Source organism: Penicillium brevicompactum (assembly GCF_028827555.1).
Source record: "Penicillium brevicompactum strain IBT 35665 chromosome Unknown utg000001l_segment0_segment0, whole genome shotgun sequence".
Lineage (NCBI taxonomy): Eukaryota > Fungi > Ascomycota > Eurotiomycetes > Eurotiales > Aspergillaceae > Penicillium > Penicillium brevicompactum.
This window is the reverse complement of record NW_026623203.1, coordinates 6,041,650-6,103,407: the sequence shown is the minus strand read 5'-3', so window position 1 is coordinate 6,103,407 and position 61,758 is coordinate 6,041,650. Positions and strand designations below refer to the sequence as shown.

Sequence of the window (61,758 nt, the reverse complement as noted above, 5' to 3'; positions counted from 1 at the left end):
CCCATTAAATTATCTCTGGATTTACGAAAATAAGAGTAATCCAAATACCTAAACTTACAGCTAAAATATATATAAATTATACATCTGAGGATTTTAGTCTGTTTATCTTGTTTGTAACCCCATTTAGGGCCCCAAAACCCATTGGGGTTGGACCCAATAACCCCAAACCCAACATGGGGTCAGATCTTTAGACCTAAAACCCCACCCAGCTGGGGTTGGGTCCAGGTTGGGTCCGGGTTTTTAGGGTCGGTGCGGAAGTCTATTTATAATGCTATTAGAACAGATTCTTCTTATAGAGATATTCTTTATATAGCTTACTATCAATTTATTAGAAGATGAGTAGACACAGTATAACAAAGCCGTTACTACTAGAATATAATATTATAGCTTTTAGAAAGGTAAGCCCTTTCGGGAACAACGGAAGCGCTTTATATCGTCCAATAATAACGATGTAGTTCTCTTTCCACCAGCTCGAAAGAAAAAACCTGATATACCGCTGACTACGTCGCCAGAGAATGGCCGTACAACTAGCGGGGAATATATCCTAAATACGGAGCAGATATTCGTATGCTTCTAATACCCTAAAACATACTCTAATTATAACAGGGTGAAGAGGCATTTCAGGACATCAAATTTAACTAACCGGACATATAACTTTTGCGATTTGTCCGTTCTACACGAGATGCACTTACGGAGGCATGCCCAGGATGTCCATAGCCTTCGAACATGAGCGCCAGATTCTACTTACTAAACAAATACTTGGATATTTCTAATCCCGAATATATTCTTAAGTCTCCAAGCGGAATGCTATACCTCAGGGACTCACACCCACAGTAAGAATAGGCCAAGTAAATCAAACATTCGCGGGATTCATAGAATGCAGACAAGCAACGAATATTCTTTCTTTATTTCCTAGTACCCCGTAGTGGAAATCATCAAACGACTCAAGTGGGTTACCTCAGGATCGGGATTATTTACGTTTAACTGCGCGGCGATTACTGCCGATTTTGTTGTCAGGGAAAGGGTACGGAGTATACAAGCACGACTCGATTTCCTGGGGTTCAATACGTCTCCTGTGCAGTATACTCGGTCCTCTGTATTTCCACCCTTTTTTCTTTCTCGACCATGAGACCGTGGGCATTCCCGCCTGCCTTTGGTGGGTTGATCACCAGCCAATGGGAGAGTGCTTGTTTAGGCCTGAAGCGCTGAAGTGGGTACCACCGTTTGCCGTGAGCTAATACTTGCTACTGAAACCTAGTCAAGGGTTGCGCTGAAGGCGCTAGTCGCTTCAGCGGCGCTACAAATATGAGCGGGGATGGAAATAATAAGCGACAAAAAATCAAGGCCACCATTCCTCTCTTGAAAAGAAAAAGACATAAGCTCGCTCCATACCAATATCCGGGCTATAAGCCACGATCGAATGATGAAACCCATCATGGTCGTATACCCTTGGGGAAGCGGATTGTTCACAAATCACCACATTCTCATCCCTATTCTTATCGCCCGTCGAGATCAAGTCTTCCTGATTGGTATCATTCGGACCAGGCGCTTGGCTCTCCGACCTTTAATGATACCGTCCAGTTCCAGACCGCTCTCCGCTAGGAGCCGACTAACGACCGAGGAATGCCCATTATTGACTGCCCACCAGATAGGAGTTCTCCCTTCCACATCTTTGGAATTGATATTGATATCGGCCTGATCAAGTAATATATTAAGCATTGGGAGATAACCGTCATAAGCTGCTTGATGAAGAGCAGTAAACCCATCCCCACTTCGACCGGTTTGATTGATCTTGTTATCGTCGCGACTGAGGAGCAACTTGACAATGGACAAGTCCCTCCTCTGTACTGCCAATCGAAGGGGACAATAACCACAAGAACTGTAGATATCCACCTCCGCTCCGCGGCAAAGTAGCATTCTGAGGATTTCTGTATCTCCTGCACAAACCGCAGCAGTCAACAGTGGTTGAGCAAGCTCTATGCTTCCAATATATGGTGACATATTAATATTGCTCTGGTCCAGTAGCAGGCTCACCATTACTCTGTCTCGTTCCCAAATAGCATTATGCAACGGAGTGATCAGGTTTGACCTGGGAGTGTTGGCATTGGCCCCATACATTATGAGCAGTTGAGCCGCATCCAAATTTCCACACCCAGCAGCGTACCAGAATGGCGTGCAGCTATTCTCGTCCTGCATATGGATGTCAATCTGCCACCTGGAGAGAAGAAGTAACGTCGACTCTTTTTGTTTCGAGATCACCGCATGGTGGAGCGGAGTCCTACCCTGATTGTCTCGAGCGTTAATATCCGCCTTGCCGGAGTTGAGAAGAGCTTCCGCGACACCCAAATGCCCATGTGCGACTGCGAGCGCGAACGGCGTCATTCCAAGGAAAGTGTCAGGGACATCAATATCAATATCCCGATGTTGTAGTAGCTTTGCTACGGCGCACATCCTTCCAGCATACGCAGCACGCCACAGTGCGGTCTCTCCGTGCACATTTCGGGCATTCACATCAATATCTTCCCCGGCCAGAAGTAGGTCGATCACGGACTCTGACCCGAATGCCGCGGCTACTAGAAGAGCAGTGCTTGATTTGAGCGTGGAGTTGATATTAACCCCGTATCCTAAAAGTGACTTTGCAGTATCATGGTTATCGTACTTTGCGGCGTAGTGTAGAGCCGTACAGTTTCTTTGTCGGGCACATGATTGATAGACCAGGTCTCGCAGGATGCTGTAGGTTGTGCGCGTGATGCATGCAAACGAAAGGATATCTCGCGGGTCATCGCATTGCTCCGCGATGGTGAGCAAAATTTCGCAAGGTAATTAAGAGGACCCATTTGATCTGATGAGAGGTACACATGTAAAAGGAGACATCCCTGATAGAGGATGGCCTTGGTTCGGTGCAGCAAAATGGGTTATTATAGGAAGACAAACAACCTGATCTGGGTTGATAAGCTTTGGGTCTCGACTGAAACGCCGCTGAACTCCAAAACTAGGAACCTTCGGTTCCTATTGGATGCTGGAGAGCCGCCTGTTCTGCTGAAGGGACGGTGTGCTCAGCGAGGCACCGAGTGAACCCCCAAGAGACGAAGGTCAAGTCTGCCACCATAACAAAACAATCTTGGGTAAGAATGTAGTGGTGGCGGACTGGTAGGTGGGCTCGTGTCCGTAATGAAGCACTTCCAAAGAATGAAAAGGAGAGCTGTCAACCACTGGCGCGACTGTTGACGAGAACAGCTGCCGCGCTATCGCTGGAGAGAGGCCTCGAAGCCGTCGAAGCTCCATCGCTGCCTCCAGACCTTTGGACGCTGCTCTGGCAATATGCTCATTGTACTTCAATCGCGTGTCCATCAGCACGCCGAGGATTTTGACCTTGTTCTTAGGCACGACCGTCTGTCCCTTGATAGTGGATGGCTCTTGATCTACTTTGCGAGTCTTGGGTGCGAAATGTATAATCGCTGTTTTCTCCGCTTCAAAAGTTGCTCCGCTCCTCCTCTCCCAGTCGAGGGCCTCCTTGATGATTGTCGTAATACCTTCTCGATTACTTTGCACGGTTGGTCCTGTCACCTACGCGGTAAAGTCATCCACGAAAGCGATTGCTCCACCCTGGCTGTCGATCTGTCTCTGTACGAGGTCGGCGTTGAAGAAGAGGAAGAGGATTGGAGACAGGGGCGAGCCCTGAGGCAGTCCAGGCTGTGGCAGATCCTGGACCTCCGACAGTTGCCCATTGATCTGGATGGCCGCCGTTCGTTCCGAGCAGAACGCTTCGACCCATCGAAGCAGAATCTCCGGGATGCCTCGCGCCTTCATCCTCTGGATCAATCGTTCCTTGCAGACCCCATCGTAGGCCCCCTTGACATCGAAGCTAATCAGGCTCAGCACCCGTCGACCGCGCCACGCTGTGTAAATCTGCTCCTGCAGAAGCAGGAGTGCCTGCTCCGCGGACCGCTGCTTTCGGGCCCCGAAGTGGCTGGTCGGGAGCAAGCCGTGGGTCTCCACTGCGTGCGAGATTCTTTCGGCCACTACTGATTCTAGGATCTTGCCCAGTGTCGCGAGCAGTGAGATCGGCCTCCATGCCTTGGCAATGGTGTAGTCTTCTTCATTCGGTTTTCTCAGCGGAATGATCTTTTCGTGTCTCCACTGTCTCGAGCAACACGTTCATGATGCACGTCTGAAGAATATTCTTGATAGTTTTGGAGCAGGCCCTTGAAAACAACTCGTACCTGTCTATATAGTGCAAAAGCTTCATCATCTATTGCGCCCGATGCATACTATCACTTTCTCCATTGCTATTTCTTGAAATCATATGGATACTTAGTTCAAGCTCAACGTTACACTCTGGCACCAAAATATCAACATGGTAGTATTTAACAAAGCAACTAAACAAGAGAGAGAGAGGGAGGGAAGTAGAGATTGATACTTAGGCACCAGGCATCAACACCAGCATGAAACACCAAAAAAATATGAAACGTTAACATATACTGTATCCAAACAGGAAAATATTCTACCAGGAATAATCCAACAAGATGTATAAGATATTCACAGAAAAGTAGAGATATAAGCAAGGATGTAGCACCGCAAATTTGCTGGTGAAAGTGCCAAGAATGTCACCTATGCCAGTCCCTCCTGTTTGCTTTCGAGGAGTTCTTTCTTCTTCTTGTAGTTTGCATCGTTTCCGTTGATAATTTTTTTCCCTTCCAAATCATCAAGAAGCTCAAGAACGTAGTCTTGACAGTTATACCCCGGAAATTCATTGTGAATTGTCGCATTTTTCGCTGTCTCTTTGATTGCGGCGACCTTGGAAATAGGTACATCGCACATGTAAATCAGCTCTGAGAGTGTTGCGGATTTCCGGGCGTTGGAAAGGCTGTTGAATCAGAGCACTGGGAGGCGTGCAGAATGAACTTATGTCGTGTGGCATCCTGTATGAATCAGAGTTCCTTGTCAAGCCGCGGTTGATATCACTTGTACTTCTAGCAATTTGAGCCAGATCGTGTGATCCTGTATTTTGAAATATTTCAACCTCCTCAGGGACACCCTGGGGCGGGATGAATGAAGCATCTGACGGTCTTCTCTGGGTGCTTGATTCGGCGCTCGGAAAGGTAGAGAAAGTCGTCAGCTCATGGGAGTTCATGCTTGGATAATCAGCACTATTTGATAGACAGTTTGATATTCCATCTTCCGACGAGTAATTTGGAAATGGCAAATGGGTATCCGAATCCGCATGCCCGCTCGCGACATTAGAAGCTGTCGGTTTCACAGGTGGCCGCAAATCCCGCGGTCCTCGTGCATCTATTCGTGAGATCATTTCGAAGTCTCCGTTCATATTTTCGAACCACGGTGAAATCAACTGTGCTGATTCGAGTAAAGTTATTGCCTCATTGCTTTGTCCTTCAGGAAGAAATCCCGACTGTTCGTGTTCTTGGAGCACAGATTGTGCGAGCATTGGTAGCTCTGACACTCCAATCTTCTGGAACAAAGCATATTCAAAGATTGTGATGGGAGCTAACATCCCTCTGACAGCTTCCTTTTGAGCAGGGGAGGTCGAACTGCTCTTTAAGACCTTTAGAAACAACAGCTGGTTTGTCCCTCTTTGGATTCCTTTTCGCACAACGTTTTGGTCTGGTTCAGGGTAGCCGTGGTCTCTGACAAATCTAGTCATATTACGAGCAGGTCTCTTAGAATCGGATGGACCTTTGGCACCATTCTCCTGGATTTGATCGTAAAGGACATTGGCTCTAGTCTTCCAACCTCGTTCAGTTTCCCAGTTCATAAATTGTTGAGCAAGGGATAGTTGACTCAATCCTTTCAAAAGCTTTTGTTCTTCACTTGGATTTTTGTTGCCATCAATTTGTTTCAAATGATCAATTCTCTTATCTGCGAACTGTATCTCTTGCTCGGTTTGCAGAATCTCGGAAAGAGAAGCTCTAGACTTGCAAAATTCGCGGATTAGAGAGAGCTTCTCTTTCACTGATTTGATTATGGTGACAGATAGAGGATCGTTAATCACTTGGCGTTTCCTTTTCTTCGTAGCATTTGAAAGTGGCTTAGAGATACCACAAGCTAGTAAGCTTAAAGGGTTGTTCATTTGAGTGGGTGGGCTTGGATTTGTGGTGCGCGTAGAGTCAACTTTTTGGGAAACCCGAGCTTCTGCAATGTCGACGTCACGTACAGATCCACGAGTGTTTTCTGCGTCGACACTGTTTTGACACGTCTCATCTTCAATCCGTTCCTTATTGAGTGCTTGTCTGATCTGCTCTAAAGTCTGGAGAGCCACCCCACGATGAGAGTTGATAAGTTCATTCGGCGTATCACGAAGAAGTATCAAAGCTGATAGAACCTCCGCTTCCGATGGTGGCATAGTGATAATCGAAGTAGACAGGAAATTTCGAATACGACGGAATGGTACCTCTAATTATAATTTATTAGTCGGCAAGAGGAGTGGAATTAACTATAATAGATTATTAGAGTAATTTTCTCTAAATCAACTATACTACTAATCTTTTAATTTTAATTATAATAGTTTAAAAGATAATTATAATAATAAAATAGTTATACTAAGCAGATTTTAGAAGAAAATAGGAAAAGTATAGGTCCCTCTAGTTACACTTCACCCAAAATTCACTAAATTTCAATTTGACCCTATAACTTTTCTAATAATTTTTAAACTTAGAAATTAAAATACATATAAAGCAAAAATCTAATTTGAAACTTCTGAAAATTTGAGCTCGATCCAATAATGGGAAGGTAGGGTACTCAGGGTCCTGAAGTTGGAGGGCATTAAGGGTGGTAGATCCCCTACGGGAGGAATTCTGCCCATATATAAGAAAACTGACCGCCTGACATTCAGTCCCAATGCTCCCGGTCCCATGGGGTAGGTTTCATAGAATGGCAAGTTTCATGGCGTGAGCTTTCATGGTGTGGCTACTGTCATGGCGCGACAGCCTTCATGGCGTGATCGCTCACGCGTCCTTTGCCTGTGGTGACCTTCGTGATTTGTTTCCCTGCGCCTCGGTCATTCCAACCGATTGTCCACATTCACGCAGTGACGTTTTTCATCGAATAATAGCTTTCACGTACAATTCGCTTTGCCGTCAGTCAAACACCCTAAACTGTACAATAGTATTCGAACCAGAACGTGCAACGAATAAGATGGAAAATCACTAATTGTTCCTGAGAATGTCTTGGTTGTACCTGGAAACTCAAACTGTATGTCTAGAATTTCACAATCTCGTGTGTTTCAGAGCTCGACAAGGGGTTCACACAAGCCAGCTATGAGGTTATGCTAAGTTGAAAGATTGCTTAATGCATACATCTCCACTGCCTACTAAACCCACCATCTACTTCGAGCTCATTGCATTGAGCCCAGCAATGCGCCCAAAGACGAGCGCGCGTAAAACAGCAACAGCATTTGGCGCGGTGTCGTGGAAATGGCCGGTAACCTCACCTGCGGCGTAGAGGTTAGGAATGGCGCCTTGCTGGGTTAATACTCGCGTTTCTGTGTCAGTCGCAAGTCCACCAAAAGTGTATACAATAGCAGCGGCTAAAGGAAAAGCTAAATACGGCGGAGCGTTGAGCGGGCGGGCCCAGTTCGACTTTGGAGGTTCCAAGCTAAGCCCAGTTGCAAGGCCATCAAGACGGCCAGCAGAAAAACGGGATACGTCTGTGTCACAAGCTGCGTTGTAGCTTGAGATTGTATCTAAGAGCGCCTGTTCCGGCACCTTCATCTGGACTGCTAGGCCAGATACTGTGTCCGCTGTAAGAGGCGGGATGTCGGTGCGAATGGCCGCTTCATAGCCTTCCACCTCAGAGAGTCTTGAATCGCAAACTACCCAGGCTGACTGGCCCGGAGCATCAAAGTGGATAGTTCGTGAAAGTTGTTCCCAGGTGTCATGGACGAGCCCTGCGCCCTCATCAACGAATCGCTTTCCGTTGCAATTCACCACAATACCATAAGGATAGACGAGCACGAGCGGTGCAGGCATATCGCTGCGCGGATCAATTATTTCGCTATGCATGCCATTCCAATTTCCATTTACCGCAGCCCCGTTATTCAGCGCCATTTGGATCCCATCACCTGTGTTCCACCGCGTGCCTGGAGATATCGGTCGTAGAGACTCCGCACCGGTCCCGAAATAGGTATGCAGGAGGTCTGGATTACCTTGAAATCCACCGCTGGCGAGAACAACGGATTTGGCAATGAATCGCCGCCCGTCTGCCGCCTCGATGGTGGCCCCTTCTTTCCCAAGGTGCAGTTGCTTGGCGCGGCATTCGTACACCAGCTGGATGCCTTTTACCCTGGCAGATCGCTGCAGCGCTTCGATTATGGCGGCACCTTTGCCGACGGGCTGAATCCTATTTGGCCACGACTTCAAGAAATAGTCCATGGCATGAAATTGCACACCTTGTCTCTCGAGCCACTGGACGGCCTGCGGTGCCTGGTCGGCCAACTTTTCGAAATAGGCGCGGTCGCCGTCTACGCCACTGATGGTCATCATATCATCCATGAAACCAGGCGATATCTCATTAACAGATCGCATGCGCATGTTGGCCGGGCTATAACGCGTGTTGCCCCCGCTGGCATCCTCAGGCGCGCGCTCTAGCACGGCAATCTGAGCTGCTGGAGCGAGTTCCGCCGCCGATACTGCGGCGGCTAGACCGGCCACGCCGTGACCAACTATGACAAGGTCATACATGCTAATTGTGCCTGCCATTTCGCTTTAGTAGTTAGATTTCAGCAGGTTTTAGTCACTCACGTTGCTTGTCGTGGTGTTTGATGAAAAGATCTCGTCGTCGCTGAAGTCGAAATGATTCGCGCCGTGGGATTCGCTTATGTGTTGGCGCTAGTTTACGTAATCGGACACCGAGCGGCCACTTTCTTCCCGAACCGCGTACTTTGTATTCATTTTACAATTTTGACGCGTCAATAAAGCAATTGTGCGCCTTGGGAGACTCGACCATGCTCGCAGTCACCTAACTCATCCGGCTCTGACACAAATAAAACCGCTGGCCACAAGCGGAAAATCAGTCAAGTCACGCTTTCGCCTTCCTCGCGGCGATCGAATCGACAACAGGAGTCGAAAAGTGACCAAGAAGATCATTCTTGACGCCGTGCTGTACAATTTTGTACGCAGCGATGTTTATTCGGTCTATAGAGTGGGCAGCCCTTTGACGAGCTCTGTCCAAATGTGAGCTATCATCGTGCGAGTCGGAAAGATCTGAACCACCATCCTATCTCAGTTGGAGATTTAATCACTTCATTGAAAAGCCAATTGGACGACAATATCGACCGTTGCATTCCTTTCGGTTGTTGCGGTTCCTATGGTACCCCGTTCAAGTTGACTTGCTCGACATACGGTTACACGGCTGTCGGCAAAGGTACCACCACCTCGGGGTTATGGAAGGAAGTCTGTCGCGAAGCGCAGGTGTATCAGGTCTTGCGCAAAGCGCAAGCATCTGCCGTGCCTGTATTTTTGGGAACGATAGATCTGGCAAAAATATACTTTTCTCATGGCGCTGGACAAATCCGCCATATGATCGTAATGGGTTGGGGAGGTGAAACCACCGCCAAGATGGAACTGACACAAGGACTTTGCCGTGAAATTTACAAATCGAACAAGGAAATCAAGGCTCTTAGAATAATAGACGAAGCCCTCAGACTGGGCAATGTTCTTTGGAATGAAGAGCTCGGTCGTGCTTTGATCATCGACTTTCACCGCTCTACTCTGAGACCCTCTAAGCAGTGACCGGGAGCCGCAAAACGACGGCTATGTCAAGCAGAGGCAGCAGATGTGAAACGAGTCCGTGTATCATGAGAATGCAATGTCCCTTCTGCCTTCAAATCAATCATCGATAATTGCAAATGATCATATTAATTTTGAAGCCGATCTGCGCCTTTCTCTTTTCTCTTTTCTTATGTAACACAATCTTCGAATTCACCGAATTATCATTATGACATGAGAGCAAAGGGTGATCAAAAATCAATTTACGAATCTCCAGAGCTAGAATACTGCTCAGAACGGAGGCTGCTAAAATGCTGTTGCCTGCTAAGGAGACTTCATTTAGCCGTGTTGCACTGGGGAGATTATCCAATTTGCTACACCTGGTATTCAGACCCGATAAATGGCACGAGCCAAAAGTGGCAGCCCTCAGGGAGCTGTACCCTGTGTCTTTGATCATTTGTGGACTGAGCCTAACACAAAAAGCTATGGAAGTTATGCGAAAAGAGCTTTTTGATGTATTGCTTGAACAAGCTGTGATCGCCTCTCAGACTGCCGTGAAGATTATCGCTAAATGCGACGAGATAAACAAGGTAGTTCTAAGCTCATCGGCCGACGAGGATTTCCTGAAAAGTAAGTTCAGTCATCGAGATCTTTGCAGCGTTTCTAACGAGTCCATAGATTTCATTAGTTTGAGACGAATAGGTAATGGCAACTTACGCCCAAATCTCCAGTACTCTCTGGGCGGAGGACCGTCCTGGTGCTATACGTCGATCGTCAAGCCCGAATCTATGCACATTGCATTCCCTCGATTGCTTGTTAAGGCTGTCCGTGGTTATCTCACGACTTTTCTTCCATCCGAAGGATCGACGGATGGACTGATCAGAGTGATGGTGATGTTCGACCAGAGCCTCCTTCAATCCCTATTCGGCTGTCCAGAAAGCGACACAATGGCTGCTGGTGAGCAACTCTCAGGTCGGATTTGACTCATAATAACTTTAAGAAGAACGTTTCTCTATAGGCTGCGCCGTGAAGAGCCAGATAGCTGCGGCGTTCGGAGATGACGTTTTTGAAGCTGTTACAAGCAGTCAAACTGATCGATTTCTCCCGCTGTTTGTTTCCTCGAGGCCCCACCAGCCGTCAAAAGCCGCCGCCACCATCTGCGCTTTTAGCCAACAAATTAGAAACGTCGAGATTTCCCCCTATCTCTCTGTGATTAAAAGCAAGGATTAGAACCGGTTTAGCAGCTCTGCAAATCGGGATTTAGCCAATCTCGCCACCATGTAGCAGCTAAGACCGTGGAAAACGTATCCGCTCACTAGCTGATCGACATTGGAAGTTCTCAAAAAGTCCTCTCATCAGTCCTCTTATTGCGGCTATTTTTTAGCATTAGGACATGGGAGGGCAAGATGAATGGCTCAAATCAGGTCTATTGGCTACCAGTAGGGCCTGGATTCCTTGATTTCTATGGTAGTATATATACTTGCCTTGAAACAGCTGGTAGTTCATGACGTATAAGCTTGCCCGATCCTTATTTAATACTTCTAATGCCGCTACAGTAGCTTTAAGGGAGAGCATTATTCTTTGGAAATCTACCACCTTGAAAAAATGGCTACACTTGATACCCTATCACCACTTCATTCAACAAGCAACGTCCCAATTAGTGCGACCATAAGCCCAATCCATCAGCCACTTCCCGAATGGCTACAAAACTTGAGCTTTGTTCCAAAGAACACCAGATCACCTCCAATTCCCCCACCTACCAGAAAGCGTCGCAGATCTTCGACCAAACGAATCCCCCGTGAATCTGTCAACCACGAGAGAGCGAGGCAACTAGAACGGAACCGGGTCGCTGCTAATAAATGCCGAATAAAGAAAAAAGAGGAGCAAGAGAAGATGGAGCAGCTGGTGGAAAAAGTGTCTGAAAAACGTGATTCTCTCATTTCAGAAGTCAACTGTTTACGAAACCAGATTTGGCGATTGAAAAACGATATGTTTGCTCATGTGGAATGTGGCGATGGGGAGGTTTTGCAACAATTGCAGAGAATGGCGCAGGATATCTTCTCTGGATATCGAAAGTCTTCAAGCGTTTCATCTACATTATTAGCGCAAGTCGCTGAACCATTGCTGGTCGTATCTTTAGACGGTCTTGCGGCGTCAGAAAGGCCCAGTGAAGAGGCATCTGACGACGCTCTATTTAAGGATTTCCTTGAGTTGTGAGCGAAGGTGTGGAATAAACACGGAATTTCCACTAAGACAACGCTTGCCTGCACTTATCACTCCTCTTGCCCAAATATCCGCCAATGCCAAACAGCATGTCAGATCCTCTCTCACGATATGAGGCGTGTATTAAGGGCAATAACTTTGTCTTCATCGTTTGTACGCCTTGGCGGCCCTCTCAAGCATGGAGTCAGGCTAACGTTATTCCTCAGTTTACCGCGGCCATTGGTGTTCTTTCTGTATTTCCTAGTTGAAAACCTTGCATTCTATTCTTCCTCACATAAATCCCGCCGGGGGCAAAGCCATCGCTATTACGGCTGAGCCCAAGTAGCACCTTCCGGACACGCCCAATGCTTCGGGCTACACTGGCCAGATAATCGTCAACCCGATGAACATGATCGCAGCGGAGATGAGACAAATCTCAATGATAACGGACATGGCACTTCACAGCCGGCCATTCTAGTAGTGAATAATGTGGGACAGTGCTATTTGATTGGGCTATAGCGCCTGGGGTGATGAACCTTGGTGGTGCTAAGGACCGCCCGGATTTGAAAACAGGTCTGGGAGAATGTACTGGCATGGCTGAACGGACAGCCGCTTGTGCACAAAAGATACGTCTTGCAGTCGTTCACCAAGGTCATGCCGCAGAAGATTTTCTTCGAAGGCAATGAGAATATTTGATTACATGTACCAGCATGGTAACGAAATAAAATCATCCCCACTGTAACCACAAGCCCTGGCAACAAATTCAAACTTATGATCGTTTCTGCAAGTTAGAAGATCTGACCATTCCCTTTTCAATGTGAGTTGACACTCTCTATTACCTGCTTTCTTGTCCCATTTCTTAGTAGTGCTGAATATATATCGAAGCACTGTCTAGCATCCCATTTTCGTCCCAGCATGTTGCAGGTAGTTCTTTGAATCTAGTAGCTACTTGCTCCGATTGTTACAATATCACTCGAGATTTCCTATGCTTGGGATTCTTTTCGTCTTAATACACTTCACGGCAATTTGGAATATATTTATAAAGCCTCTTTGCAGTAATTTGTTGGTTTTGAGATTCTTTTATATATCGGGATTGAGGTATACGAGGATATAGTTATTATCTTCTACCTAAAAGTTGCTATTATTAATTCCTTCTTATATAAGATCGTACATCACCCTACTCTGAAGGATTAAAGAGCTTTTTATTTAAGCGAATAGAAGTCCTCTTACGTACCCTTCTATATACAACTATATCGAAGATATACTTTATTAAGTCTAAAAGTATCTTGTCTAAATAGTAAGGAAAGACAGGACACTGCGATATTAGAGTTTCCTTTAAAATAATCTGATATATTTAAGATTCTATAAAGGCTATATTCTTTCTATATTTAAATTCTCTCTAACTTCTTTTACAATATTTTAAGTGAGATGTATCCGTTAATATTATAAGTAGTCTTTTAGAAGTTAGCGTGATAGATATTTTTAAATAGCCATTGTATATTTAGCGGCTTAAGTTTATAAGTTATTAGATGTAGAAGTATGGTTTTAGAGTTTATTACTTAATCTTAGCTAATCTTATTATCGATATAAATGATAAAAAAAACTTTGAGTTCTTTATTTATTAGAGTAAGAGCTATATAATATAGTAATAATATATCACGAAGCTTTTCTATTTTTAGTTTTTTTATCTTAGTAAATTAATTATTTTTATAGATTAATTAGAGTCTTTCGTTTTTAAAGTCTCTAGTATAGCTTTTGTGTAAGTTAAAATTAGAAGTTGCTATAATGGTATAAAACTGGTATTAGAGATTAAATAAAAATATAAAATAGTAAGAGACTTTAATTTAGTAAAAACTATAAGATCGCTAGAAATTAATAGCACTAGATTGATTTTGATCCTATGTTATTAAGTGTTCTTTTATAGGTTTACCTATTAACTATAATTTGATTTCTACTATTCTAGTTACAAAGGATAGAATCTATATCTTAATCTATCTACTAACTACTTTTTATATTTAGATAATTGTTTTTAATATATTTTTATCTAATATAGAAGTAATATTAATAAACTATTTATTAAATAGCTATAGATATTAGATGATAATAATAGGTTTATAGATTCAGGATAGCTCTTATATCTAGTAATATTTGACACGGTGAGCGGGGGGCCAGAAACGGCTCCCATTGCACCGCCGTCCTGCCGCCCTCGACCGCCTGCCCGTCTCCGCCATCCCCTTGCCCCTTTGGGTTTGGCGCCCTCACCCATGCCCCCGTTCGGGTTTAGTGCCGCCGCTGGCCGCTTTTACCGCACCCAACACCTGCCCTCCATCTATAAAACACCGCTCGTCCTCTTCGCAGCTCTGTCGACGCACTTTCTCTTCTTTTTCCTGTCTGCCCCCCTTTTTCTCTCGGTCCCCACCAACCTCTGCGCACTGGCTCGCCACCTGATGCATCGCCCCTTTCATTTCACCGGAGATGTCGCTCGATCCACCGCTCAGCCGACTCTAGCCAGCGTTGTCTGCACCACGGACCAGTTCCTTGCAAGTTGATGCTTCGAGATCATGAAGCCCTCGTCATCTTGTGTGCTATGATACCAGTTCTTCTGCCTACTTTGATTGTACTACAATGATACTAGCTCTCGAGAACACATGTTGTTTGCGAGCCTTTCCCGCTGAGCGCCTCGCTCACTCTCCTGGCTGTTTGCTCGGCCGGAGGACAGTGTCTCAGAAATCCACGACACGCACGTCCTGATTTGCCACATTCCATGCGAGGTTGCATCGTACAGCCTCCAGTAGTGAGGGCACGCCCTGGTCCGCTTGGTCGAGAGCGCCTCGGGGTAAGACTATCGTCATACTCGGTTTCATCTGGCCTTTGTTTCCCAGTCAACGAGATTTTGAGCGACAACGCCGTGATATGAACCAATAGCGAAATTGCCGCATTCTTTCCTAGTGTCAATCAGTGCCAAGTACTGCGTCACGAGGCCGACGATGGTCCATTTTACAGATGGCCTCTAACCAAGCGTATAGATGAGCAACTGGAGACTAGGCTGACGGTCATAGTGGAGCCAGGTTACAATAGGACGCCACTAGGTGTACGGAAGCTTTCGCCGATGGCCTTCGGTCCCTGGTTGTGCAACCGGTGTGGCTCCACGGCCTTGGATGAAACGGCTCGGATTGAAGGAGGTGGACCAACTCATATGCGCGGCCAAAGGCACTCCTCGTCTATAAAGCAGTTGCCAATCCTCTTCAAATGCTCAATCAGACAGAAACCCATCAATATCCCCTCTCCCTCCCCCTCGCCTCTGCTCTGTATCCCATACCCCCATATCTCAGCGCCCCATTCTTATTCAGGTTCAAAACTACATCTGCAGGATTCTTCTGGCTATCCACCTTTCTCAACATGTCAAGCACCAATTTTCGCCTGGAATCGTTTCGTCCATGGAATCCTTTCCAAGACAGAGCTCAGCCATTGCGCGATCCACGCGGTACTCGTCGCTACCCAAGTCCGGTTTCGATCACTACCACCCCGCCAAGCTCCAATAATAGCGTGCATGGCCCAAAGAGCCAAAAGATTCATTCCCACAAACCTGAGCGACACCCCCTTCCTGCCCGCCCGCCGACGGAGGTCTGCTTAGATGGGTTGCATTCGGAGACTCAAACCACTCGACGAGAGTCGGAGGGCCTGGGTCAGACACTTTCCGCTGTGAGTGACCCAGAGCCTCTCAATTTCAAGAATATTCCACAGCCACAAAACATAGTTGGTGCCGATGAAGCCGTTTCTACAGGTTTTGCCGATGAATTGCACTGGGAAACAGAGCATCATTTCCTCGACTTCGGATTGGATGACTCGCGTCCTGTCGATTTTGCCGGCCGGCGTTCCCAAATTGTTGATCTTGGAATCCCTACTCAAAATGGAGAGCTTCCAAATTTTGAAACTATCGATCCTGCAATCCTGAATGACCATGCATCTGCGGTCGCCGAACAGGCTCAGAGAACTATGAGTATCGCCGGCATCGCAACGCATCCGGAAGAATTCCCCGCGGAGTCCATTCGCTCTCAGAACAAAGTCTCGTCCCTCCAACACAGACGGAATTCAAAGGGAATGGTGGATACTGACTGCCAAACCTCAAAAGTAAAAAAAGGGTCGGGTTCGAGACAAAGGCATACAAGAAATGGTTCTGCTCGACCCAAGAAAGGTTCCGGTCATTGTCAGAGCATTTCTTTCCCTACAGTTCGTGCCCATTTTTCGGCCCTTTCAGTCGAAGACCGACTACAGTTCCTGTCCTGGCTTTTTGAGGGTGCGTTGACTCGTTGCTCTTCCGCGCCCTCCAGCGCTGCTGGTGCTTCTCCATCAAGCCAATGTGACGAAATAACCGACGACTGTGATCACATGAGCTTGAACACTCAGGTGGTTGACGCGGATCATACCTCTTTGAGGAAGGGACTACCGTGGTCTGTGGAAGAAGATCACCTTTTGATAAAGCTAAGAGACAAGCAAAACCTCGCTTGGCCGGAGGTGGTCAAGCAATTTTCACGAGAATTCCCCGGGCGGAGCGAGGGATCAATGAAAGTTCACTGGAGCACAGCGCTGAAGGAAAAAAGGCGATCTTACCCCCTTGTTCTTATTCCTTGATATATTAACATTGAGCCATCACGGATAGAAGCATCTATAATATTAAAAACATTATGTGTGAGGGTTTATTTTTCCAAGATTCTGCATCACCTCAAATGGAAGGAAGGTATTGAAGAATTACATAGTAATATTATGTTTTACTTAGCTATTATAATGTTTACTGTAACATGAATGATGATTACAGTAATAAGAAGTTTTTTACAAAAAGACCTAAAATCATGCTCAAGTTAGATAACGTAGCAACGCGTAGGAAGTCAAGTTCGTGGGGCCCAGGGCTTTGGAATTTGTTCGGTCATCGAATTTCATTTGTCTATCGAGGTTTATTGGCTGTATATTGTAGAGGCATACAGGCTCTCAGGCTGGAACAATCTCAACGCGCACAACCGCTCCAACTTAAGTAGATTTTCGAGGCGCTGGATACCTGGACTTGCCAGTATTCAGAATGGCGCATTTATGACAAGATGGTTGATTCTGAGGGCTATGTATTGCATGTTACGACACAGTTCTTCCGGTATGTTCATATTTACCATACATGACATGTGGGTATGGGGATGGTGCTGAATGGCCATGTACGACAATACAATGCGGGGAACTCACGGTATTTTACCCCTCATCTGAAATGACATATGCTCGGGCGGCTCAGGGTAGATTCAGGGTAGGCTCAGGGTAGGCTCAGGGTAGGCTCAGGGTAGGCTCAGGGTAGGCTCAGGGTAGGCTCAGGGTAGGCTCAGGGTAGGCTCAGGGTAGGCTCAGGGTAGGCTCAGGGTAGGCTCAGGGTAGGCTCAGGGTAGGCTCAGGGTAGGCTCAGGGTAGGCTCAGGGTAGGCTCAGGGTAGGCTCAGGGTAGGCTCAGGGTAGGCTCAGGGTAGGCTCAGGGTAGGCTCAGGGTAGGCTCAGGGTAGGCTCAGGGTAGGCTCAAAAGTAGGCTCAAATGACCCAGCGCCTCCTCGGTAGGTCAACCAATGACCATACAATCATCAACGAAGAGCTATGACGTTGTCCTCGCGTCCCCGCTGCACAAAAATCTCGTAGCAAAAGGCAAAAGAGATAGAGAACAAACTTCGACTTGCATTTTGAGATTCTTTTGTTGTATGGATGATTTACAGGCGGATATCATACGGCTGAGCATTTGAAGCCATTTAGAGAACACGGGCGAGCCTTCCACTGTGCAATCGCCATAGGAAAGTTTCCTTCAATACTCACTCCTATTGGTGGTTGACCCGCAAACAAAAGTAGAATTGCGAAGAATCTCGGTTGTGTCTTGGAATAATGCAGAAATCGGATATCTGGAGAGCCTTGGCAATAAGTATCATGCGAGGTGATTAATGATGTCGCATTCTTTGAAATAGAAAATCCCCAGACCAGATGTGCGACTATCCTATCCTGCCAATTAATTACATTAAATATGGATTTACCTAATGCGGTGCCGGCAGCTCAGTTCTCTCCAGGGATAAGCGTGTCTGACGTTTTTGGGAAAAAGTATCTATCCCTAGAAAGCCAAAAAAATTTTCTAGCCAGAAAAATAGCGGAAGCAACGTGTTCGAATTGGTTTGTCTCATTAAATTCGAGATGCTCTGGTGAGTATTCAGAAAACAGAGGGGCGATCTATTTTGACCATTTCGCATATGAATTTAGCAAAGTTGAAGCTGAACCAATGACAACGGCACTGTCGGAGCATGTATGGGTTTTTTAATACTATCACTACAATGGGGAAGGAAGGAAATCTCTTTTCTTCGGCACAAGGTTTTATTTTCTTTGTGAGGATCGGGCCTAATTTGAAGTGCCAGATTGACAGAGGAAACATTGAGGAACCAGCGGATGTGATAGAACCTAGAGAAATATTGATGCTGAGTTGTTCAAGTGGTTTCCATATTCCTGTCAAAAGGCCATGGGTCCTCTAATTTTATTCACCAGCAGCAAGCAGACCCCAGGGCAGCTGTGAGTGTCTCACGCATACATAGATGAGAAAAATGTCTTACAGATGAAAAGTGAATGTTGATAGAAGCTATATACGACTCTTGAAGACGTAGCGCGAGAAAGCAAAAGAGACAGGCTCACTCGCGTTCAGAGGAACCCAGATGCACCATGTGGGTCCCGAAGATCATATCTCTATATGTCCTGTGTGCTTCATGTATATCCCCAATAGCAGCTGAGGAAACTCCTAGGATACTCTCCCTGGTCCCTGCAGACTGAGAGACCGAAATGTCTCTGTTAGGCCTTGGGTATGTTGGCAGTTCCAGTGTTTGCTCAGCGATCTCACATTATGTCTTTTCAGCCAGCTGGCGTATGGTTCAGTCCAAGCACGCGCGATCCGTCACAGTTCTACGAGGCATCCTCGGGGTTTTATAGTGCGATTCTTAGAATGCATGGTCGGCACTGTGGGGAACAGTTCGATTGCTCCTAGAACGAGAGAAGTATTTCCTGGGAGCTTCTCCTGGGTCCACAATCCAAGTGCAATCATCAATAATTCTGGCGGCCTACTTAATGTCGAATGATTCGTGTATAAGTAGTGCTCCTTCTTGATGTGAACCTCCACTATTACATGTATAACTTTGCCTTATTTCAAACGTACAGCCAGTGCACTCAATTTTGCGCGTTACAGTACCACCATCGCACCACCCACAAGCACCACGGGTCATCTGCCACCAGTTGTTGTATGATTGGAAATAGCCGCCATAAATCTTTTTCATGAGGTCTAAACTGACAGTCTCTGCATTCTTCAGCTGTTTCTTCGAGTCCTCCACTATGTCTTTTCGCTCCTGTCGGCCATGCCATACTTCGAAAATCCGATGCACCCGCGAAATTCCTCATTGCCAAACATGCGTCAATCGAGGGAAGTGCTCGATTTGCGTCTATGAAGCAAGCGTTACAGACCGTAAAAGAGTGTCAGACCGGACGCCTGCTCCTCCAGAGCCACAGCCAAAGCGGCAATTGAAAAGGCAGGAACCAGCATCTGGTGAGAAACGGATTCGATGGAGGGCTATTGAGCCACAACACATTGAACACAGACAGGCCTTGCGGCAAAAGAAGGGCACAATTGAAAAGATACAACACTGTATAGAGCCCACAAAGGAGGTAGACAACAAGGATTTGGATGAAAGTGATTCCGGAAAGGACGATTTGGCAGCTCATGATGCGCTCCCAAAGAGTATCGCGAATACAATTGCTGAGGGAGCTTTGATTCCTCAACCTGAATATGGCCGTGCAGCTGTTGGAGATATCCTTGAATGGTCGCGAAGCATATCAGTATCACAGCCAGCACAGCTCTATGCACATATGACCCCTCCGGTAATCCATACCAACCCACGAGAAAGCTCAGACCACAAGGCTGACTGTTGACAAGACTTCTTTACCTCCACGACCGAACTTTAATCTTGCAATATCTGGCAGACACAATTGCGGTCCACATACGACCCATCAATTGTTGTTAGTGTTGAGCTACCTTTTCATCTCGTCGATGCTCCCTATGGATTTCGGGGCTCTGTGGAAGGTCATATGTCGCCGCGACCGTGACTGGGAAGAGAGCTTTGTCTTGCAGCACGGTCAGCTTCAAAGGTGGCTTATCAGTGCGCGCAACGTTTTGACTAAGTCTGACGGGCTGCACACAGCCACATTGGCAGACATAGAGCTCCAAACAAGATACATTCTGTTTATCATTGGGCAATATACATCCCCTCACTCGAGTTTTCTCGCTGAAAGCTTCCAAAGCGAGCACCCTCCGTACCGGCCGTTTGGGGCGAGGGCAAGCATCGCGCTAATTTGTCTTGTCTTTGAGGGCATTCGGGTTGATGAAATGGAAGGATACGAATCAAAGGAAATATGGACACGCGACAAAACTTTCCTGATAATGATGGCGTCCCGGCTAAAGGAATCGCCGTTGTTTGGCCCGGAAGTTTCAATACTCCAATTGCAGTCTATGATATTAAGCCTTCAGAAGGCTTTCCAGTGTGAAGAAATTCGGGTTTCCAGCACGAAATTCCGGACTTTGAGGATTGAAAGCCAGTTAGAAGTGTTGGGATATTATCGACAAGCATTTCTGGCTTTCGACCCAATACTATTGCCAAAGATTTTGGCCTCATTGAGCAAAGCCGAGGATATCACTTACAGCACTGGGCAGAACCGGCTTACCAATATGGAGAGGTGCTTGGACAGAAGTAAGTAAATCGACCTTCAGGCTGATCCAGCGTTTAACATGAGTACAGCCAATTTAGCTTTGCGGCTGGCCAACATTTTCACTTCACTTGCGCTAGATCGTTTGGACGCTGCTTTCCAAACTATCTGCGAGATTCAACAGTCAAAAGCTGATAAAGTCGTCGCTATGGAGATGATGCATGTCAAGTCATTCGAAGAAGCATACAAGTTGAACACAATTGGTAAGTTCTCTTAGTTTGAATTGTAACAAAGAAATTTCTAACAGTTGCAGGGCCCACCATTATTCGTGTTTTTCATGTTTCACCCTGAAACTGAGAGCGGTAATCGGAAACCCAATATATCTCTTGTAATGCTCTTTGGAAGAACTAGAGAGTGGTGAATAAACGCGACTGTGTGAACGATGAGTCTTTTGTATTGAAATGAACATAGGCAAAGCCCTACGCGCTGGAAACGAGACTATAAACCTGATTCTCATGGGCTACAATGCAATTGTTTCTCAAAATGGGACTTGATCCGATTTCTTATCTGCCTCGGCGATTTAGTCTCAAGGCACATAACAGTTGTCAGCTTCCATGGATTTTATGGTATTGATCGGTTGGCAACTTCGGCATCATGTGCGTTATTCGTTCACGTGAAAACCCCAACCAGCTGTTACGGGCCCGAAAGAAAGGCTTCGCAGAAGCTTAATACAAACGCTTCAGATTTGAGGCATAGTCAGTAGGGCTGCAAGAATGAAAATGAATATGATGTGTTCGCCAAAAGAGAGAGAGAGAGTTTGGGATTACCTTTACCAAGGTAAGGCTAGAAATTTGGCTGCATAATCCAAAGTGTGGAAGGGTCTGAAGTTCTGATCCATATCAGAGATTGAGTTGACAGTGTGTTGATTCCCGGATCCATGTAGCCCCCAAGAAACCTGATGCAGCCTCTTCAGTCTCGTGTCTATTTTTTGAAAAATAAAGCTATGTTCCTGCTGACGGGTTCATTAACTCCTCTGTGAGGCTCTCACGTATGCATTGAGGTGGATGGCGTCTCAAGATAAACAATCAATATCAAGGGCAGCTAAATGTAGTCAATCCTAGATACAAGCCGTAGCGCAAGGAAGCAAGAGAGAGAGACTGCCTCACACTCATCTCATCGTTTATGCTTCACGTATCACCCTGGCACCCCTAAGCTGCGTGTCCCTGGGTCATTTGTAAACTCTACTTGCCATGAACGGCATTGTTGACGGAATGCACTCAATGAGGGTGAATGTGGTGACTGAAAACTGCGATGAAAAACAACGAATATGCGATTAAATTAGTTACATTTTTTGAATGAATAAAGTCAGCCATTCGTATAGAAAAACCAGGTGGAGGCTTTCCGTACCAGCAAGAGAGGGGCACTGTCTGACCAACCAGTCTATGTATAGAGCCATGTTTAAACACTCGATCGATATCACAAATTGCGGTTCATGTTGTGAAAGTCCGTTCCCCTGTCATATTCACCGCCACCCGATTTCAAATTACCGGCTAGAGGAATGATGCGGAATGGGGCTCACGCTCAGTTCGGCTTGATTAGAAAAAGCAAATAACTAAAGAACTACAGTAACCTTAGCTTAAGAATTTAAGTCCAATAAGAGAGTCATCGAAATCGATCTGTGCATATAAGTATGGCTTCCTTCTGATGTTGATCCGCCTTTGAACTTTATGAATTTCCCCTTCACACCTCAATTACCTATTTCACTCCCAAAGCCCCAAGTCGGATTCATAATCTACCCTCAGCAGCCTCCATAATGAAGTTTCTCACATCCCTTTTAATGATGACTACCTCTACCATCGCGGCAACCGTCGCCAGTTCTTCCTCCGAGCATTTCCACCTCAAGTCCAGCGGCGCCACCAACCAAGAGCACAACAACCTCTATGTCTATGCCTACCATACGGGCTCAGGCCTCAGTGATGCCGCCCTGACCAACGATGTGAATACTGCTAGCTCTGTTTACCTGAACGGCACAAATGCCCTCTTCGACTTCAACACTACATTCCCTTGGGGATTCGTGGCCACCAGCAACACCAAATATTCCTGTGAGCACCCGTCCTGGAAAGTCGCATACTGATTTGAATGTGATCTAATAACGGTTTCATTCAGACTGGGATCCGATCTTGATAAACGCAGGCCAAAGTAGTACTGGATTCTCAGTCAAAGGCAACAACTTCCTGTGGTCAGAAGCCAACGGCTTCGGTGGTTGGCTCGGTAAGCCCCCGGCATCGTTAATCATCCCCAAAAGGCAATCTCATCCTAATATTCAATAGTCTGCGACTGGAACCACAATGCGCCCCAGCTGTTTTACTTGAACCGCTACTATGACACCACTATCCCCTCCAGCTGCAGCAAGGTCCAACTGAAAGCCGATCACATCAATTATATACGGTAGCATTGGACATGATCGCTTTGTATAGCCCTCAATGGTTGACTATGACTTGATCTCCATTAACTATTAGTGATTTAGAGCGAAGATGAATATGAAAGTATTTTTAATTCAAGCAAGGCTTGTTTCTGCGCTATGTAAATTCTGCTAGTGATGCCGTGATGTCATAGTAAACACCACGTTCAGAGGAAATAGAAGGTGTGACTTTAAGGCAACGCATCATATCATGATTGGATTGACTGACTTCGCCTTGGAGATTGGAATTCACATTCCCACCAACCGCTCTACCAGTGCTAGGAACACAAATCTTGGCCCTGGGAGCTCCCCTGCTCCCGGAATCTCTGGTACGGTTCCTGGGAACTTATAAGCAGCTTCTAAGAGTGTCAGGGATATAGTTACATGAAGTATACAGGATGTTTGGAGAAATGATCTGCGGGACCCACATGGTGCATATGGGTTCCTCCGAACGCTGCTTCCTCGCGCTACGTCTTGTATCTAGAGTCGACTATAGCTTTCCTTAATATTGATTATTCATCTAACTCAGCTTTTGTTCTATCTACCTATACGTGAGACCCTCACAAACGCAGATTTGTGTGTAGATCTGATCAAAGCGTTTGTGGGCTAACAACCCACCGCGACACCAGGATCCAGGTCTAGGGTATCAGGAGCATGATAGCTCCCAGGGCCAGATATGAACGCTCCTTGAGATATACATTTCAACAAATAATTCTCGTGATTTCGTTGAACGCCTCAGAATTTGATCATGTCAAATTTCAGATCTCATAATCACTAAATTGAAAAAGAGAATAAAAGTAAAAAAATTAAGAAAACGTATGGTCGCAAGTTCGAAAATTGAGTGTTGACGAAGCGTAGACAAGCTTCAACGGGTTGAGCACCCGCACATCCGACCGTGGCTGCAAACCGCTTTCTGCAGTCTGAAAGGACAGACAGACCCACATCAACACAACCACACAACACTTCAATGAGGCATTAAAAAAAAAAACCGCAAATTTGAGGGATAAATTTGTAGACTCCTTTCGGTGATTCAACGTTGAGTGGCTCACATATGAGAAATCAGAAAATGAAAATGAGCCTGACATTGCATTTCCCACACGCCTCAGTTTAAGAGGGCGTTAAGATTGAACAGTTGGACTAGCCAACATTTCTTGACCGGCTCAGCATTCTTTTTCCAACGCCACTCAAAATTATCACTCTCGCTAAGGATCTCAAGGCATCAAGAATACCGTTGAAGAAGTTGCGGTAAAATGAAGACATTGGCTTCAACAGGGCTCAATTGTGCGAGGCGTTTCCTTCAACCGAGCAGCGCGCGTAGTCCACAAGCAAAGGACTAGCCCAGAAGCCTATAAATACGTGCTCTTCCCCCGGCAATCCGCTCTACAACTCACACACTTTTCTCTCCAAAGTCCTGTAGACTTGTGTCTGAGTCGCCTGATAAGTTCTCTGCCTTGGCCCAGTGCTTACCTCCAAACATGTGAGTGATGAAATTTCCCTCCGGTCTGCACGCTCATGATTGACAGCGAACCATTGACATCTCATCAGATGACCCGACGGTATAGCACCCTTTGAGTGCCCAGTACAAGCCACGGCCTCCTTACTGGTCCCAACCTCGTCGCTCCAAATTATCTAGCATGCGCTAGGCAAAGGAGGAGCCCGCCAATAACAGGTGCACATACTAGATTGCAAGGCTCGTTGCATGAAAGCTTGAGGCGTTCATTGTCTCTGACAATGTGAGTGACCATCGCTTGCGCTAAGCTATGTCAGTTTCTGTGCGGGCTCTTGTGCTCTCAAAAATGAGCGTCCTTGCAGATCTTTATGTTTTAATGTAGGAGCCCATTTTCACCCGTCAAACAGCCTTGTGGGTAGTCCTTATCGATGCATCAGAGACAAGACCAGGGGCCATTACGACGCGTGCTCCATCGGGTTTTCGGCCTCACCGCCTTCAATCCATGAATCCCTATGCTGCCTAAGAGAATGCGCGTTGCGCCGCAACCCGCCTCTTTTGGGATGACGGCCGGAGAATGCGACGGACCAGAAACAACATAGCATGAATACTGTAAGTGATCTGTTGGCAGGCTCATAAGATCGTGAAGTTTACAGTACTGATTGTCACATATCAAGCGTACACATAGTGCCCTCTGCGAAGTCTGAATGGTAAACCTCAAGAACTCGTCCAAGTGTAAGTCTTGCTGACTGGGATCCTGCATTAGGACGCCACTTGTGCTCTCATCACTCGAGTCAAATGCGAAGCAAGCGAAAGCCATGTTTGCTCGAGCTCCCCATACCGGTTCGAACGTATGCTATCTATCCGTCCCATTACCCTACTCGCCGCATCGATGATGAGTCGCTGTAAGGAGCAGATCGTGTACCTTGGCCCTTCTCTCAGTCGACTTTGTGTGGTAGGACTTGTGCTGATGTGTGTCAGCATATGCATGCAGGGGGAAAAGGCCCCTTTCAAAGGGGCATTTTGTGGATTGAATTACTGGCGTGGAACGGGTGAATCTCTTCGTATCTCCCTTCTTTTCAATCCTGATGCTCCAAAAGTCCCGGGGAACTGGTGTCTATGTCTTGCTTCATGGCAGTCGTACAATACCTTCACAGACAGCCAGATCGCTCGCCAAGTCTGTGTGCAAAGACAAGGTGAGGCATATGTGCCCTTTCGAGCCTACGGGTTAACATTGTCATCAGCTATGACCCGAGAAAGGAGACCATCCGGTCCCGAGCCACGGTCGAGTCACGGCCGATTTAATTTAAGGGCCAAGGGCCACGAGCCAGCGATCACCGGCCGCTGCTGACCTGTCTGATCCAACACCGCATTGCTCAGCCAAAGCGAGTGGGAAAGGACTGTTCGATTATATATGACGCCCCATCGAGCGCGTGTCAAATTTTGTGGTGTCTTTGTACTAATCATAGTATATTTGATGCTTTCGTACGCTTTTTTCTACCAAATCCCGAGCCACATGCACAAAGCCCATTACCCTGGACAACTTTGCAGATACAGGTCAGTCAGGTCTAGAGATATCATTTTTCCGCTAATATCGTTTTCTAACACGTAGCACGCAAGCAGCCTTTTCCAGGAGCTGACCCAGTTCTCTGGGTCTTCTACTTTGACTGTCCTTGAGCATTAATTGTTTGTCAGATACACCGCGTTTGTGATTGGTATATCACTGTTCAAGCACATTATTTGTGAAGGTGGCATTGATATCCGTCACAAACCCGCCAAGAGCTATCCTCTGCGCGACCTCGGACTATCCATGACAGCTTTTGTCAAAAATTCATACCCCCAATGAGCATTCACCGGTTGCTTTCGGGGGAAGAGGGACATGTCTGCTGCGGCTCCGAGCCAAGTGGATCAGTCGGTGGAGTCATTTTTACCAGACCTAGTCAAGATGGCGCTTGCTAGACTCAATCGGGCTGATACATATTTTCTTTAAAGTAGTGTATGCTCGATCGCGTGGTCTGGGGTACTACACCCAAAAGGATTGGTCGCCAATTCCAGTGCGGTGTGGTTGTTGCGTGGGTGATTGGCTCGCACGATACACTGATGTTACTAGGGGCAACTACGTACAAACGTGCGACGGTTGGCATGTGTCAAAGGAGCCGACTGAATGGCTTTGAGTCAGGGCCCTCGATCACTTGGTTGTGTTTGTTGCGATTCCACGTTGTGATTGTAGGCATTCTACGGCATAGTAGGAGTGAGTGACTTGCAAGCCAGCTGAAGCGGCAAATTTGAATGCGCGAGGAACAGTACATCGCATGACCATGGTTATTCGAGCAGCAAAACCTATTTCGAGCGCTCCTCATCAGAGGCTTCTTTGATGCCTAAAATGTGTGATCGTGGGCGTTTGCCTGATTACAGCTTCACTCATTGCGAGAAATTAGCTAGCTTTTAGCGTGAAACTGAATCCTGTGGGTCTATTAGGAGTCTCCATTGGTGAACCATTGGTGAAATATCATGCTTGAACAAGAGAATACACATATTTGCGTTTATATGAAGTATATATAGTTACGTGCTGACTCTCACAAAGCCTCTAGGTGCCAGAATAGTACAAATTCCTAATCATACCAAGGTTTTTCTTAGAATATCCCATGCAGTCATCTCTATAGTATATCCAATATTGTCCATGACTTTCATTACCCCCTCGTTGTCGTTAAATATCATGTCTTGCTTCCTGGAGCAGTTGAACCCCCGAATTGGACACGGAAAAGTCGAGCCGAGACCCGGGCCAGAACATGCACAAAAGACGACATTAGTCAGCAGTATGAATGCCACCCATTGTGGTGTGCATAGAAATAGACTTGGTGTGCACTCTACTTCACCGCCTGGCCATTTCCCACCGAAAACACGTTCATACTACCGTCAACGCTCAACCCTACCAGTATTAACGCCATCATCGTTTATCAACACCGTCAACGTTTATCAACACCGTCAACGTTTATCAACACCGTCAACGTTTATCAACACCGTCAACGTTTATCAACACCGTCAACGTTTATCAACACCGTCAACGTTTATCAACACCGTCAACGTTTATCAACACCGTCAACGTTTGTCAAGACCACCAACGTTTATCAACATCCACCAACCATCATCGACATTCATCAACGGTCAACAACATCCATCAACACTCATCAACCGCCAACACTCGTGAACGCCCAGACAACACATCCACAATGCACCGAAATAATCACCTCTGCTCGCTTTATGCTCCGGTGGCAGATAAATTCCATTGCGACGCGAGTACTAGTCAATCCAAAGGATGAAGACAGCAAAATTCGGAATGTGGCATTCTATAACAAAGGATCTTGAATTTACGAATTTGAAATCGGTTTGCTTCTATCTAGGGCTCACTTTATTTCTCCAATGATCGTCATTCGAAACACATCATACGTCATCAAGATGGTTTGCAGGTCTTGGCTTCTTCGAGTACTCTTGAATACTCCAATACTGGTCCCTAGCACCACGTAGAGGTGCCTGCACGAGCTAGAGGGGCTTTTTGTCGCAGATGTCCCTGCGGAGACTCTTGGTGTCGCAGATGTCCCTGCGGAGACTCTTGGTGTCGCAGATGTCCCTGCGGAGACTCTTGGTGTCGCAGATGTCCCTGCGGAGACTCTTGGTTTCGCAGATGTCCCTGCGGAGACTCTTGGTTTCGCAGATGTCCCTGCGGAGACTCTTGGTTTCGCAGATGTCCCTGCGGAGACTCTTGGTTTCGCAGATGTCCCTGCGGAGACTCTTGGTTTCGCAGATGTCCCTGCGGAGACTCTTGGTGTCGCAGATGTCCCTGCGGAGACTCTTGGTGTCGCAGATGTCCCTGCGAGGCGCTTTGTTGACGCAGGACCTAGTCTGCGGAGAACTTGGTAATGCAGCGGTCTCCTGCAGAGAACTTGTTGACGCAGCGGTCTCCTGCGGGTCTCAATTGTCATCACAGCGTCCCCCTGCGGAGTTCACTTGGTAACGCAGCGCCCCCCTGCGAGGATTGTTGTTGACGCAGACCTATCCTGCGAAGCACATTTTTACAGTCACAGGGCTCATTGGCTGTGAGGGAGCACATTTTTACAATCACAGGGCTCATTGGCTGTGAGGGAGCACATTTTTACAATCACAGGGCTCATTGGCTGTGAGGTAGCGCAAGTCTTACATCGCTGGGCTCGTGGCAGCGACAGCCGTGGCCATGGAGACTCTCAAACCCGCAGGCAAGAAGGAAACCATGACACATCGGAGTGTGAGGACCGAAGTCCTGATTTTTTTGGGCTGGGAATCTGGCCGCTTTTATATCTTTCCGGCTACGTCTCGACCAAGGAACCAGTTGCGCAGATGGTCGCGAGAATCACTGTCTCGTTATTGTCGTTGAAGACATTTGAACAACGTTGAAATGGTGTTAGGAGACTTTGTGGCCTACAGACTCAAGTTTCAACCTGGATCCATGGCGTTCAAAACCTGCGTTGAGTGTGATGAACCACTTTCATCAACTGTTGAGAAGGCAGTGATACCGCAAGAAAATGATTCCCACATCATTGAAATTGCAATTAAATCGCTCAACGCGGTGGCACTCTACACCTGCCCGTTTCAGCCACGGTCACCGCCTATATCATGAGGGTTGAAATGCTTCAACAGATGCCGAATGGTGGGTTGGACATTCTGTGGCAGACAGTACGATTTGTTTGTACCCGTGGTTGGCCATAAGACGTGCCTCCCATTGATTCCTCTACATTCCTCTTTGCCTAGCCTCGCGCTAACGGTACTTTTCTGTGTTGCCCGCAACCAACAGACATTGCCTCAACTAATACTTCTGCTATCTGTCGGTCCGGACACTATGAACATACTTATACATCCAGGGTATTGGTGTTTTTCTTGACGGAGAATCAAAAGTCTAACTTAGACTTCGTTGGAAATTTCAGAATAGAAACCCGAGTCCAGTTTCCAGGACAATGAAGTGAATTATTTCAGCTACCATGGCTCACGAGCTAGGTTCTCGTCATCGCCACCCCCTCGCCAAATTACAACGCTGCTATCACACCGAGGAGACCCTAAATACAAATAGCACCCAACGGACCTATCAAACACCACGCCTGAATTTAGACAGACGCAGGTACGGTTTCACGATGTAAATCCCAACGACGACCTACGGGACAGTAGATCAAGGAGGCTCTATTTGTGGCTCGGAGAGGAAATCGGAAGGATCTGCAAGGGTCCAGACACGATCCACAACCTAGTCTTGACGGGCCGTCAGAGTACAGATGGAACAGGTCTTTGTTGCTTGGGAAGTCGGTTGGGGCAGATGAGGTATTTGGAACATCACAGACTTTTTGCAGCGAAGTCTGATCCACGGTTCAGTTGCCCTAGCAAGAGAGAGGAACGATTGGTTCTCTGTCAAGTGGGAAGCTGCTGCTTCCTCTATCGGGGCTATAGAACGTTCTAGAAGCTATGTGGGCCGACCCTCCTGCAGCCCCAAAACTTTATTTCAAGTATCTTGATCATGACGCTGAATATGGATGATCTTTCGAACAAAGCACCAGTATCTTGCAATGTCATGCCCTAGTTTTCCTTTCTTTAACGCCCCAGAGCTTAATTACAAGCAACTTAAAACCAAGTGGAGCAGAGGCTTGTAGATAAGCTTTCTTTGAGGATCATTTATGACAGCCGCACTATCTCGCCGAGCGACCTTTCCCATGGTTCATCGAATTCTTATTTCAGGGCTCTGCGATTGATCGACAATCCCAGCCAACTTCTACGGTCTGTGGGGTAACTTTAGTCAATCTATGGCTTGCTATTCTTTTGACTTCAAGGAAGGATGGTTGGGTATATTGCGAACTATCTGAATTCATAAAAATAAATCTTCCGTCCGTAGCAACACCTAACAACACTCATTCATCAATGTAGTTAGGATCGTTGCTCGGAGATTACGATGTAGCACGCATCCCATCAAACCCCTGGTAGCATGAACGTTCTGCTCATCGGTATCTCTTCCTCGCTGCACTGACAAGATGCACATATTCCCAAATCTGCCATAAAGATCGTATTTTTTCACTTCGCGGATGGCTAAGTAGTGGCCTCGCGCCACCTGATATGATCGATCAGTTTGTAACCAATAGTGGATAAAGGTCGATTCATACCTGGTCTCGAGCCCTTCTTCTCCGTTGACTCAATGCTATCGGTATGGATAGGGTCGGCGGTTAGAATTGTGTGAAACCATATTGCAGTGTTACTTTGGCCAGGACCTTTCTTTGGAAGCGTTTCCAATGAAGCTTTTCCGCCCACGGATCGACGAGCGCGTCCTGCCTGGCTTCTATTCTCTGAATGCTTAGGCAGGTTGGCACCAGTACCGCGTTGCTTGCGCAGAATATGGTATTTTTTCCCTCGTAGAGACTCAACGCTTCGGCGCACCTGGTATTGCTCATAATATGCGTCGGAGCGGGCTTTCCACGGCAACGCCCGGTGTGCATCGAGCCAGGAAAGAATGTTTTCCTCCTCCCATTCCGACCAGAAAATTTCGCTGCGAGGGGACATAGTGCTCGCATGAACTAGCAGTAGTCAGAGAGACCTATTGAGGCAATGGCACAGTTTGAATTTCATGCGGATGGGAAAGGTGAGCTTAAATCCCCTTCAGGTCCCAGTGAAAAGCTAAGACAGTACCGTTGGTTGGTTCATCAGAACTTTCAAAGCGCAACAACATGACCCATGGACCCTTTTGGCGTGTCAATTCAGCGAGTCTGAGCTGCTACCTATCGATGCCGTACTTCATACTTTCTCGGAGCCCCAGCGTTCGAACATATCCCTATCTACAGTAGCGAGCAAACTTCAATTTTGTGCTTCTACATACTGCTCTTCGATGTAGGTACTGTGCGTTGAAATGAAAACAGCAGCGAATTCTCAGACCGAGCCCCACTGGGTCTTGAATAATTTAACATTAAACAGACTTTGGTGGCAAATACGCAAATTTCTCCAATCTAAAATAGAATGGGTTTTATGATTCATTGGCCAGAATGTACTCTATATTAAGCGACAAGTGTGGGATGTGCAGATGGCAGACAATGCGCCTTGCAAAACCCGATTGCAACCTCCAATCTGATGATCCAGCTCTCTTTAAAAGCCTGAACGACCCTTTAACAGTTGGCCATATTTGGAGACGTTTGTAATTCCAGCGTGACTCAGGTGCAATCATGGCTGGGATTCGAAAACTTCCGTACACTGATCACAGACAAAGCTTTCGGAGCCGATTACAGCGCTCTCTGTCTCTGCCACCCTCCGAGTCTGAGGTTATCCGGAGTCCGTCAAGATCTCCGACGGGTGATACTACAGAGGGCGAAGCCTCTGTTCAAGAAAATGCCAACTTTGGCAACGAACGCGTGAGTAGCTTGGCGGATTATGACCAGGAATCTCCACCGCACAGGTGTAGGAGCCCGAGATCCGAGAATGAACTGGAACTTCCCCGACAGGATGATCTTTCGAGAGACTACAGTATGATCGCCTTGCAGTGTTTGGCTGAGTGAGTGCTTCAGTTATCTGAAATGATGTTTTGCGATACACGTGCTCACAACATTAAGTCTAGATATCCGAATGAAGTTAGTCGTGCGACCGAGCGGAAAAGAACAAAGGCTGACTTTTTGCAGGTCCATGCAAAAATCACTGGATAACCAGAATAATTGTATTGCAACTATTTGCAGTGATCTGGAGGACATCCGCAGTCGTTTGGCGGTTGTGGAGGCAACTATGGAGATGGTGGCCAAAGAGGGGGAGACCGATACTACAAATGGCAGGCGAACGCTTCGGTCACAGCAGTGATCTGGATCAAGATTCGAGGGGGTGAAAAGTTACATTCTCAAGCCTGGTTTCGGCCCTTGACGGTTGAGGTGCCATAATGCAATTTTAATTTCAGACCAATCCTATCTCACCGGAGCAGACTCTGACTTGAAGCTGTATATAACCGTAAGCCTGCGGAACTTTAGACAAAATGTCGCTATAATTCGGTATAGCGAAATGAATTCTCCGGCCTCGCTGTTGATAGTCTGATGGCCGTATAATGATACGATAAGACAGGCTATCAAGGTTTTCGTGGGTTTAAGCACTTGACGATCATTTTAGCCACTCCCTGGCCCACTTGGATCCATCCTCAAGTCCCAGCGGTGGATCAATTGAGATGCATTGATTGGCCGTCACACAGTACTTGTGGTAAGTTATTCCAAATCTTATGACCCGCGGATAGCCCGCTCAATTGAGTTTCGACTACTGTAGGTGGAACAGAGATGGACCATCTAGCAACGTAGCCTGCCATTTGGGACTCTATTACCTGTGAATTAACCTATGAATCCTCGGACAAATGATGCACGCAAGAAAACTCAATTCTTCTTTATGAATCTCGCAGGGCCGAAAAATTCGACAGACACCGGATTGCGCTACCTATTTGATAGAGACCATGGTGAAATCACACTCAATTGCTTGCCGGACGATTATGACCCACACGAGCTGTGGGCCCTCCGCGAACCATATTTAGCGGCCACGGAATATTCCCCGCGGCTGTTTTTGGGCGGAGCGAAAGTCTAATCAAAAGACCAATCGACGCTTATCTCTTTCTTTTACTATTTCATGAGACCGTGACGTTACCGGTGGGATTGTTATGAGCTACCTCTATGCGTACATAGTGATCATACAGAATCGGCTATTCAATTCGCCACAACAAGCAGAACGGCCCAAGGCCCCAAGCTCTTCATTCTTCACACAAGCGACGCATACTGGTTGGTTGATTCTGGCGCTTGTTGGGTAGCAAGAGGATAATCACTCGATGCGGAGAACCCGGGAAGGGCATCGTGACCCAAAGACACCAGCGGACTGTTCTGGTCGGGCCAAGTTCCGTGGATCACTCCAGAGCCCGGCAAGTAGGATGCCACTCTATAGTTGTGAAGGGATTCAATCGTGTTCCAGAACCGAGTGGTTGCCGATGTCAGCTCGCCGTGCGCCTGGTGCAGGACCGGCTGAATATCGTGCCATGAAATCTGGTCCTGCATAGTGGCGTTCACTGACTCCTGCTGCTCCCGAATCTGGCAGAGCTCTTTTTCAAGCCTCTGTTTTTCAACCAAGGCTTTGTCTTTTGCCGTGATTGCCTGCTGTAGTTTCGAAGTCTCCTGGGCCTTTTCATCATGCAGACGCTGCATGGACTGAGAATGATGGGCTCTTTCATCGGCTATCGCCCCAAGAGCGAGTTCAAACTCTTCTTGAATCTGATCCATCATATGCAGACATTCCCGATGGGTTGCTTGGTCCTCTTTCACCCTGGTACTTTGCCTCACAGAATGTCCCTGGAAACGATGGTCAGCTAATAGCACACTGCGTAAAGAAGATCGCATGATGACCTAGAGTACGGATAGATACGACTAAGCCAGGGTAAGAGAGAGTGTGACATACAATTCCTTTGCGTACATTCGCTACCGAGCTCAGAAGGCTACGGTCCGCCTTGGACGTAGAGCCCGTCGACCGAACAGAACAGGGCGAACCAGCACGCGACCTGCCAGTACGGGACTTTGCTTTGGCAGCAATGCGCTCTGCACTCCGAGAGGGCTTAGGGTCATTTGCCATATTGATTTCTTCGGCTTGAGGGTAACTGTTGATTCAAGTAAGTCACAGGCTGAAGGAGACGACTGAGTGAAGTAGGCCCCTGAGGTGCGACGGCTTTAAAGGTCTAGGTGGAGACCAAAGAAAAGACCTGAAACGAGGTGAGGGCGCTTTTAGTCTTGCCAAGATTTTGTTTGCTAGCATCCGGATCATTAGCAGAGATGATCAAGTAACCATTCTGGACACCGGAACCCATTCGATGCTAGCTGAAACTAGAAAAAAAAAAAATGAAACTAAATTAAAGGAGAAAAGAGGACAGGAGTACAAAAGAAGAAAAAGAAACTTGCCACTCCATTGTGGAGGAAGTGATCGGCCGGTCCGCGCTACATCCATCCAATCAGTGTTGTTTCAATACCGGCTGGATTTGAAAACCCAGGTCACTTTTGTACGCGAAGAATACTCATTGCCCTGGTTATAGTTCACTTGATGTCTCTTGCAAGAATATACATTCACGGTGTCATTTGATTACGATCAGCGATCTTCCCCCGTCACGTCTCTCATTGATGCACGTTGTTATATCAGAGGCAACATCTAAATTCTAAGCCGTTCTACGACAATAGAACCAAATTATGGTTCCCAGGACAACCATATGAGCAATTTTAGCTACCAAGGCTCATGATCTGGTCCCTCGTCCATTGCCACCTTCGCGAGATTGCAACGCTACTATCGCACTTCTGATGAGACCCTGGATACATAAAACACCAGTTGAACCAATCAAGAAACGCTCGTAAACATGGATCGACGCTGAGAATCTTCTCCTAGTAATGACCCTTGGGACATTAGATCAAGGAGGTTCTATTTCTGGAGTCGAAAAAAAGTGGCAGAACTTGGAAAGCTCCAGGCAGGATCCAAAACCTTGGACTTAATGGTCCGTTATCAACAAGTGGAAAGTTTTCGTTGCTAAGGATGTACGATTTAGACAGGTGAGGTATTCCATATATCGCGCAGTCTTCCCAGAAGATCCTGGTAAGCAAAAATAGCTGTGTGGCCATGGTTCCCTACAGCCCTTCGGCCATTCGTCGGTTGCTACAATTCTGGTTCTCCATTCACGTAGTTTATAGAACTTCCTGGATGGTATCCATATCACTTTTCATCAGCCATCCCCAAATAAGCATATTCCCACCCTATCTCATGTTTCCTCCCTAGCCTTGCTTCAATATCTTCGCCAGTCTGGTAATACTAGCAGACAGCTTATATGAGCTCAAGCTATTATTTGAGGGAGCAAAGAATATGGTACAAACATCTTCCATTACTGTAGAAAAATTCGAGAGTAATTGGCCTTTGGAACTGACAGAAGGCGACGATGTGGGTCCGAACTTATACAGTTCGGAAGCCTTATTGTATCCAGCAACCTTCTCATCATTGCCAATATTCGGAATCGCGCGACCAATAAGCTTCATAAACAATATTGTAGTCGTTTTATAGAATATTACATTCAACAGTTTGAGATGGTGATACATATGATTCCTTTTCTCCAGTAAAATAGCTTGAAATGTACTGGCAGCCGTATTCAGAATAGATCTAGAAACAAGGAGCAGAAGACAGGTGATAACCTTTCTGACTGGGTCGAAACTTGAGTCCTAATTTCCATGAATCATTACAGTCCTCCCTTGAGTGTGCGGTTCCGTGATTCAAAAGGCAAGAATTTATCATGATAGTTTGACGTTCGGCCGCCGCTGACCGTGGAACGCAGGGCGAGATCCACGGTCGCTGTGATAGTAACCTTTAGTACGAATCGGCTGGAAAGAGGCCTTGATTCCAGCTGCGCAACAGCCTGCCCTTTTCATTTTGGATAGAACAGAACAAGTCCCAACAAAAAAGATTGGGCGAGGAGCGAGGATCAATCATATGCGTCGCAACCCTACAGCAAAGGTAACTCTGTTGTTGACCGACCCACCCAGTTCAGCCCACTCGGGCTCTCCAATTCTAGTTGATAACAGTTCTAAGAACTTCCGGGCCTTCCAGAATCACTGGCTATTATGTCAAGATTTCCTGCACGAGCACGCACCCCTTAGTTCCATGAGTAACCTATAAAACCTATTGCTGCTCCCATCCATCAACTTTAATAGAAAAAATTCATTGGACTCGTGTCAGGTCCTTCTAGATCATGGATACGGTCATAATCAGCCTCCCCCAAAAGTGGGAGCCATTCTTATGGAGAACGTCTCAATCGTTCAAACCGTGGCCATGTTCTCGATTGGCGCATACAATGCTCTGGAAACAGCAATGGTCGCATTCGATAACTTCAAACATTTCCGGAGCCTGTATTTCTGGAGTATGCAGATTGCATCTTGGGGGATCCTCGTGCACGCCATTCCTGCCATGGCTCGCTTCGTTTCTCAAGCATCCAATCTCGCGACGTCGATCCCCTTCATGATCGGATGGTACGCGATGGTTACCGGCCAAGCCGTCGTACTGTACTCGCGTCTGCACCTCCTCGTCTCCGATATGAGGAATATGCGTTGGGTTCTATGGATGATCATTATCAACGCCTGCCTTCTACATATTCCTATGACCGTATTTTTCTTCGGTGTCAACAACGGTGATAAACGTTTCGCTCGCCCTGCGGCGGTATTCGACCGAATCCAATTGACGGGCTTCTGCATACAAGATCTCGTCATCAGTGGTATCTACATTTACGAAGCGGTTGGTGCTTTCAAGTTGATGAGTACAATCCGCGGTCGCAACAGCCGCAGCGCAATCATCCATCTGTTTTGGATAAACATCCTTGTCGTCCTCCTGGATATCCTTCTGCTTCTAGCAGAGTTCAAGCTGCACTATATTCAGGTCAGCCTCAAGACTGTGGTGTACAGCATCAAGTTGAAGTTGGAGTTTTCTGTGCTCAACCGTCTTAGCTTGGCAGTTCTCCCCTGCACCTGCAAGCGTGGCTACACGGAGCGGGGCCAGTCAAGTGATCAGGATAACTTTAATAGACGTCTTCCGCAGCCAACTGTGGGACCAGAGATGGCATTGCAACCTGCAGTTGGCCCAGGAGGGATATCACGCCATTTTTTGCTACCAGGCTGCCTCTATGGGCATCAGGCAGCGCCACGGGAATTGTCCAGCGAGAGTATCATATCCCCTGGAGACATTGCATACTCAGGAACCCTCCCCCACAGCCACCCAAGCACCCATCCCACTGGATCATCGGAATCTCTACCGGCACTGGAACTGAGTCTATCTGAATTTTCGCCAAAGTTTGATGTCTGAGCGTTCTGGCAAAGACGAAGACTGGGTATTGCTGGGCGGGTGGTGGTGGGTGGACGCATGACCCGGTATAGCCGTGCTAGCTAGCTAGCAACAGCTCGGCCGTGGCTTTTGATCTAAGTTCCTTTCAGACTGAACAGCTGCTATATATTTTTAGAGGCAATCCGACTTGCGCACGCCATGTGCTTGTGGTCGGTATCGATATGTCGGAGCAATAGGTCAGTGAGGTTTTCGGAGAACGAGATTGAACAAAAAGGAATACACAAGGCTGCGAGACAGAAGTCGCATACGAAACAAAAATTCTAATATTCACTCTCAAGCTTGCCTACAAGCGATGTTGGGAACTGTCCTGTCTGGTTCAGCCGACCGGATGTAGCCTGGTCGACCACCAGGCCACGGGCCTGAATTTGTGTCTACTACATGCGTCTGAGAAGATACACATGGGTACCAGAGATGCTCCAGATTAGAGAAAGACATTTATTATAAGATCATTCAAGAGTGATTTCCAATTCTGTGGAGTACCATTGATTCGTACAATGTTTTCCTTGTCAGATAGCGAATTTATTGCATGCCCCTTTGGTCGACATGAGGCTGATCCTATCCATAGAGATATAGCGGGAAGATAGCTTGTTTAGCCATCAATATTGCAACCCAATTGACTGGAAGTTTCAGGAGGCGCCCTGTACGAAGCATTACCAAGAGCGACACTTGTTGACAACCCGGTAGTCCCACGGCTTCGTCTATGGGGTCTCTGGGAATGTATGGATTGGTGTAGGATGATAAGACATCTTGGAATTGAATTAATATCTGCAAAGCGACGAAATGGAAAACGAAGAGAAACTTACTAGTTGGTTTGGGGAAAGAGGCCAATCTTTTGTGTTCGATGTCAAAATGAAAATCTTGCCAGATTTCTTCATGCGAAGAACAATATGTATGTCGGCACCGCATTCTGAGCTATACTCAAATGCTTTTTGAAAAGTGTTTTTCGTCTCCTGCGCGCCTTTTGATTGACTGCGTCTGCTAGGTTGGTTTCCGATTTTTGCGGAACGACCATATTGTCGCCTGTGGCTAGTTCTTCCAGCAGACAAGAAGTGGAAGGATAAGATCAAGAAACAATCAGATAGTCGATAAAAACTCGAGATTGGCAGTAGTGACTTGATAGATAAATGGTGGCCCATAGCGAACCCTGCACTTATGTGAAACGGGGGCTCAAGGGTAGTAGGGTAGTAGCGTTCGCAGTGTAAGCGAAAATCAGCGCATAGACGTATTGTTGAACTGGTCTCAGATCTTACAAGGATTAGTGAGTTGTCACGACTCAGTTGAATGAGGGCTTCCACTTCACTTCAGGCAATGCGAGAACTCCTTTAGTACAGTTGGCTCACCGCTTCCTTTCAACGAATACAACCACATAGGTTTGAAAACCAAGATTTTGTCATTATTGGTGGCAGCACATCTTGAGGCGAAAGACGGCGAAAGAATAGCAGAACTAGGTTATAATGTGACTTTCTGGTGGACTCAAATATCCGCGGCAGCCACGCCAGTTCAAGTGTCCTTTCAATGTATGTACACTTTGGCTATATATAAAACCGTATTTCATTCGATTATAGTCTCCAGCTACTCAATATCCAAAACAGCTTCTCCCACAGAAGATCATCTCGCCTCCTGATATGATATTCATGCAATGGCACCTACTGCTGCAGGCACTTGCATTTCCGCCGGTCTATGCGCACCTGAAAATGACTTCACCCGAGCCCTACAGTAGAGACGCAATTAACAACTCGCCACTGGCTGCAGATGGTAGTGATTTTCCTTGCAAGCTACAGCCAGGCGCCTTTCAAGCCCCGACAGAAGAATCGACTTATTGGACTGGGCACAATAATACCATCAAGCTTCTAGGTAGCGCCACCCATGGTGGAGGGTCTTGCCAGGTGAGCCTCACCACTGATCGTGAGCCGACAAAGAGATCGGAATGGAAAGTCATCAAGTCCTACGAAGGAGGATGCCCCGCAAATGTACCCGGCCATCTTCCTGGTGATGCCACGTCAGACCATTCCCTTCAACTCTACTTCGCGATCCCCGAGGGAATTGAGCCCGGGAAATACACCTTGGCCTGGACGTGGTTCAATCGTATCGGCAATCGTGAGATGTACATGAACTGCGCACCCATCACTGTGGCCAATGGCTCACCCTCGAATGCGTTCGACAATACGCCCAAACAATCGCCTGCTTTTCCTCCCATGTTCGTCGCCAATATCAACGGTTGCATGACCAGAGAGAATGTAGACATCCGATTCCCTTGGCCTGGAAGTATTGTTGAATATAATGGCGACCGCAACAATCGCCCGCAAGAGAGCGAACCGGTATGCAGCGGGAATCCTACATTCAGTTCAATTCCAATCACCGATCCTGCCGACACCGGCGCGGCAGATTCCATGACTGAAAATTCCCACTCGACGTCTTGTTCGTGTGGCTGCCAGGGCAGTGAGTCTCATAACTAACTGAACGATGGAGTCTTGCAGCTTTGAGCTATATAGACTGAAGAATTCCAATCATCTAGCTCGATCAAGATCGCCTGCAAAGCACAATATTCACATGAGTAGCTACCATCGTCAGAATCCAAGTCTACGTATATTCTATAATATGCCTTTCGATATCCAAAGTCACTCTCAATTTGGTCTCAGCATTCTTGTTCTTGCAACGCGTTGTGCCAAACAATGATAGCATTTTGCTCGAATGGTAGGGTCAAACTGATTAATAAAATGTAGATATCCCACTCCTCATGTTACACAAAATGCTACCCCAATAGGCGACAGATAAACGGCGACAGCTAAACGCCTATAGACTAATAGCGGTTGGGCATATAAGCAATGATTGATTTGAAAAACGGGCCAGACCATACGCGAGCATCTGTGGACTAGTACAGGAGCTATTTCGAGCCTAGGACAAGGCTTTCGCTTCAAAACGCGATTGTTAACTGCCACCTGCGGTACCGTGATTTGTCTATATAATCCCCCTCCTACCTTCCTTATGTACCACACACATAGTATCCGCGCAGCAAAGAAGAAAGACAGAATCGCGAGGGTTTTCTGGATAGGCCTTCAAGCAAAGAACCACACCAACACCAATGAGTTCATCGCTCAGCAACGAGCATAGTAAGATTTGATACCGTGATGCGCAGTCTTGTTGGCTACACTGACCAACAACTTCAACTCCCCTTCGCACGTTGCTCGGGTAAAAATGGTATTCTGTCACATTAGCTGAGAATCTGGCGAGACGGAAGAATGAACTGACCTGCAAGAGTTCGTCAACGGATATAATTTCCAGCTGGCAAGGCAAATTTTTGATCTCGGGTTCCCATTCGTAGGTAGGATTCCTCAGCATCAATTTGGTGACAACATCAGCTAGAGCGCATAATTTCATTGTTGCAGGATTCATTTCTGATTCATGAATCTGGCAGCTATTCTCGACGCCCGCTAGGGAAATTTAGCCTTCGTAAACTCCTCTCATATAAGCGGACGACTTACTGATCTTGACTTCACCAGACTGTGTAAGCAAGATTGTTTCCGGGCCCAGGGTAGCGAGTGCTCTTCCTAGTCCGCGCAGATATTGTATTCCTTCCAATACCTATTCTGAGTTAGCTGCATCTGCATCTGCAAGATTCTTGTGTTTGACTCACCGGTTTGACAATTCCAAGCAGTTCATCGTTGGTAATTGAGCAGCTGCAGGCTAAAATGTGGCTGACTGACACTTCCGTTGGCTCCCAGACCAACGTGTAGGATGCATCCTGATGGTAACTCTCGATTAGCCTCAAGAAACTTGGATGAGAGATTTGTTCCATCAGTTCTGGGAAACCCGTAGCGGGCGAGAACGGTTGTTTAAGTTCTTGGATATGCACCAACTCTCCTTTCATCTTCTTGTGTCGGGCAAAGATCAGAGACCGATCTTGCGATGATGCAGCAACAGGTTCGAAAGTATCCCATGGGTTCTGGTACAGCTGTGGAATCTTTCGCTTTGGGCGATCCGGGAGTGATTTCTTCGAACTGAGGGCGATTGCGGCGGCAGTCATCTTCTGACTCGGCGAGGGTTGAATATCCGGAGAAGCAATTAGTTTTGAACTCGGGTGCTCCTGGAAGAAAGCAGATTGATCAACCCACACAGTCGGAGGCCGACTAGGGCTGACCTGATTGTCCTTCATCTTTGTGTGAGGTTTTGGCGACTTATGGAAAAGGGCAGTGGGAATTACACTGGGTTTTATATCGCCAAACCTTGATTTCTACATGCCCCTTTAGCCCTCATCGCGATGGTACTTGGCCACGATATCATATTACTATGTCACTGCAACTGAAAAGTGATATACCGCACATTAGCAGGCTATGGTGAACTCTTGATGATCTATATCCATCACAGTCGGTTGACGTTTCAACGTTTTCGCTTGGCAGCTTGCTGTGCATCAGAAAACAGCTCTTGAATGCTATTTTTTCGGACCTCACCAGCCCTCACTCTATTGTGGTGCTCGAACTATCGCACGAATTGCTCTCAGATGAAGGATTATGCTCTTTGTCAAAGTCTGTTTGGACCAAGGCGAACCCAGTAGGATTGGCATTATTCTTGGTCATGTGTAATACAAGCTGCAAATAAGCCCAAATTGTATCATACCGAGGGACAGAAGAACTCCAAGCGCTGAACCGAACGGCGTTGGTAAACTCGCGTGTATATTGAATTATGTCACTAGGTGCAACAACGATTCTATTAACTGCCCTGTATATCCTAGGAGCAATAAGAATAGGGGTCTTCTAGCTTGCTAACAATCCTCCCCCTTTCACAGGCATGCTATTGGAAAAGAATAGCACCACTGCGTGAGATACTTTTTTCACGTATAACTTTATCTGCATTCTTTACCGTTTCGCAGGCTATTATAGTATGGACATAAAGGGGTCTAATGCGAAGGCAGCGAGAGTAGTTGTGGTAAATTTTGAAAAATAACGACACAGCCTCCTCGATTCCTAGGATTACTTGTGGGGTCAATTCATGTAGTGCAGGGAGTGTTATGGGCTATGCCCCGTACAGCAAATTCTGCAAATTTTGACATAAATAGTACTCCTCTTCTCCGTTTGAGCCGATAGATCTCACGTCTCCAGCATCAATCCAAGCTCTCCAAGATGACATCTGAGCCTTTCCCTCGAGCACTGTGAGTTTATCTGATAACACCTGATCCCAGCTAACACTTGACAGATCGATTGAAGACTTGCTGTTGCCCCCAGAAGATGCCGGAAGGCAGCAAACGACCGCTGCGCCACCACAATCTACAGAAGCAGCCATTGTGACCCGCAGCGTCGATCTCGAAGAGGAGAAGCCAGCTACCTCCGCCAGTGTGAAGGGGATTCCTTTCAGATGGGAAAACTCCGGTTCACGCGCCGCAGCAAATAGACGGAAGCACCAGGCCCTGGCATCACAAAGGCGTCGCAATCGAGCCAAAGAGAACCTTAGCTTGATGGCGGATGTCGATGCGTACTCGCGTGAGGCTGGCAAGCTGTCGTACCTGGTGATGCAGCAAAGAGCTCAATTGCTCGTCCTGAATGGATTCAAAGAGCTAGTGTTGGCCAAGAAGACAGATCGTGCCATTGAAGTTCTCGGTCGTCATCCACAGGTAGTTTTTGCTTACGTCTTTAAAGCTACAGGTCTGCTAACCATTTCCCTAGCCACCAATGTTAGCTTCTAATATGTACGGATTCATCGCACAGTTTGTCAGATACTCTGGCAGTTACCTTGCATCAATAACGTGGAGTGACCCTTGCATGGATTTTGAGGTACAATACAAGGACGGAACAGCAGGGCAGGTGCGATGGCGGGTAATGATGCCATTAAAGCTACAGGGCACGCCTACTCTGGACGTCCAGGAGGAAATGAAAAAAGCCGACCTTGCTCAGAGTTTGTTGCCTATGGCAGAGTGGAGGTTTTTCGAAAGTCTGAATATCACCAAGGCAAATTCTTTGCTCTTGGTTTTCGAATAAGATAAAAATACGTTTGGACGTTCAAATGGACTCTGGCTTTTCCTATAGCGTTGCACGTTTTTTCCATAGGCACTCTGATTCAGTTGATAAAGCATGTCATCTTTCGCATCAAATATCGCAATGATCTTCACCGGTATGATCCTTTCCTGCAGACTGATGAATCACAGACTTTGAGAAGTGATCATCGCGGTAAGAAAAACCAAATAATAAAAGCCCAGTCCACGAACTGTCACTAAAGATGGCGCATTTCCTGACGCTTCAGCAGCTCTCGTAGGCTTTAGCTGTGTAGCAGCAGGGAGGTCGGACACTGTCATGGCCTCCACAGTGCTAGCCGTTGGCAGAGTGAATGTTGGGATGATCAAGGTCAATTGCACGAGGGCATTGTTCCAAGCTATCTTTCCTGTTGTGTTCGTGGTTTGAGTGGTCGCCATTTGTTTCTGATCCAAATCTTGGTGGTAGGGTCGCTCTCAGAGTCGCCTGCAAAATTTCAATGTTAGAACTTGTCAATCTTTCAAAATAGCACTGCAATGCGCATGAACCAATGTACTTACTCAGCTTGTGTATGTGACGTTAGCCGAAAAGTATGTAGCGTCCGATGAATCTAATTCTGCCTCCCAATGACACACGTACACCTCTCCCAACTAGACATTATCTCAACTGTCAAACCCTATGTACTATGCTGTGCACTATCTCTCGAAGCTGGTCACATCTTCACCATCTTCACCATCTTCACCATCTTCACCATCTTCACCATCTTCACCATCTTCACCATCTTCACCATCTTCACCATCTTCACCATCTTCACCATCTTCACCATCTTCACCATCTTCACCATCTTCACCATCTTCACCATCTTCACCATCTTCACCATCTTCACCATCTTCAACATCATTCCAATGTCCTCGTACCGGCTCTTACTTTCTTAGTGATTGTTATCGTACTATTTGCTCTATTTCGTTGTGTCTCAAAGCCCATTACGTTGGAGAATCGAGTTGGTCACTCCTCGAGTACAATCACGCCAAATTTCCTGATATGATTAACTGATTCATATCACCCGTGAAAGCTTACTACATCCAGTTAGCCATGCTTCTAATCCATTCCTCACATGTTGATACGTAAGTAATACGTGAAGTTCCTCACCGAGTAGTAGTATGGATTTACTGCAAATAGAACATCAAGGATGAAATGATTCGGGACATTTTGGAGACGAGATACGCCAAATCACTTCTTTCTGTGTTATCTATGTGGAAGCTGGAGAACACATGAGAAAAAGCAAGATAAAAAATTCCCTTCAATTTAAAATAAAATAAAGCTATCTATCGGTCTATATATCGATCTAAGTATCAATTTATCGGACTGGTAAATCAAAACGCCCAATTCAAAGTGAAGAATCTAGAGGAAATCAAGGCATCAATGGGCGGCGACGGCTACTCCTGGTCGTTGGCCAATTGGAGTACTAACCGAGCCTTGGGGTTGCATATTCTAGGCGATTGTGTCCCGGTACAGGTCATACATGGCTTTCGCCACCGTAAGGCGAGTTTCTCTCTAGATATCGTCTAGATCATGCCATCGCTCGTCTTTATCCCTTTCTGCAATGAATTTCGCTTCTGTACGTATGGCTCTTTGGCCAATTGCGAGGTTGGACTTGTTCTGCACGGCGTTGGTGTTCGACTTCAAAGCAGCGCCGGAGAAAACTGGATTGTGAGGTGCCTCATCTCCATCAAGGTTGATTGGGTTGGTTGACGACCCCTGTCTTGGACGCAATTGTGCAGTGGAGGAAAGGGGAATTTCATATCGGCCCGCATATACGAATTGAGTTGCAGGTGAACTGAGACGTCGTGTTTGCTCTCGCGGAAGTGATTGCCTCGCTGCTGACCCCAATGGGCAAGGGGTGGGAGACCGATCTTCAGAGCCTCTTCCAGTGTTACTCTGGAGCACACGCTGATAGCGTTCTTCTTGTTTGTCCCAGACCTCTTTGATCTTTGCATCTGCAGCGCGCTTGCCATTGCAGAAGCGAATGAAATCGGATCTCAGAATCCAGGAGCAAGAATTTTGCATTTTGTCGGTATCTTCTGACTTCAGGTCCTTCCATTTAATCTTCAACCAAGTACAGGGATCAGACTTGTATTTTTTATTCGGATTTTTCTTTTCTTCCGAGGCAATCCCGTTGATCCCGACGACATTGTTCTTGGTATACCGTCAGCCTTTGCTTCCTGGGCTAACTTTGATCTGAGAGATCCGCAGAGACGATTCGGAAATGCTGTTCATGGAGGCATTGGTATATCCATGTCTGTATTTGAACTGTATCTGGCTCCATTGCGAGGCCCGTACTGGAGAATGACAAAGGCTGATCCTCGCAGGGTTCCCCAGCCATCTATCAGAGCGTCGCCTTCCTCCTCATCATTGGAGGGATGAAGGGTGGCTAGAAGCTCTGGCTCTTCGGGCTCGGTGGTACCTCGGGCACTGGGAGACAAATAATCTTGATTCTGTAGATGAGTGGCTGCAGGAGGGCGTTCATGACCACTCGAGCGTGACCCGGCCCTTGTCTGGTCTACCGAGCCAGCATCAAGCATCGGGGTGTCGTCTCTCTCGATAGAATTCATGACTGAGCTGTTCAATGGCGGCGAAGAGTTGGCTTGGCCAATCGGGTCACTGTCGCTAAGCTGACCACCGTGTGCGTCTGACGAGTTGTGTGTTGGGTGGCGCCTTTGCGAAATAGACGCTTGTGCAGCTGCACTTTGGATCATTTGCGAAGAGATCAAATTATCGTTTGCTAGTTGCTCCATTTCAGGGAGGTGAGATTTATTGGCCTTGGGGGTAGAGTTTATAGTAACTCCACCATTATTTGGTGCCATATTGAATGGCCAACCGCGATGTTCTCTGCGAACAGCAAAAGGTTCAAGCGGTCGATAGCGGGTATTTATGCATTTCAAGACATCAAGTGGTGCCTTAGTTAAAACGCGTGACCGGATTATTTGACACTGAATTTTAAAGAAATGCGTACACCTCAAGTTTATATGATTTTGCTCAACTTTCAATCAGAGCAACTGAGCATCAACTTGGCTACACTCTAGCTCCTTGAAATTTGCCTCAGAATAAAGAGACAAGGGAATACGTGGGAATATAAACTCCATAAATTGCTGGCGAGTTCTGGGGCCTTGCCTTTGAGTATGATCACTTTTTTTGTCCGGAAACTTCATGTTGATCTTTACTTTGGGAGACATTTTTTCTCTCCAGCCAAATAACGAGTAAGGCCAGCTATTTCAGCGACCAACTTGTAAGCACTAGAGCAGCATCAATCCTCATAGAGATTTAATTGCGGCGACTTTCGCTAGGCTTTTTACCAATGCGTGCAGATGCGTTGACCTCCAAAATCATTCATTGGGTCAGTGTCAATTTGAGAAAGTTTGTGGAGGCAAAAAGTCAGTCTCAAGCTGCAAATTTGTCTTGTATGCAATACGGCTGCTACGTGGGATCAAAATGATACCTAGCGATTTGTTTCTTTTCTAGAATTTCCTGTGCAAGGATGGCGTTGAGAGTGGCCTTCCGTCGATCCTCGGTCCATTGGGTATTTAAAGTTACTATATTTATAAAGCATCCTTTGGCACATAATAACTAATCTTGCTAGCATTTGGGCTCGGGAAAGTACAGTTTACATGACAGAGGTGCGTGACCAAAATTGTATAGGGACCAGAACAGTAATATCGAAATCTACAGCTAAACAAAAAGCATGGATTGACATCTCGGCATGAAAACCAGCACAAATCCAACATCATTGTCAAATGATCAGTGGTACATGTGACCACAACCTTTCACAGTCTGAAATTTTCACATCACTTTGAGATCGCAGCTCGAAAACGCCTGATACACTCATCTTCTTTTATAATCTCCTCCAACTTGTAGAATTTGTAGATTGCCAGAAGTGCTGAACAGATAGAAAGTGTTGCTCCAGTTACAGCAGTTGTGACAATTGCCATTACCGACCAGTCTCCACCTTGAGACGTACATACGTTGATGACAGTGGTCAGCAGCCCGGCGGCAGCATTCAAGGATAGAGGCCTAGTTCGGTTTTAGTCTTGAGCCCGCGCTTTCCAAATCTGTCTCACAGCGTTGCTCACTTACACAAAGAGTTTATTGATCAGCCATAGGTAGTTTCCCCTGAGCTTTGGGAAGTGCATCAGCCACATGAGAGCGCCAATGCCACTCACAAGAAGGAGGCACGCAATTGCGAGTAATGGAGGGTTCTGGATGGTATGCAGCACGGTACGGCCTGCTTTGTTGACTTGCAAAGCCTTTTCGACCTGGTTTGAAGTTTGCAGTGAAGTGAACGTGCCGGGGATGACGAGATAACCGGCCAGCAGTGCCCAATTAGCCACACCGACCGTGATATTGAAGCTGATGTCCATTTCTGCCTCTTCCCTGAGCATTCTGACATAAGTGGTCTCAATCGGGTCGTCGATCTGGCTGGCTCTAGACAGCGCAGGCGTTACACTGTCGGCTGGGCGGAACGGAACAAGCGCAGACTTCATTGCAGGAAGGGCAATCCTTTCTGATCCCATTTTACCTGTCATACTTAGATGGTTGCCCACACAGTTAATATCAAGGGCTTTAGAATGCATTATATAGTCAGTAGTGCAAGATTGCTACCATTCTAATATAGAGGAAGCCGCAGCTTTGTTTCGCGGTGAGTCTGACAGAAAGTGGCATTGTTGCAAACTTGATTCAAACGACCGCAACTTGCAGATACTCACGAAGAATAAGCCTGGGCCTAAACATTTTCGCTTGAGATCAAATTCTGAGACGAGAAAATACCACGCCAGTCCCAAGTTGAGGGCCCAGCGACACTTTGAAGCGCATATTGTCAATTTCAGACGAGTCCCCGAATATAAAGCCTCCAGAAGACCTCTTTCTTCTTTAGATCTCCCACTCCATCTAATGGCTGCTTGGCTTGATCTCGTCAGCGAGAATGAAGTATGGAATTTAGTGGATACCAACCGGTTGGAAGAACTTGTGCAGGAATTGCCCTATCCAAAATGGCAATATCCGTCCCTGCTCTACTTTACAGGAAATTCAAACTGCATGAAAGCTTTGCGAGCTCTGTTCCCCTACAACAACATCACACGCAAAGGCCCCGCAGGCTTGATTCGTCTTCATCTCAGCGCCAAGACCGCTCATACACAGAGCCCTATATTGTTTGCTGAAAGCAGTTTAAACCTGGAACACAGCATGGGCGACTCGAAATGGCTCAAGCATTCAACTACAAAGCATCGAAGCTTCTCCATAACGGGTACAGAAGGGCTGTTACCCCCTGCAAGGCTACAACAAGAAGTGAAGAGGGAACTTGTTTTACCATGGACCCAGGTCCTGTGTTTGTTCCTCGATTCCGCCGCTGACATTCAGGCCGCAAGAAACTTACTCCAACAACCGCGTCGACAGCTGACCATTGGCGACGAGGGTATTCCGGCTCCCACGCAGATAGTCATTGTCTTGACCAACGGCAAGCATACAACAAAAGCATTCACCCAAGAATACGCACAGCTTCAAAAGACGATCAAGACCGGGACAGTCACGATTCTCGATCTCAGTCCACGTAGCGGGCTTTCAGACAGCGTCGCTTTTGCGCCACTGGAAAGCTTGATCCTCAAGCAACTCGGTATAGTCCAGGCCGAGCAGCTATCAGCTTGTCGGCGGTTCTCAGCAGTTCACCTCAGTGCTTTCTGGAACACTCATGTACAAATTCACCAAAGGCTGCTCGATGCACCGCCATTTGATCTGTTGGAAAGGGCCCGAAGGGGCTATACGAAAAATGACACGATGGGCGATTGTCTTCGAGAGGTCAGCCACCATAGAAAATCCGTTAGCTGCTCAAGGGAGGACTTTGATGACCTTGTAGCTACGGCTTTCTTGATGGATGCCTACCCCCCTGGAATGCATGGTAAGTTCGATTTTCTGTTACTCGCACTTTCATATCTCGACGTCAAAGCTGAATTGCCCAGGTTTCTCGCCCATCTTGGTTTTCGCCGCAATTTATGAGAAACTATGTCTCAGTACCTGGGACGCAAAGTTCCAGGGCCATATTGCTGGCGTTTCATTCCGCTTCGTGCAAAGTTTCGGGCAGTTGAGCTCTGTGAGAACTTCAGCAGCCATTCGAAAGGAGACGCTGCATCGCTTGTATCGCCGGTGGGGTGGTCTTCGCTCCACTACCACTTGCTTGGTCTGTCTGTGTCGACCCCCGGAGCATATGCTCCCCTGCAAACATGCAGTATGTGACACCTGCGTCGTGATCTTCGGAACTCCAAGCTCACTTGGGGAGTATCATTTCGAGGTCGCTCAATGTCCTATCTGCGACGCGAGGTCCAACGTGACTGTCCGCCAACTACCTCCGACTAAGCATCCGGTGATTCTCAGTTTAGATGGCGGTGGAGTGCGCGGTCTGATTCAACTCGGCCTTCTGCGGGCTTTAGAAAGGCGCATTGGTGTTCCGATCGCGTCTCTGCCGGACCTGTGCACTGGAACTAGCGTAGGTACGTACGACCACTGTCCGAGTGACTATCATCGTTGATATACTAACAGAACTGCCGATTCAGGCGCATTATCCGCTATTGACATCATTCTCAGCCAATCTTCGGTCACTCAATGTTTCAATGCATTCCCCGGCTTTGCGCGAAAGATTTTTCGTCGTACCTCAAATAGCCCAGTTCCTCGCTGTATTCGGTGGTTGGCCTCGGCGTTCAACTTGACCACAGATGGTCTTTATGATTCCGATGGGCTGTCACAGATTTTCAAAGCAGCCGTTGGCCCATCTCGCCGCATGTTCGATGTTGCCATGAATAGCTCTGCGGGTTGCCGGGTCGCTATTGTGGCAAGCCGCACCTCCGATGGCAAAGCCTGTATCTTGGCCAATTACCGGGGAGCAAACCCGCGTTCCATGAATGCAGCCTATCTATTTTTGGCGCCACACGGCGATCGGGGGAATCCATTTTTATGGGAAGCGTAAGTCGACCGTCCGAGTGCAACCAATGTGAAAAGTAGTAGCGGATTTTGCTAACATTTGACTTTTGACAGGGCTATATGCAGTGTTGCAGCACCCTTGTGAGTTCAAACACTATGAGGCAGAATACAAGCTGACACTCTCCAGTTATTTCCAGACCAAGAATTTGCCAGGCCTTGGTCTCTTGCAGGACGGTGGGGTCCGGGCGAACAATCCGCTAGCCATTGCTTTGCGAGAATCGAACATCATCTGGCCCATGGCGAAAAGGCACGACCTTCTCCTATCTGTCGGAACAGGATTCTCCACGTCTAGCCCCAGCGATTCAACTGGCTTTCTTGATCGCATTTGGGAGGGTGCTCTTCCCCGGCTGTTTCGGGCCATGATGTCTTCTCCCTCTATGGATGGAAAGCAAGGGTTTTTGGAAGCTCTCAACTACCTTCCTCATTCGTCGACGCCCGATATCGTCCGTCTGGACCAGGCCATCGATGGTACACTGCCAGCATTAGACGATACGTGCTCGCTGGAAAAAATGTCAAATATGGACTTTGCAGTGCCAGCTGAGCTTGTGAGGAGCATTCTTGCGTCGGCCATGTTTTTCTTTGAGTTAGATGAGTCTCCCGTCCAGGGCAATGCTTCCTTTTATTGTCGGGGATCTGTTCTTTGTTCACGGCCAAACCCTTCCGAGATCCTGCAGCGAGTTCTTGTCGAGTTCCCCGGCGCCAGGTTTCGGTCTGGTCAGGACCACGATTTGGGAAGCATAGATCCAGTTGACATTTGCCAACTTTGTGGATATTTCAGAAAGCGCGTTGCTTTTCGGGTCACCAGCCTTGAGGAAAGGGTCTCAATTGAGATTGCCAATGATACCTTTCGCGAAAAGATTGGCGGCTTCCCCAAATCGGCGATAGAATTCCTCGATGAGCAGAAGGCTCACGCTCAGTTTGGACGTGCAGATCATCAAAGCTTAGATTGGCCGCCACGGAGAACTTGTTACTGCTATCGTGGGTCAAAGCGACTAGTCCATTTCTTGGAGCCTGCTGTTGGGCAGAAAAGACGGCGGCTGTGAGCTGTGCGGATTTGTCGTTCGGTGTTTAGGAAGATACTTAACAGTTAGAAGCTATTCGGTTCAGACTTTGATGAGAAAATCCAGTAGAGCGCCGGCAGCAAATAAGACGGGGCCCGTGCACTGTACTGTCTCTTTCCCGCCCCTTTCTGGTTTACCCTGGCAACAATAACTAGTGGGGAACAATCAAAACAGATTAATATTGTAAGTAGACAGTCTGAATTGAAACTCCAATATGTTGTCTCTATTCTTGGACCCTATACACACCTGTTGTGGTCGCCCCCGTTTGTGGGAGTCTAGATATTGCGAGTGGAGTGGTAAAGAAAAGGATTCACCGTGAAGGTCACTTGGTGGCAAAGAACCATGCGTCGTCTCCGATATACCACATATTAGAATGACGATTTAATTGGGACCAAGAAACAATGTTGGAATTATCAACAGGCTGGCTTGGCGCTTTACCAGTGCTGGCCTACGACTAAGAATTCGAGGTCCGCCAACGGTGGTGAGAGTGTGAGGAACGCCGTTGAGAAAATACCCAAGAGCACCAATCGACTGCGTTCGCCCATAAAACAGATCCTTCGTTCTTAAAAAGGCCTGTGAATCTCGTGCGCAACCTCATTTTCAGTGAGCTGAGACGTCAGTCTGTGATCGATATCCGATGAACCCTTTTCAAAATCAAGTTCGCGGTCGCTCTGGCGACGACACCTCAAGCATCTACAGTCGATCCACCGACACGGCCAGAGATTCTATCCCTATGACTACCATACCAACTACCCTACAAATCAAGCCATCTCTTCCTGAGATAAATCTACTGGACCACCAAATCTCTATGGCTCGTGGGTCTACCATGGCCTTGGAAACCACACGGCCGCGACTGAGGAAATCCAAGACACAACCCCAAATGTCGATTTTGGAGTTAAAGGCCGAACGAATGCAACAACATAGTCAGCAGGGGCTCGAGAACGATTTTTATTCCAAGTGTTTTGAGAGCTTCCACCAACTCATCAGTGCCACCATGGACGCAACCCAGAGTCTGGCTCTGCAGTATCACTTCAACCCCGCAAACAGCCCTTCCCGTGACCCGCGCCTGACTCGAGCTATCGTTTCATTAAGAGTGGCTCTTGATAAATCCCGGGCTGAGGAAACCAGTGCAGAGCAGAAGTGGAAGCAGCAGTGGAGGGTGTCTTCTGTTCGGCAGTCTTCACTTCGATGGCTTTGACACTTTGCCAGCTTTGTGTCTTTGACCCTGCCAAGAGCATTCAGGATAACCGGTTGAGCTGGATTCAAATTAAATGCCATTGGGTGACTTGAATACTAGACGAGGTCTGATCTGTGGCTTGAGGTCTTTCAGTAACAAATGAATAGCATATCAGAATCCGTGCTATGTATTTTCCACATTAGCCACAGCGGAGGGGGCGTGTATTTACCATGCGCTTCGCGTGGTAGGGATAAACCGACGAGCTTTAGGAGCTTTAGAACTCTGCGGGTAAGAACTGTTTCACTTTGGAGACAAAATCGTCTCCAATGCTCTGAAGTTCCGGAAGCAAGATTATCAACCGATACAGATGCTGGGACGGCATTCACATAAAGAAATCTTTAGGAGAGCTTTTTGCTTTAGCTGGGCTGTCAGCTGGTCGAACTCTGACAGCGCTGTCTTCACGAACTCTTGAATGCGACAAAGACTTTTGCTCTCTTTGAAGCCAGCGATGCATTTCGAAAATTGAACGGCCCCGCGAAGCATCTTAAGGAGAGTTTTCCGATCGTGTGGAATGCGGTGCACAGCTGCGTGGCGAATGCTGGTAATCACACGATGCCATCATGTCAACTCGGTCAGAGTCAACTGAAAACATTCGTCCTTGACTTTGTTTCGATGAGCTTTCAAGAATCGGAAGAACTTGTGTAACTCTAAAGCTTCTGGGCACGTCCATCCGGCCGCGAGAGAGTCCGACAGAAGCCATTGCCGAAGGAAGCGGAAGGCATGATTTTCGAGTTGACTTTGTATGACCTGCAGGATATGGTCTTGAGCGCGAAACGAAAAGTAGTCAGTCAACCGAAAATTCGGGCGATGAGCTTATGATTTCCATCACTCCTGTCCAATATCGTTAGCTAATACATATCCACTGCAGTTGTCAATACCTAGGTGTCTGACATACCCTCATTTAGCAAATCATTCTGGGCCATAGAGGTGATTGGAGCTGTGAATTTCAGCTCTTTGGTGTTGTCAAACAAGGTTGGAAGTCAGTGAAACGACATCGAGCCAGCGAGCTGACAAGATTTCCTACATATACACCGTTGTATGCATGTGAGGAATTTGTCGAATGAGCCAGTCGTGAAATTGAGGTGACTGTGTCAGTAGGTCGCATATCCTCATGTTTTTGGTGATAGCATCATATTGCTGCGGGCTCATCAATTTAAATTGTGACTTCACAGCGGTCGGTAGCTCTCTCATACCGGTAATACCATTTTATTTGTGTCTTTGGATTACCAAGGAGGGGCTGGATATATAACGGCGGATTTTTCTCTTCTTTGCTTTGCGGTGCTTTCGACTTTTTTGTATAAACAAGATGATTGCGCTGGGGATCTTCATCCTGAGCGTCCTGCTGGTCACGATTCCAGTGGTAGGGCCCTTGCTTCGTCCGAGTCGAGACATGCTAAAACTCCACTAGGCTTCCAGGCCCTTAAAGGCAATGATGTTCACATCAGAGCCGGAAGTAAGGGATGCTGTTCATATAGCATAGTATCGCGAGGACGTGCGCTGATGGTTCTTTTGCAACGCAGACACCTGTCCCACAACGCGCTCACAGCGTGAGACGAAACAACGATCTGTCTAGCGACCCCATCAGTGAGTGTTTGACCTTTTTAGAAACGGTTTGTCTGCTTATGCCGTGTTCCAGTTGTTCTCGATTCAAGCGCACAACACGGTCGACTCCACTGGCATCACCGGAGGCACGTTACTGGTAGATAGCGTCGGAGACGGATGCGGGACAAAGTTATTCCGCTGGTTTATTAGCCACTGGCACAACGTGACCCACAGTCGCACAAGCGACCTTCCCTTTTAAATTAGTGAAAACCATTCGATTTTATCCACTATCAAAAGTACAACAAGAACATAAATTTAGCTATTGAACACGTGTAGGGCATTAGAACATGAACTTTTTATTCACAGCTAATAATTTTTACCTACCGCCAAACTAAGGCATAGAGGGTGAAGTAGGCTGACCAACCGGTTTTGCCGGTACCCATGGTGAGCATATTCTTTGCTTTGATTCCTCATCGTCGAGAATCATATCATCTCCACCACCCTCTATTGTAGAATCTAGACTCTCGCAATGGGCCGGCCCATTATAGTGGGGCCCCATCAAAGCCCATTTCAATGCTGACAAATCAACCTGTGTAATCGCTGTAACACGAACTTCTACAAGTCGTACAAAGTTCAAATTTGAAACATGAATTTATAGTAGTAATACTAGTACATTTTCCAATTTTGAGTTGGATCCGACCGATAGAAGTCAAGATATCGCGAAAAATGTTGATATTCATGTTTTGATCTTGGATATATATATGAGGTCTATGCGTGAGTACTACCACTTTCTAGTGAACCTCTGTAATTTATAAAAATCCTAAATACACGCGTCTTTTCGCGACTTTAGACGTGATATAAAGATTTAATAGGAAACTAATTCTAAAATAGCAAATTAACTAAAAAGTACCTTAGTGATATGGTAGAAAAACGGCGGTAAAACGGAAGGTAATTGATAAATCCGAAAAAGAGGGTTCAACTTTGCTTGGCACCTGAATTCTCGGCATGTTTGTACTGTTTGGGGCCCATCAACCCATCATCGTGACTAAGCACCCACCAACGGTCGGTCCCCTCCTGTCAGTGAGCCAAACCTATTTCACAATCAAAGAGGGTAGTAAATTGTGTTGAATCACTCGTTTTTTGGTCTGTTTCTTGTTGGTGCTTGTTCGAGTATTAGTGCCTGCATCCCTCGGATCCGACAGATACTGTCTCTCTAACAATATACCACAGTCCACAGAGCATGTATGGGGTACACAGGAAACATAGCAAGGTTTGCTACTGTAGCAACCCAAAGATAGTGAATGTCATACAGAAATGATATATTGCTCCAGCGACTGCGATGAGATCTGCTACTTCTCGAATCCCACTGTGCACCAAAGTGAACTAAGTAGGCGCGAAAGGGTTCGATGATCACGAAAACATGCGACGACTTTTCTCCAAAAGCTGCGCTAGAGCTTCCCATCTGTTGTATTGAGGAACTGGAGCGCAGAGAACGGGGAGCTCTTTGTCGACTGGCTGAGCAGAGGCTATGGAGCTATAATAGCGAGGCGTTCGAACAACAGTAGACTTGGGGCGTGTTTTCTTTCACCAATCAGCGGCAAATCACCATTCCTTATGTCAACACCGTCTTACCATGTCTTCCCTGGAGGGTGGAGGGGTATCTGGGTGAGAGTGATATGTGAAAATCTGACCATCAGGCGATTCCATGATGAGCCAGCTCTTCATCCCATATAGAAGCCAAAATTCATTGTGGCGCCGTAATAGATTGTTGCGGCGCTTGCGGAGTTGCTCTCGCTTGACACGGCGCTTGCGGAGTTCCTCTCGCTCGACACGGCTTAAAGCAGGCGCCATCTGTCGATTAAGTTACTGTAGTCAAACAGCAGTTTGCCACGGCTGCATGCAGCATTTATGTATGTCGCAATGCCATGGAATGAGCATCGAAGCTGACTTCAACGATGCTCACCGCATCCGCGGATTTTCCCAACGATTCTCACCTCTTACAATTTGAATTGCGGGCTAGACTAATTGCGGGTGAGGGTATTCAAAAAATGCGGCTCGACGTTGATATGCAAGATGCAAGATTGACATTGTCTATCCCAGCATGGGACATAAAGCAACAATGTGAGTCTAAGTGCCTTGGATCTTACCTCAAATTCTAATCTTTGATACAAGGAATCATATGAGCCATTTGGCAAAGACCCAACATATCGGACTAGTCAGCTTATATCAGTATGAGACTAAGCGGAGAGATGCGCTGGCCTTCCATTGCTTGATTGTTTTCACATCAAGCACGTGAAGCAACTTGCAATGGAAAAAGGCAACTATCGCCCAGCTAACGTATGTATCGTACATGCCTCTATCCCGACTTCCCCTTGTTTCCTACGACATCTCGAGATCAACTGTCGCTTTTCTGGGCATATGGCTGACAACAAGGAACACGCAGCCGACATTTGCTTTGCGAAAGCCTACATCCAACCATGAAACTGGCTCTCAGATAAGCCAGGTATCACCTGAGGACAGTTCGAGACTTTACGAAATACCAGTCTCAAAACAGTCTTCCTCGCCGACCTTGCACCGACCGTTATATTGTGATCTTTTGCGATCAAAGCCCAACTCTCTAGTCAACAACCCTGCCGTTGCATCTGCAATAGAATTAGACCATAGTGGAAGAGTGACCGGGATAGATGTCTCAACTGGTACCACAAGAGGACAACAAATCAACACTGGCTTTGATGACCGCATCCTACCGAAAGCAGATTCAAAGAGCGACGCTACAAGCTTGCTTCAGGAAGTTGTTAGCAAAATTGCGCTTCTACCGGTTGACTTAGATCGTGTTCCTCAAGGCTTGACGAGTTCGGATAAATCGCATCCGGAATATTCATCGGAATCCTACGTGGCGCCTCTAGATTATCCTATGAGTCAGGAGCATACCAAAGATGCCATGGGCACAGAAACTGGCAACGGGAACCTCCCGCAGAAAGAGGCGAAAAGCAATTTTGGTACCGGGAGGGCTGTCATTGCTGGTCATATCAGTGAGACCACGAGACATTCTTCATCTGAGGTCACCACTTATGATTTCCCAACTTTGTCACAAACGTTGGCAGAAACAACCAGTTCTCAAAGTAGTTCGCAGATGACAGGACCCATATCAGCCACAAAAACCTCAAATCGTGAATGGCAAGACACGGCAAGATCAGGCAGTAACATATCGGTGGGGCTTTCAAAAAAGGGCGTGGCGCTTTTACTTAGTATTGTCCTCGGTGGCATTCTCGTTTTGATCGGTATTTTTACTATACATCGCTTTATCCTGCGTCGTTTGCATAAGCATACTGGAGGGTCGGCGACTTTTCGCTCGCAACCGGCTATGAGTTTCCCGGATGAAAAAGAAAGAATATTGCCTAGGACAGCTGAATTTTCGCATTTTTCAATTGACACTTAAATCAATATCTCATAAAGACTGGCGTTCGGTGAAGTTATCAACGTACATAATCAACAGTTCTTCTCAGAAAAGCTTGCCTCTCCAATCCGACTTTGGGATACGGAATCCAGACCGAGGACTCAATCTTGCCGAGAAAACTCTTGTTTCAAGCCCCGGCTACTTTCCAGTGGTCCAAGTGTGTCTGAGTATTGGATTTCAGCTGAATGAAAATGGAAGGAGTAAATATGGTGAAGGTCGTCATCGTCAACCCATTGTAAGCTCGGCCGTGTTTTGAACATCTACACTACCATTTCTGGATGTTGACTTTAGGCTGGTATCACCATTGTCCTTCTCATAGTGAGGTTACACAGCGTCCACTTTTGCTGCCTGCCAGAACGACCATCATACCGTTTATTTTAGAGGGCCCGCAATTGGATAGTAGCCTCAGAAATCGACAGTGCTGGCCGGGGTGGCATCATAATGTACTGCCGAGCTCAAAACCCGTTTTAATTATTATATCATATTCAATCAGTATTTAAAGTCAATAGTCCGGTGCAGACAGGTCAATTTATGCATAATTGGTACCAAATTCACGGCGCAAATGAAAGCTCACGCTATCTGTGCCAGCCCGGCCACGTATCCTAAAAATCACTTGTTTGAGCCAAGTTTCGGCACAGCTTTACAAGAAAAGAAGGCGCCAAATGATCGAAATCAAGGCTCCGATGAAAGCTACATCAGTTGTATGATACTGCTGTTCTTACTCTTTTCGGGCACCTCCCCAGTGAATCGTATCACTGCCGTGACGAATGAAATACAGCGGCCAGTGGGAACATTGACGGCGACAATGCCCAAAGTTCACCGTCCACGTTTGAATCTAGCATTTGCGCCGATGAATTCGGTATCGGATCTGTTGGCTCAAGTACAGCTTACAGAAGTTTCGCAGGGGAAGAAGGGAAATGACAAGATAACCCTCCCTCTCAAGAAGGTCCGGCTACCATTAGTGAATTTAGTGAACACAAGTCAAATTGTGACTAGGATTCAACTTCTAAAGAGACGAAATTGGCCGAAGCTGAAGAGATTGGGTCAAGCTGTTCATCGCAATTCACGACGGATTTTGCTTCTTCGCGCACACCTTTCGGCATTACAATCTCAGCTCAAAGAACGGACATCTCCTCAATCCGCTTCAATGAAGACGGCCCTGTGCAAACAGGAACAGACTCAGGCCCAACTTGCCCCGGGCCGGATGTATCTACTTGGATATTTCTTGATCCAGCATTTTCTCAAGAGATATAATGAGGGGCGAGTTGGTAACGATTTAGTGGACATGCCCGACTTGGCCGCTCTGTTAATTGACCAATTCCATTGCCTACGCGAGTGATATCCGTTCTGTGTTTTCTCGGTAGTTTTGGGGGGTGCTAGTGGAGTCGAGATATCGTTGATAGGTCCATGTTGTAGACTATACCTCTTCCAAAGGGATAGACCGAACAATGATTGAATTACGGCGGATATTCCCTTCCCACAATTTCTTACGGCAATGCGGCTTATGCTCTTTGAAATCTTTTGACGAATATGTCTTGGCAAACGACGACCTTTGGCATCGTACGGGCGTCAATAACGCACACGTTTCAAGACCATTCCCATGCTACAATTGATTGTCATACCATTTTCGTCTACCTCGACGGTAAGCTCTCCCGGGCATATATGCCAGAGCAACGCACTCAGCTTTACTGAACCTAAGGAGATAGTACCTCCCCCCCCGAGCTAGTATCCAAGTAACTTCGCCCTTTTCTCACAGCTGATATAAAACCTTTGATATTGCCAAGAGTGCGGGCTTGAATAGTGACGCTACTTTCCGAATTCAAGAAGAAAATATAAATCGTGGAGAAGTTCAAGCCATCAAGTTCATGATCGCTATGAGACTACTGTCTCAAGTGTAAGACAACAACGTGTAGAACAATCAACATCAATGCCGAACTTACCCCAGGCTTGTTTCCAATGAACATTCATTCAGCAGCGAGCCGAAATAGGTATGTCTCATTGGTTAGTAGCGCACAAGTAACTGTCTTTGAATAAATCCGAAGAACACATACTATAAATTGCATAATCTACTCTATTTATCCAAGAATCAGTGCTTCGATAGATTTGTGAGAAAAAACCAGAAACAGATTAAGCATGCTTTGAGATACAACGGACAAACAGAATATTGATTACAAACCTCACACACGAAATCAAAAATCTTCCATCGTCTGTGTTTTGATTTAACTCAGAATCCTCGGGATCCTTTGTAGCGATACTACAATCTAATACCTCATTAAACGTCAAAGCTCTCCTTCCTCACTGCCATAAAGACCTTTTAGCTTGGAGATTTGCTCTTGCAACCAAGCCATCGCGCTAGCCACCTGCTGGTCATTTCCACCGGTCCTCTGCCTTTTACTCCCGATGCCCATCTGCGAGGGCACACTCTCGTACTCAGGATACTGATTCTTGAGGTTGGCATGAAGCTGCGACGATGGATAATCCACGTAATGCGAATAGCACTCGCTGGGATGTATGTGTCGCCCATCCATCAGTTGGACACTAAAGTTATTGTTAGAAAGACCCGACGAAAATTCCCCAAAGAAACTCTCATCGATCGGTAGTCTGACGCTTTGTGTATTTTCCCCTAGAGTGATATTCATGACACAGAACACCGTTGGCTGATTCGCTGCTGGAGCAACAGTTACCACATTGTGAGCCAGAGCTATTGAGGCGGCGAGAGGAATCTCTGTGACGCTGCCAGAATCGACATCCATATCTGGTATCACTGTCACGTTCCCACCAGCATCTCCTTGATTTAGCTGCTCGCCGTGATACTGAATATCGGTGTTGTTCTCGGCAGGATCACCACCGTATATTTGGCCATTGCTATTCCACAAATAGCCAAAGAATGCCTTGAAAACAGACTGTCGGAGGAAGCCTGCTGTCACGCGAACTGGAATCTGGCTTTGCTGCAGCGATTCTGCAGACAGGGCGAATCGATCGGCCTTGACGGTATTCGAGTATGGCTTTCCGCATCTTTTCGTCACATCTATCTCTTCAAATATGTCTTCTGGGTATTCACACGGACTGGGGGATGGTAGCTCCACTGTTGGAAATGAAGTGTCGTTTGGGACCGGTGCTTGGAATGACCTTGCTCTCATCAATGCAAAGAAATGGTACCATATTTCCTGGCTGGGGATAAAAGAGGATTCGGAGCTCTGTGGATCAAACAGATCTTCAGGATCTGGGTCTTTTAGCCATTTCAGGCGTCGGTGATCTGTCAATTCAAATCCGTACTGGAAACTGAAGCGCCAAAATTCGAGTAAGTCGTCTCCTAGCCATCGCTGTCTCAACTCCATCGAGATGGGAACCGGATGGTGAAACTTCCGATGCAGACCTTGGTCAATGGTAAGCTTTTCGCCCCGCGGCTGGACGAACAGTCGTTTCATGACACATTGAGCGACCTCCAGATAGAGCCGATCTTTGAAAAATGTTTTCAAGGTTGGGATTGGATAATCAATCTCAGTCAAGCGCGCCCAAATCTCCAGTCGAGCTGCTTCGGAGAAGTTTGAAAACAGCGTACCCTTATTCATACTGTCCTTCAAAAACCGCAAATCCTTTCTGGAGACCTTAGGGACGCGAGATTGGAGCAGATCGACCGTGACTCCATCTATCAGTGGTAGAAGCTCGTCTCTTCCCCCAACCAATGTCGAAAAAGTGCTGAAGATCAATCCCCAGTAGCATGCGATTGGCTGTATTTGCAGTAAAGTTAGCTGAGATGAATCTGATTGGATTCGGGCATTCGATGAGACTCACCTCGTCGCAATGCATGGCCGTCACTTTATGAAGCAGTCCGATCCGCATGCCTTCCCAGAGACCCGGAATAACTAGCAATGAGTTGAGCTTTTGGTGTAAGGTTTCATGCTTGAAGAACAGTCTCAAATATTTTCCCTTCTTACTTCCCGCAACTGCTTCCAGCACAGCCCACCAGTTTTTCGCAGCGAGTGGATCCCGCGG

The 61,758-nt window shown here is 46.9% G+C and overlaps 12 protein-coding genes across 12 annotated transcripts; 6 read left to right on the top strand and 6 right to left on the bottom strand.

The window, feature by feature from the left end:
* Window positions 1-1,512: 1,512 nt before the first annotated feature.
* Window positions 1,513-2,837, bottom strand: N7506_001904 (ankyrin repeat domain-containing protein; the record flags this gene model as incomplete). Its single annotated transcript, XM_056951200.1, has 2 exons — window positions 1,513-2,634; window positions 2,685-2,837. The coding sequence occupies 2 exons, from the start codon at window positions 2,835-2,837 to the stop codon at window positions 1,513-1,515; spliced, it is 1,275 nt and encodes a 424-aa protein (XP_056817115.1).
* Window positions 2,838-4,750: 1,913 nt separating this feature from the next.
* Window positions 4,751-6,361, bottom strand: N7506_001903 (uncharacterized protein; the record flags this gene model as incomplete). The annotated part of the gene is made up of 1 exon (XM_056951199.1): window positions 4,751-6,361. One exon carries the CDS (start codon window positions 6,359-6,361, stop codon window positions 4,751-4,753), a length of 1,611 nt encoding a protein of 536 aa, XP_056817114.1.
* Window positions 6,362-7,340: 979 nt separating this feature from the next.
* On the bottom strand, window positions 7,341-8,714 carry N7506_001902 (uncharacterized protein; the record flags this gene model as incomplete). Its single annotated transcript, XM_056951198.1, has 1 exon — window positions 7,341-8,714. The coding sequence occupies one exon, from the start codon at window positions 8,712-8,714 to the stop codon at window positions 7,341-7,343; it is 1,374 nt and encodes a 457-aa protein (XP_056817113.1).
* An 828-nt stretch (window positions 8,715-9,542) lies between these two features.
* Window positions 9,543-9,746, top strand: N7506_001901 (uncharacterized protein; the record flags this gene model as incomplete). The annotated part of the gene is made up of 1 exon (XM_056951197.1): window positions 9,543-9,746. One exon carries the CDS (start codon window positions 9,543-9,545, stop codon window positions 9,744-9,746), a length of 204 nt encoding a protein of 67 aa, XP_056817112.1.
* A 461-nt stretch (window positions 9,747-10,207) lies between these two features.
* Window positions 10,208-10,705, top strand: N7506_001900 (uncharacterized protein; the record flags this gene model as incomplete). Its single annotated transcript, XM_056951196.1, has 2 exons — window positions 10,208-10,352; window positions 10,425-10,705. 2 exons carry the CDS (start codon window positions 10,208-10,210, stop codon window positions 10,703-10,705), a joined length of 426 nt encoding a protein of 141 aa, XP_056817111.1.
* Window positions 10,706-15,323: 4,618 nt separating this feature from the next.
* On the top strand, window positions 15,324-16,556 carry N7506_001899 (uncharacterized protein; the record flags this gene model as incomplete). Its single annotated transcript, XM_056951195.1, has 1 exon — window positions 15,324-16,556. One exon carries the CDS (start codon window positions 15,324-15,326, stop codon window positions 16,554-16,556), a length of 1,233 nt encoding a protein of 410 aa, XP_056817110.1.
* A 3,456-nt stretch (window positions 16,557-20,012) lies between these two features.
* On the top strand, window positions 20,013-21,016 carry N7506_001898 (uncharacterized protein; the record flags this gene model as incomplete). The annotated part of the gene is made up of 3 exons (XM_056951194.1): window positions 20,013-20,709; window positions 20,758-20,928; window positions 20,979-21,016. 3 exons carry the CDS (start codon window positions 20,013-20,015, stop codon window positions 21,014-21,016), a joined length of 906 nt encoding a protein of 301 aa, XP_056817109.1.
* Window positions 21,017-22,478: 1,462 nt separating this feature from the next.
* N7506_001897 (uncharacterized protein) lies at window positions 22,479-23,117 on the top strand (the record flags this gene model as incomplete). Its single annotated transcript, XM_056951193.1, has 3 exons — window positions 22,479-22,767; window positions 22,832-22,936; window positions 22,996-23,117. The coding sequence occupies 3 exons, from the start codon at window positions 22,479-22,481 to the stop codon at window positions 23,115-23,117; spliced, it is 516 nt and encodes a 171-aa protein (XP_056817108.1).
* Window positions 23,118-44,999: 21,882 nt separating this feature from the next.
* On the bottom strand, window positions 45,000-45,512 carry N7506_001896 (uncharacterized protein; the record flags this gene model as incomplete). Its single annotated transcript, XM_056951192.1, has 1 exon — window positions 45,000-45,512. The coding sequence occupies one exon, from the start codon at window positions 45,510-45,512 to the stop codon at window positions 45,000-45,002; it is 513 nt and encodes a 170-aa protein (XP_056817107.1).
* A 206-nt stretch (window positions 45,513-45,718) lies between these two features.
* Window positions 45,719-46,309, bottom strand: N7506_001895 (uncharacterized protein; the record flags this gene model as incomplete). Its single annotated transcript, XM_056951191.1, has 1 exon — window positions 45,719-46,309. One exon carries the CDS (start codon window positions 46,307-46,309, stop codon window positions 45,719-45,721), a length of 591 nt encoding a protein of 196 aa, XP_056817106.1.
* Window positions 46,310-47,287: 978 nt separating this feature from the next.
* On the bottom strand, window positions 47,288-47,983 carry N7506_001894 (uncharacterized protein; the record flags this gene model as incomplete). Its single annotated transcript, XM_056951190.1, has 2 exons — window positions 47,288-47,513; window positions 47,577-47,983. 2 exons carry the CDS (start codon window positions 47,981-47,983, stop codon window positions 47,288-47,290), a joined length of 633 nt encoding a protein of 210 aa, XP_056817105.1.
* Window positions 47,984-48,389: 406 nt separating this feature from the next.
* On the top strand, window positions 48,390-50,016 carry N7506_001893 (uncharacterized protein; the record flags this gene model as incomplete). Its single annotated transcript, XM_056951189.1, has 2 exons — window positions 48,390-49,389; window positions 49,451-50,016. The coding sequence occupies 2 exons, from the start codon at window positions 48,390-48,392 to the stop codon at window positions 50,014-50,016; spliced, it is 1,566 nt and encodes a 521-aa protein (XP_056817104.1).
* Window positions 50,017-61,758: the final 11,742 nt, after the last annotated feature.